At 34.9% G+C, this 53,265-nt stretch overlaps 1 protein-coding gene and 1 pseudogene across 1 annotated transcript; both read left to right on the top strand.

Annotated features, from left to right (window-relative positions):
- Nucleotides 1–662: 662 nt before the first annotated feature.
- LOC116129701 lies at nt 663–44,639 on the top strand (annotated as a pseudogene).
- Nucleotides 19,111–20,948, top strand: LOC116129676 (chromatin-remodeling complex subunit ies6). Its single transcript, XM_031415399.1, is given in 5 exon segments — nt 19,111–19,137; nt 19,224–19,269; nt 20,243–20,310; nt 20,768–20,810; nt 20,813–20,948. Coding segments are annotated over 5 exon segments (270 nt in total). The 3' UTR covers nt 20,899–20,948.
- Nucleotides 44,640–53,265: the final 8,626 nt, after the last annotated feature.

A 53,265-nucleotide genomic window follows, 5' to 3' on the forward strand; every position in this document is an offset into this window, starting at 1 on the left:
ATTGGTTACAGCAGAAGGTTCAGTAAACACTTTTATCTGTTCGAATTTGATAGGATGGTGATGGATGAATGATGATGCTTTCCTGATCAGACATACTTACTTCTCTCTGTTGAAGTACATATATTGAGGTGGCCCATTGCAGGTTGTGTTTGGATTTGCACATTAGTAGATCTTAAGGGTTTGAGGATTATTTTTGGTGTAAATTTCGTAACAAAAGTTGTATATAGGATTGTGGAATGGTTCTTACTTCAACTACGACAATAATGGTAGCCCTCAAGTTCATCTATTCAAGCTGATCAGTTTCTGATGGTAGTTGCAACTATTAACTTCATTCATTGATATTCTCAAATATCCAGGCCGATAAATCTTGATTTATTTATAGTGTTCACCATGTTTCTGTTTCTCATATATTCTTTTTAGTTCAATCTGATAAGACTAGAACTTAGAGGTGTCTCTAATGTAGTTAATCTATTTTTTTAAGTGGCAACACTTTTGGAAGTTTTAATTGATGTTGTCATCTTTTTCCCTACTTTTGTGGAAAATAAGTTCTTGCTACTTTCAGTCAGATTTTGCATATAGTGGATCAGGGATAAAAACATTAATTTCGTTCTTTGGATTCCTTTATCTAGTAATTCTTAAAATTGAAGACTAGAACTTGTTCGATGCAGTCTGTCTCACTTTGGTTTGACTGCTTGAGATTTATGCAAGAATATGATCCATCTGTACGTGAATTTTCACCTGATGGTTGCGAGGCAAGAAATCTCTTCGAGCTGCTATCTGCTGCTGGTTTGCTGTTGCGAAGGAGTAAAATATGGGAAGCATACAGGAATTGAGCAAGCCATCTCCATACCATAGATGAGATCAGCATTAAGAGAATTTATAATATATATATTAGAAACTTTTAGAAATGTGCCTGAAGGGATGCATTCTATTAATTTACTTGATATTTAAAGTCTTATTCCATCCTACTGTTTTGTATTATGTTAATAATGCTTTTGTGGGTCTCCTTTATATTCTAGAACCTGGCTCAAGTTGCATGCCCTGTTTTTTTAGAAACTTTTTTTTCTTCTTTTGTCATCTATGTATAGTTCATAAATTTGTTCTTTCATTCCCTATGAAGTGCTATGTACAAGAAAAGTATCTGTTTTCAAAATTTACATTTAATACTGCTCTTTTGCAGGAAAAAAAAAACAGGTTCAGCGCATCCAAAGTAATTTCACTCAGTTGTCTGTTCCCTTGCTAACTTAAGGTCAATCCTTCTTGCCTACAAGTCTTGGGAGGTGGAACTGGGGACTGCTCAGATATGAATCAGGTGATTTAGATGGGTTCCTTCTACTGTTGCTCAGTACCAAAAGGCATTGGAGATGTATATGCTGAGTTGATTTTGAGAAGATTCAAGGCAGGATATATCTGACTCCGAAATTTAACAATTCGGTATATGCATTTACATCAGATATTTTTAGACGGCTAATGATAAGCTGGGTTCTTATGTGATACCTTAAAATTTAGGTTAAATGGTAACTTGTAGGATATTAAATGTAGAGGTCATGATTTGAGTCTCCCATCTATTACAACCTACATAGGATTAAATGTTATTCCATGGTATTTGTATAATATTCTTTCTTAATTTTAAGCGAGTACTTGAGAGGGTTTAAGTGATCTATGAATTATGTTTCATTTTTCGTTTCTTTTATGTATTAAGTCACTAAGTGTGAGATTCCCCCCGGCGACCATTATTAACTTGTTCCCCCATGGGCTCTTTCCCATGTCGCCTCCTAGAATCAGCTTGTCTTCTAACTTCATGCCCTTGAGTCTCATATTTGGAATTTGATAACCCCTTTCTCATATTTGGAAGGGGAATTTATACAAGTCTGCACCAAAGGAATTAGAGAGAAATCCAAGATTGCCATCAGATTTGGCAAGCGATTTCGTGATTTTAGTGATTGCGCGCTAGGATCGCGCAAATATTGATTCGTTCTTATCCCTCCCGAGATGTTTGAGATAAGGCTTATCCCTTAGTCTGTTGAACAACTGCATCAGATGGTAGTGACGAGGTTATGCTAAGTCGGACTTCAAGATTCCATGACCTTGAGATCACGTCGATCTACTGATTTCCGGGCTACCGAGACTTTCGAGCTTATGACAAAAATCACACACAACAAAATTTCTTGTGGTCTTTCTTGCTTTTAATATAAGTAATCAGTTTATGCATGTTTAAAGTTAAATGTTTTGCACTTAAATAATATTTTTATAAAGGAGATTAAATTAATAGTAATCATTTTGATTAAGCATATTGAAGTTATAAAAGTAGTTATGTTCTCGATTGACGTAAAAAAATTTTAATTAATAAGCAAACATTGATTATAAATGTTTAACATTAAAATTCATGGATTCCCTTGAAATTAACTTGGTTTCTATGAGTATCGTGATTAAACATTATTAAAATTATCTCATAAAATTTGTGGTTCATAGGATTAACATAAAAACAAGGAGGAGAATATGGAAATTTTAATCAATAAAAATCAAATTAATGTTAAATAAATACATAATGATCCATCCACTACCATTGAATAAGAGAAATTAATTGAAGGAATTAGCATGTCAAAACATTGAGAGAAAAGTTTAAGATTTTGTCTCATATTTCATTAATTATCTCGCTAAATATGATGTGTTGAAAAATTAGAATAGAAAAGTCTTATAGCTATAAATTTGTTCTCTCTTCTAATTGATTCCATCTATTATTGGAAGTATAATCTCTAATGAACTTCAAATCTGACTTCGCAGCTTCATGGCGCACCTTTAATAATAGTCTCTAATAAACAACATAGAAACTAATCTCATAAATGAAGAAGTTTTAGCTAGAAAGGGATATGGACCTAATGTTGTTTGCTACAATACTTTAATCAGATGGTATTGCAAGAATAAAGAAGTCAACAAAGTTCTTAATCTTTATCAAGAGAAGATTTTAGAAGGAATTAGGCCTAATGTGATTATAAATGACAATTTGTTAACCTGCATTTTCATTGATAGACTTTGCAAGAGTGGATGTGTTTCGGAAGAAGTGGAAAGGTTCCATACTTTAGTAAATAATACCGATTTTGGTATATTTAAAATTTGAAGAAAAAATAGAAAAAAAAAAATTATACATCATTGTAAATTAAATACAAAGTTCAATAGCATGATTTATTTAAATCTTATAATTTTATTAAAAAAAAGGTAAAATTGAATACTTATATAAATTGGCTTGTTTGATCAACTGGATAATTTTGGATTTAGTAGAAAACCACCTCAAACAAAAAAACACCTGAACGTGGATTTACATTTTTAACCTTCAATTTTCGAAATCATAAAGGTGGTTTGAATAGGAAAGATCAATACTTGACATAAGTTTGCAACTTTCAAAACCGTAAAGGTTGTTTGTGAAAGTTGTCAAAACATTTCTCTTTAATGCATTCGCCTTTTGCAATGACCTTACTTTGGAAAAAACGACCCACAAAAACACCCTTCAATTCATACATGGCTTTGAGATTCAGATCCCCATTTCATTTGTCTTCAATCTCTCGAAACCCGTCTTCGAAAGTTAATGTTTTATTTTTGTTAGCTCACTTACACAACCTCACATCTTCAAGCTCCAAAAATAAAGTTTCATATTCTTTCAAAAGGATCCTTACTTGCTAAATTCCTCGAAGAAAATTGTCGATCAGGTAGCTTTACTCTGAATGAAGCATTGTACTTTTTTTATTACATGATTAATATGAAACCCCTTTCTCCAATTTCATCATTCACTACTTTGTTTAGTGCACTAGCTAAGAAGAAGCATTATTCTAAAGTGATTTCACTATATAAGCTGTTGACTTCAGATAGGTTGTCTCCAGATTTAATATCTTTGAATATTTTGATGAATTGCTTCTGTAATATCAAAAGTGTTTCTGATGGTTATGCGGTTTTTGGGGCGATTTTGAAGTTGGGTTTTAGCCCATATACCATGACATTTACTTGTTTGATTAAAGGTCTATATGTAGAGAGAAAGATTATGGAATCAATGGAATTGTTTAAGAAAATGATTGTTGTTGGTTGTAGGCCTAATGTGATCACTTGCAACACTTTGATTGGTGGATTGTGTAAAACAGGGAAAATAAGTGTTGCCATTAAGTTTCATGAAGAGAAAGTTAATGGGAATAAAGAATTTGGTGTTATTTGTAAGCCAAATGTTGTTACTTATAATACTATAATTGATGGTCTTTGTAAGGCTGGATTGGTTGAGAAGGCTAGACAACTATTGTTGGAATATATGATTCAGAGAGGTGTGGTTCCTAACATTGGTACTTACAACATTTTGGTAAACGGTTATTGCTTGGCAGATAGAATTGGTGATGCAAGGGAGTTGTTTGATTCTATAACCAGAAAGGGGTATAGGCCTGATGTTGTTTGCTACAATACTTTAATCAATTGGTATTGCAAGAATAAAGAAGTCAATGAAGCTCTTAGTCTTTATCGAGAGATGATTTCAAAAGGAATTAGGCCTGATGTGATTACGTATAGCACCTTGTTAACTGGCTTTTTTCTTATAGCTAAGGTGAAAGATGCACGGAATTTAGTTGGCGAGATGCGACTTAACGATGCTTTTCCTAATTCTTGGACATATAGCATTTTCATTAATGGACTTTGCAAGAACGGATGTGTTTTGGAAGCATTGGAAATGTTTAATGCTCTTGTAAATAATAAGTTTGCAGTCAGCATTGAAGGTTTGAGTTCCCTCATTGATGGATTATGTAAAACAAAGAGGTTGGGAACTGCTTTGGGACTATTTCAAAAATTTTCTCTTCATGGAAACCTGGTGCCAGATTTTGTAACATATAACATTTTGATCAATGGGCTGTGTAAAAATGGACAACTAGAAATGGGAAATGAGTTGTTGTCATATATGGAGGAAAATGGTTGTGCTCCAAATGTAGTCACATTTACTACGCTTATGTTTAGTTTCCTCAAGAATGACAAGATACCAAAAGTTGTTGAAGTCCTTCATAAGATGGTGGAGAGAAATGTGAAGCCGACTGAATGTACAATGTCCTTAGTCATGTAGTTACTAATTAAGGCCGAAAATTATAGTGAATGTTTGAACGAGTTTCCTCAATTTTTGGTCCAAAAGTGAAATTGAAGTTTACATGATAAAACTTTAGCGAGTATTAAAGTTTTTTTTGGAGCAGAATCCTGCAAAAGTTCATCCGGCTACCCAAATGCTCTATACTGGTTACGGTGTGCAAAAGGTTCAGTAAACACTTTTATCTGTTTGAATTTGATAGGGATGGCGATGGGGATGATTGAGAATGATAGCTTTCCTAATCAGACATGCGATACGTAATCTCTCTATTGTAAGTACATATATTAGAGGTGGCAGCATTGCAGGTTGTGTTTGGATTTGCACATGTAGTAGATCTTAAGGGTCTGAGGATTATTTTTGGTGTAAATTTCAGTAAGCAAAAGTTGTATATGAGGAATTGTGGAATGGTTCTTACTTTAACTACGACAATAATGGTAGCCACTCAAGTTCATCTATTCAAGCTGATCAGTTTACTAGAGGATGGTATGTTGCAACTAATTAACTTCATTCATTGATATTCTCAAATATCCAGGCCTGAAAATCTTGATTTATTTATGGTGTTTCACATGTTTTTGTTTCTCAATATATATTCTTTTTTAGTTCAAATCTGATAAGACTAGAACTTAGCAGGTGTCTCTAATGTAGTTAATCTATTTTTTTAAGTGGCAATACCTTTTGGAAGTTTTAATTGCATGTTGTCATCTTTTTCCCTNTTTTTTGTTAACTCTCTTTAATAGTCACAGCCTCATCTTACCGAAGGCACGGCCGGGACTCGTTCCCGCTCTATGTGAGTTGTCCTCATTTTAGCCGATCGGACTTGGTTATGCATGGATTCGGAACCTTTGGCCATGTGGGTGTATAATCTCTCTCTCGGGTACTTGGGTATAGCCCTCATCCGCATGCACTCTCACGGGCTACACCACTTCTCTTTCTCATACTCATACCGCTCTCTCAATACGGCGTACATACGGGAATATTTTACCCATTACTCACGGGTTCCCCGTAGCATAACCTACTCTATGCTTTTTTCTCTCTCTTTTATTCTGTCTCATGTTTGCTCATCTCTTTCTCAAGCTAGTATCATAATATAGCTTAACTCTTAGCTTTTCTCATCTCTNCCTGTTTATTTTAGAAACTTTTTTTCTTCTTTTTGTCATCTGTATAGTTCATAAATTTTTTTCTTTCATTTCCCTATGAAGTGCTGTGTACCAAGAAAAAGTATCCGTTTTCAAAATTTACATTTGGAAAATTACTACTCTTTTACAGGAAAAAGAAAAACAGGTTTAGCGCATCTGAAGAATATTTCACCGTCTGTTGTCTGTTCCCTTTGCTAACTTAAGGTCAATCCTTCTTGCCTACAAGTCTTGGGAGGTGGAACTGGGAACTGCTCTAGATATTGAATCAGGTGATTTAGATGGGATTCCTTCTACCGTTGCCTCAGCATACCAAAAGGCATTGGAGATGTATAATGCTCGAGCTTATTTTTAGGAACAGATTGCAAGGCAGGATATATCTGACTTTGAGAAATTTCAACAATTCACGGTATATGGCATTTACTATCAGATATTGGTTTAGACAGTTAAATGATAATGTTGGGTTCTTATGTGATACCTTAAGAATTTAGGTTAAATGGTAACCTGATATGATATTAAAGTGTAGAGGTCATGATTTGTGTCTCCCATCTATTACATCCTACTATATTTGGGTTGGTCTTTCTGTCTGAATTTGGGCTTGGTTTATGTAACATGTGAAGTTGCCTGTTACAAAGCTGAATATCATTGTTGTGCCCTTACCTTTTCAAGCTTAAGCTTTTAGGTCAAGTTGTTTATCAACAAAGTTGCTGTTGAAATTTCATTATAATTTCAATTTCTTATGGTCTTTCTTTCTTCTAATATAAGTAATCAGTTAATCAGTTTATGTAAACTTTAGATCTTCTCTTCTTCTTCTTCTTTTCCTGAGGGTGGGGGGTTGTATAAGAACTTGCAATGTGGCAATAGGTTACCTTTTTTTTTTTTCCCTTTGTTAAAGTGTTAATGCTATTATTTTAATTTGAAATTTTTGCAAATCTACTTGAAGTTTGAACAGTCTTCTGGAGATCCAGCCCGTGTTCAACTTCTCTATGATTGTGCTATTACCGAGTTTCCTGTATCAAGTGATCCCTGGCTTGGTTATACATGCTATTCGGATAAAACCTTGAAGGTTTCACTCATATTTTCTCTTCAATTCTTTATGTTCTCGGTATTTGTAATTTTAGCAATTAATCATCTCTTTTTCCTTCAGGTAGGAAATATTGTGCGGGACGTTCATTCTAGGGTAGGAAAAATTGTCCTTGGGTTGGTGATCTTTGGGTTCGATCTTTGCTTGCTTTGGAACGTTACCGTGCACCTGAGAAAGAGATATCTACTGTAAGTTTCAGTTGTTACCCTTCATCTGTTGAGAATTATGAGAGATTGTTATAAATAGCTTAAGAGCAATGAAGTTTCACAAACTTTAGTGTTGGAATTTCATACTGCTTCTTTTACAAATATAGAGGTTTACTCTTGTTTAAAAAGATTTTTATATCATATTTAGGTCTTTGAGAAGTCCCTTCTATGCACTTTTTGGACCATTAAGGAGGTAAAGATACCTTTTCTCTAATTTGCAGGCTTTACTTACTACTCTTTGTAACTTGTTATTGTTTCATCTACGTTTTATGCATTAAAGATCTTTGTTAATTGGATCCTCTTTGTTTTAGTACCTAAACTTATTCCTCACTCGAGTGGATGGTTTGAGACTAAGAATCCTTTTGCCTGGAGCAGAAGAGGATGCACTGAATTTTTCATTGATAAGGGAAACATTTCAGGTTCGCATATGTATACTATTCATTTTTTCTTGTTAAAATTGTTTTTACTCGATGTCAAGAACTTGAAGCTTCTCAAAGACATTTGTAGATGCTCTATTCATGGTGAATTTTAGATGAAGAAAATGTGGACCTTGTAGCTAGTCTACTCTTTCAGGGTCCAGGCATGGATCTCTTATGAATGTGTATCAAGTGCTTCTACCCTTAGACACTGAAGAAAGGTCTTTTGATTTACTTTATTTAGTGTGCTGTTACAGTACCATTATGACCACTTTATGTAGAAGTTACCAGTGCATAACTCTCGATACGCCATATATGGCTTTGCTATTGCTAGTTGTACCTTTGTTATTGTTTTTGTCATGGAATAGTGTCCTTTACTAAAAATTTCTCATTTAGCATTGGAGTTGCATGCATGGAAGATACCTTTATGGATCTGGTATTTATAAATTGCATGTCATATCAACTGGTACATGTTGTTGTTGTAATGGCTTTTCAAAGATTGGGTTAAACAATAGCCGAGGTCTCTAGTGTACCTCGAATGCAGGCCTTGATGATTGGATGTTTATATAACTTGAATACTTAACGTGAAGTTTCTTCCTTTCAGCGGGCGTCTAACTACTTACTCAACAGATAAGAATACAGGGTTTGCTGCATTTGTACGCTTATCGGCTCATTTGGAGCCAATTTGGAAGATCAAGCTGCAGCTTGGGGCTTTTGGAGAGCCTGGTTGGCCCATTCATCTTTTTCTCTTTCTTCCTGTGTAGTTCAATGATTGATTCGTATTTTTTTTTCCGTATATGTGCTTTTGGTCTGTGCAGCGGTCAATGTTGGACCTGGCAAGGTTAAATAGCTATGGAAATTGAATTGGGACATTTAAGGAAGCGAGTCCATCTACAGATGACAGTAAAAGATTTAGTGGGACAGGTTCAGAGGTATAATTTCTTACATTACTGCTTTCAATTTACGATTGATCGTTGATGGACAGGATTGAATTTGAAGTTTTAAACGGGTTTTTTCCCCCCCCATTTTTTTGGGGAAAATGTTGCTGCGTAGTTATACGAGGGCAGCTATATAATCAATGATATTGTCACTGCAAGCAACATTCATCTTTATCTCTCTGGGCTGATGGAAGTTGAAACCACAATGGCTTAAGCAAGGTTGGTAAAATGTTGTTGTATCAAGGAGGGCAATTATGGAGATCTTGAACCTTAACATAGAATCATGCGCACGCGGAAATTAGGAAGTGGCCTTGAAATAGGTCACTGTACCAGGCACCAGCACACAAGGGGGTTTAAGTATGTCTTGGAAACCAAACATATGTAAATGAATAGACAGTACCGGGGGGGCAGCCAGTTGAAAATTCATGACCTTTTTTTTTTTGACTCAAACTAGAGTTACTGACACCTGATGAATTGTGGCATACATGAAGCAACACATAGGCCAGGGACAGAGTAGTGAGAACACACAAAGGGCAACTTTTCCCCTGGTGAGCTTTTTCCAAGCGGCAAAAACAGCACTCCGAGGTTACATGCAAAAGCTAGTAGTATAAAAAAGACCATAATACCAATCAAAGCTCTCCCTTCATAGGACATAGGGTTAGTTTGAAAGTTAACCGTTATTATTCACTACGGATTGGCCGTACCAAAAAGCGAGTGTGTTCCCAACTCTTGTGCTCCCGCTCCTGCTCCGGCCCCTGCTCCGCTCCACACATTAATATGATCTCACAATGATCTCGTACACACTAAAGTACTGACAACTGCTTCTTGATTTGATATAGGAAAATGTGGGGCCACACCCAGGTGACTTCCAAGTTATGTACTGCCGTGGATTGATGATATCTCCAAAACAGAGTTATCAGGACTATGCCACAACTGGTTGCGTTTTGAGGGGGAATACGGGACACTGAAAGTTTTGACCACACGGCACAGAAGGTACAACATCTACTGCAGTTTTAAATTTGTTTTTAAGTGCCAATTAATCACGTATTCTTTTTCATCAATGGTGCATATGCATTGCATTGGAGAAGTAGTAGTAGAGATTTTTTAAAACAATGGAAGGAACAAATGATATTAGCGGGTGCGATGCCACCTACAGTAACAAGTGTTGTAAAATTGCCCGTAGCATTGTCTTGATGACCTCAAATGATGTGCTTGATGAGTTGTTAGTGCCTCTGTACGATTATGAACTCTTTTGCTTCTCTTTGTCAGAGCAAAACTACTGGTGGATCATTGCCTATCTGTTAATTTTTAGTTAAGTGATAACTAATGAGTATGTAGCAAGGTGGTCCACACAGTCGTGTTAAATCTCTCTATGAGATTGGGGGCCATTGTTTGGGTGTATTCAAAGATTTTGAAAAACAAGTTACAAAAAAAAAAGTTTACTCAATTTAATATTTGAAATATTCGGTATTCAAAAATGGTTTTGAAGTTAAAAACTATATAAAGACGAGAAATGATATTTTTCTGTTTCAATTTACACTAACTTACGAATATGCAAAAACATTGTGGAAAACATTTCAACTTATTTAATAAAACGACAGAAACCAAGTCCGTCGAAAATAAAACACTATTTAAAATATACAATAGGCTCTTATAGATTAAAAGATGAATGATATTAGGGCGGTGTGGGCAGCGCAGAGGGGTTAGATTTTAAGGATGGTGGGAGAAATCAATCAGCTTTAAGAAGTGACGAACAGTTAAAGATGTCGGAAAAGATACATCTGCTGCATATGATGTATGAGTCCTCGCTATTTTAACTCAATGCGAAAAGATGCTTGTCTGTTCCCTCTCGGGTTACACCCCGCTCGGAAAGAGCGCAAATTAGGTTACAGCAGAAGCCAATCTGTTCCTGAACAGATATGAAAAGAAGTCACATAGAAAGGGTTAAATGGAAAGAGAAAAACAGATTCGAACATGACTGACGAACAGTCTCCACTAAGCGACAGAAAATATGTCCAAAACCCAAACAAATGCATGGGAAAGAAAAGGGGCAGCACAGAACTAGCTGAAGAAAGCGAAGTAGAAGAAAAACCCAAGTTTGAAGAGCATCCAAATGACTACACAAAGACTCCACCACGGGAAGCCAAAGGATACACACAATTGTACTGCATTTATCAAACCTACTTCAGGGCAAGTAGAGATTCTCTCGCACTTCAAGAGAGACTGCTTTATTCAAGGCGGGAAGCAAAACAGAGAGATAATCGATGGAATTTTCAGGCAACTCTGAAGATCTGAAAAAATTCTTAAGCGATGTTGTGGGGTTGAATCTGTGCAATTCTACAGGACAAGTCACCAGAAAGTCAAGGGTAACTCTGTTTCTCATCATTCATTTTCAATGTTCTTGGGGCTTATAGCTTCAATGAAAGAGGGGAAGCTATCCACGGGACCCCAGGTGCACTCAGTCACAGTCAAACCTATTAATATTGTCTGACCTAAACTCAACAGTATGGCATAATGTGGACGTACCACAGAAATTAGCCCTAGGAAACTAATTAAGAGAGAGACAGCATGGCTGATGCTTTAGGGAGATGAAAAAATGAAAAGGAGTGTATCTCTTGACAAATTTCATGGGTCTCACAAACCATGATTCTTCCTTTCATGGTGTCATAAATCATAGCTTACCCTGTTAAGAGGATGCCTCTCCAGACGATTAGCAGTCTCAAAAACCGCAGAAGGGGAATCCTATAAGCAATTCTAAGATAAAGAGTCAACTGCTAAGAGATATTCAGGATAGCAAGGAACAGAGACCACCATAGCCCATACAGATTACCCATATCAGCGCCTACTGAAGCCGCGTGACTGTGCATACTAATAAACCTCACGTGGAAGGGCTGTCATTGGGATTTGTCCCGATGATGACACACTTGCTGCAGCGTAGGAAAGAACAACAAATGTTTCTTGGGAAGAAGATAAGCTGCAAGATCAAATCCGAAGCAAAGAAAGGATTTTGCTAGTCATGGGGCCTCGGAGAACATGGTAGGCTAAGTGGAATTATGTTTTATCTGTGTATTCTTGTGTGTTTTGTTGTGTCCAATGCAGTCTAGACGTTCGTTATTACTTCTACATTTCATTTTCTTACTCCTCGGGTTAAATGGCAGCGCAAAGTAATATCAGACTTTCGAGGAGTCTAGAGCGCCACACTCTGTGCTAATAAACGTAGTGATACATTCATTGAAGGGAGGAACACATTTGCAATGCCAAGGAACGTCAGACCCTTTGATGTCCCCTCGAATTTCAAAAGCCGGGAAGTGGAAGATGGGAAGCCGAAGTCAAATAATGTTCAGAGAAATGATCCTTAAGAAGTGGGGTTTGTTCCAAAGGTTACATGTTACAGTTACCTAGAATAGCACAGTAATTGACAAACTTCTCTTTCTTAAAAAAAACATAAGGTTTTGCCTTAATATGTCTGTAAACACAATTATGACAAACGATCCTGTTTGAGGACGAAAAATATATATCAGTACCCTTATTGTAAATTTTCTTCCAGATATGCAAGTCATCCCCCATTTATTCAAAAAGGGTAAAGTTTTAATATGTTTCTTGTGGAACACTTTTTTTCATCCAATTGTTGATGAGGATAGCCTCAATACCTTACCCCAATTTAGAGAAATTTTAGTCAATTAGATGGCGATCAAGTTCCTTTTTTGTGGCAATGACAATGGTATAGGTCTACAAGATCATGAAAACTATTATGGGTTGGTGGTCTATTCTTGGTCTAAAATAACATTGAATACTCACAGTGCAACTGTTGGTTCTTTTGCTGTTCGTACCTATTGTTCTATTCTAGCGGAATCCTTTTACTATTTTGTCAAGATGAAAATCCTAATGCAGAAGAGGGACCACTAGAGCACTATTGAGTTCGACTGAACAGCAATGCCTTGCTCTCTCATGCTTGTGGAAAATGTGAAAAAATTCTTTGGTTTGGAAAATGTTTGAGGAAGAATGAAGAATATCATTTGTTGCTCTCCTGATTAAAATTTCCGTACACATAATCATTTTTGCTGTCTATTTTGAATGAATATCCATACTCTATGATTTGTTTTTGTTTCACTTAGACTCTTCATGATTCTATTGGATGCTTTCATAAAATTTCTCGTAGACCGAGAATGGGGTTTTCGCTTTTTACATGTTAGATCATGAATTAGTCCCAATCTTCAAAAAAGATCTAATTGTTTCACTTTCTATTTTGGAATGAATATTTACATAATCCCCATGATGGGATTAAGCTTATTCCATGGTATTTGTATGATATTTTTTCTTAATTTTAAGCGATTACTTGAGAGGGTTTAAGTGATCTATGAATTATGTTTCATTTTTTGTTGCTTTTATGTACTAAGCACAGGTGCGAGATTCCCCCCGGCGACGATTATTAACTTTTCCCCCATGGCTCTCTCCCATGTCGCCTCCCGAAATCAGCTTGTGTTCTAACTTCACGTCCATGAGTTCCATACTTGGACTTGCTAACCCCTTTCTCATATTTGGAGGGGTACTTATACAGTTACAAACCAGGAATTAGAGAGAATCCAGGATCGCCATTAGACTTGGCAACCGATTTTCGTATTTTAGTGATTGCATGCTAGATGCCAAATATTGATTCGTTCTTATCCCTCTCGAGACTTTCGAGATAAAGCTTATCCCTAGTCTGTCGAAGCTTTATTGGATGGGTAGCGAACGAACAACGAGTTGTTCGCGAACTGTTCGTTCGTTTGCAACCCTAACAAGATCACCTTGTACCTGGCCAGATCTACGACGATCTAGCTTTTTTCGGCCTCGATTTGGTCAAAAATAGCTAAAATGACTCATGACTAGCCAAATCTCATCGGTCGTGCGCCGTTTTCGGTTGCCATAACAGCTGACGGCCGACGGTGGTTTTGGGTGGCTAGGAATTTGTTAAAAAAACTTTGTTGTGTTTTTAGCTAATTCTCAAATATGGGGGTTAAAAAATTTATTTAATTATTTATTAAGGATATTAAAAGGAAGGGCAATTCAGTAAAGCCTTTGTCGATAATATTTTATTATTCCCAACTAAACACTTAATTATTTATACCCACTAACTAACCAACATATTGTATAACATTCCCCATAATCTTCAAGGTAATCTATCTCACTGGTAACCTACATTTTCAGCAATAAAACTTCCTAAACCAAACCACTCGAAATGTTTATTAATGGAAATTGTATAATAACTTAAGATTACGAATCTTTAGAAATGTGTTTATAGTTGGAATATTGATGGGTATGTTATATTATATTTTTCGTTGAGAGGATAAATTGTTGTTATGTTATTTAACTTACTAAATTGCACTCACTTTAATATAATATAATATTATTTTTATTATTAATTTTTAAATAATTCTTTTAACCCCCAACATTTCATATTAGCTAAAACCCACGCTTATATAAATTTAATTTGTAACAAAATCACCCCAAGCCATTGTTGGCCGCCAACCACCATCGCCGACTTGCCGCCTTTCGGCCTGAGTAGTTGGAACGTTGGGAGTTGCCGATAGGGTTGTTTTGGCCATATCGATGGCCAAAACGGTCAAATGGTCGTAGATCTGGCTGAAAATGGTCAAATCTATTCTAGCCACTTTGGTCAGATTGATGGTTCTGTCGTTAATGACCATGGATTTGGCCGTTTTCGGCCATCAATATGGCCAAAACGGTTCATATCGTTACCTCTCGAGCTCTTACGCACTTTTGACGACCTATGAAGTGGTTACATGGTTGCCAGTTGTTGACGGTGGGGGTCTACAATTGTTTTAAGGCATTATTGCTAAAAACTTAATTAAACATGGGTAAAATTGTATGGTAGATTAATGTAATTGATTTAAAACAATGGGCTTTATGGTCCAAAATTTTATTCATAAGGGTAAAATTATAACAAAAAGATTACCAGTAATCTTACAATACTAAGAATAGAGGTAATCAAATACTTCCAATATTACAATAGTAACTATTATTGATATTGAAAGATTACCAATTTTATTTACTTAACAATTAAACGTGTGAATTAAGTATATAAGATGTCATTACTTCAGTCAATTTAACATTACCTTAACCAATCACCGTTATACTATTATTTTTATATCTTCATCTTAATGATAGAGAGATTTCGGTTATTTTAAAGCTTTGAAAATTGTTTTCATTAAATCATATCGGGATTACGTTATAACTCATAAACTTATAAAAGTTGTTCTTAAACTTTTTATATTTTTTTTAGAAGCGAATTATTACCTTGACCTTGTACCTATAGATTTCTAGTTGTACCTAATCCTGTGTTATATACATGGAGAAATGCATTTATATTCACCAAAAATCAATTTTCATATATTCTGAATGAAACATTGATGATTTAAGAGATTCTATCCAAAAAAGAAAAAAAGAAAAACTGCCGAAGCTACCAATTTTTATTAATCTGGGCAACCATGTCACCTTTTTTCTCATATAATTTTGTACAAATTGTTCTAAGCGTTCCCTGTATCCTTGTTTAAAAAATAAGAAAACCGGTGACAGAAATCAAATGGATCGTGGCATTGACTCCCCTGCTTTGGATGTTCTAGCATCGGTGGCATACGACCAAATTGAGGTCCCCGGATAGGAGTCCACAAGCCTAATCCACCCCTACTTTCTTTCATACTGCTACTTTCCCCCATCAACTCGGCTGTGTTTTTTAACCCACTCGATTTAGAAAAATGCTCCTCGTAGTGCGGATTGCAATACAAAAGTTCAGGTGCAAAACCAAAACGTCAGAAAGAAGCACCCAATAGTCTCTTTCAAAGGTATATAATAATGATAAACCATTCTTATGGTTCCTATAGAATTCCAAGCCCCTTAATAAGGTTGACTTACTGTGTGATTCGTTAGTGAGGATTCTAATTTCACTAAAACCAAGGAGAAGCAATATGATTGAGCCAAGAGTGTGAGATTCTTCTTACCACCACAGTATTTTTTCTTTATACTCCATGGCTCCTCCTTCATAACGGTAATTTTCATGTGAAGATCATAAGAGGTCGTGCATATCGCTTCTACGCTTGTTTGCATCAGCCTCCTCATATATACTGCGGTGATGTTTGTGCTGTGCAATAGCAAAGTTATTCTTATTGCGCCATAAGTATCTGCAAATTAAAATCAATTGATAAGTCAAGATGCTTCTCTCACTACAATCAAAAAAACTTGAAAAATTTAGGGCAGAACAATGTTGGGCACAAAATGCTTAAACATTATCAAAAGAATCAACCTTATTCACTCTAAGCCGTGAGACATTAATAGTTTAAAAAAAAAATTGCCCGCCAATATGTCAGCAGGGGAACTTCATCTCATCAGAGCTCTAAGCCATATACCACAGCAAGGCATAATCATGTGAACTAACAAGTTAAATTTATCCAACTAAAACAATCGTTCGAATTACTATACCATCTTTAATCTTATGCTCCATTTACTTGATAAGTGATGGGGAGTAATCTTGTGTGGTTGACAAAGATCCCACTGAACGGCCTTTTAACTTATTTAACTAAACTGAGGTGAGGATTAATTTTCAGAATAGTTGAACACCAAAAAATAAATTCCAAAATGTTATATTCCATAACTTCATAAGCAAGAACATACCTTTCAAGAGAGAGCAATGGATCACAATCAGCTCCATTTAACCATCAATCCAATGCTGTACTGCGCTTGAGGAAACAGCCTATGGGAAAATCTTTGGAACCTTCCCATTCCTTCGGCTCATCATAAGGTGGATTCTCAGTAAAAGACGCCATATACCCACCCTTGCCCCCCAGCAGAATCTTCTCTAACAGTAACATTCTTCTTTATGAAATTCAGAGATTCCTCATCCCCGTAATAAGAAACAGAAGGCTCTTAGAGCGGTGACTATTGTGTAGGCTGATGAGGTATCATATCCATCAAAAATACCAGAGCCACCACAAACCTACACTTCTTACCATATTTGACATCCAAGGACATTTCAGCTCCACCATTCTCATAAATCCACAGTGCACCTGAAGTCAAACAATTGGAAACTAACTTAAAATTCAGGGGAAGGTAAACATGACGGATTTAAAGGTCCATAACTAAGTAAACGACATAACAAAATCCATACTGTAACCAACAGATGCTCAAAATGTAATTCTAGTTTGGCGGTCAACAAACATAATATGACGTACATGAAAATTCAAATTACCCATGGTGAAATTTATTGAAACTCTCTCGAGACCAGCTTTGATCCTCCAAAGGGAAGATGAGATCCATTACCAAACACCTCCCCATAATAAAGTTAGATTCTTGACGATTTCGTCGGGATTTCTTCCTTGGAAACAATTTGTAGGGTCATCAGCAACAGGAATGGACACCCTAATTTTATAACAAAATCAAATAATCATCAGAACACCATAGAGATCAATACCACAAAGAAGGAGTATGCCAGTCTACGGTGTTGCGGTTTTGGTACAAATCCCATTGGCTTAATATGATAAATACCGGCCTTGCTGTTACAATAGCTGCACATTACATAAAACATAAGGGCCCTGACCTCCTACTCTAAGAATGAAATGCAAGATACTATTCAAACTCTTGTTTCTAAGTCTCAAGTAAACTACTAATCATGGATAGTGTGAAAAACTTCAAAAAACAGAAGAAACTACTAAACACCTGAAAAGAAAGCCACCCAAGATTGGCAAGACCAAACGTGAATTAGCAACACAAAGAGGATTAGTACATCCATATGATGCCTGCTACAAGAACTAGTCGAATAAATCCTCTCTTCCAAACGATCTTCATCATAATCTTGAGAAAACCCCCACCTTCAGTATCTACATTACCGGCACACACTTACAACTTCAACTCTTATGAGCCCCAACAAAGCAATGCACACTCAAAACCGTACATGTTAAAACTTCTACTTCTACACCAATAAGATTCCCCAAAATTTAACTTTTCAATTATTGCAACACAGAAGTCCAATCTTTCTTCATCATACAACATAAACCCACATAGAAAAATTTAAGTCTGATACTACAATGGGATAACGATAACAAATTTGAGTATGAACCCACATAATATAACATGACGCATCAACACTTATATCATAAAAAAGAGAAAGATTGATTTTTTACTTACCCTTTGCACGTGGAGTTTGATTTCGACGGTTTAACCTCAAAGAAAAAGGACGTTGAATCTTGCCCTCCATGATCCCTCACTTGACAACCCTTTCAAATATTTATTCAACACTTGCTAATTTGGCACAAAATTAACACTAACCAGCATTAAATTAACACTTAACAATTTGTTGAAACAACAACAACAGCCTCAAATTTTGGCGCAATCAAAAGTTATCTTCAGTGGAGCAAGTATAAAACAAGACTTTAGCTAGAGACATAAAACCTAAGAACAAATAAGATTAGAACTTTGAGAAGCAAAGTACAGACTGAAATGTGTATAAAAACTGCCCAGATCTAGAAGCTTATTCTTATTACAAACCCAAAATTTCAAAAAATTGATCTTGAGGAAGTTTTTTAAAGAAGAATTTGTGCCAAAAGCACCAAATTACAATACGATATGACCAAAATACCCTTTTGTACGCATCTAATACCTAAGGAAGTCATGTAACGATGTGAACTTCATCACCCTCACTTGAGAGGCTCTAAAACTCACAAGTTTAAATAAAAGGAAGAATTGTTTTAGTGAGAGTACATGTGCGAATCGTGAACATTATCGTTAGCGATACTATTTAATCTCAACTAAGCATGAGCGTTTCATTATACAATCATTTTTCGTTCAATATAACTCACACTTGATCCAACTCACTCCTAATCTTCAGATACCACTTATCGGTGTGAGCAGCGCTTGCTATAATCTGGAATACTAGTTTAATACATAACCCATGATTCAATCTAATTTTATTGTAGCATCGCACAATATATATCTATTCACATATAGTTTTTTCAAAATATGTTTTTTTGTTGTTCTTTTTTTTTTCAACATAGTGCCTGCTCTGCCCTCATTCATCTTCCTTCTCCAATCCATCGTTTATACCTCAATTTGTAAAGCTCCTTCCATCTAAAGTAACGATCTTCAGGGTTTAAAATCGGGTGAACAAAGTTTAGATTTTATTTATTTGTTTATTTAAAAAGTCTTTTGGTTTGGTTGTTTTTAATAAGAAGAGAGAGTGAGAGATGGAGCAAGAGGTGAAGAACAGAGCAGTATTGCCAACTACTTGATTCAGAGAGTGCAGATGTATGAAAATACCCAAAAGCCAATCAAGAGCAGGCATTGGACATCTTAACAGATTCTTCAGCTGAAATTACCAGAATTATCCTCCGATGAACCCAACTGTAAGCAAAGAGAAAAAACCCTTTTTCTTGATTTAGTTTTTGTTTCATTTGTATGTGAATTTCTTATGCATATTGAAGAAAGAGGTTAATTTTGTGGCAACCCTTTTGTTTCGAGTAAAGTCAAGAATTTTGCTTATTATGTGAACGGTAAGCCTATTTTTCATTGGAGGAATTTGATTCATGGCCCTATTTTGCATTATATTAAGGAGCCTATTTTGGGTAGATGTGACTTGCGTGGAGAGGTGGGATTTTGCTCATCCTCTTTGCAGTGCCTTGAATGAGATGATTTTTGGATAGGGCGAAAGTGCAGCTGAATTGTAGAATTTGTTTTTTATCATCCTGTGAATCTGTGTTTGTATACAGATTGGCTTCTTTTCTCTCTCCAAATGCAGCTTTATTGATTGTACTTAAATCTGTGTTTGTAACGTCCTTAACCTTGCATATAGTGGGATTAAGTTTTGATGTAAGAGCAACATTTGACAATAATGAATCAGTGACTTTATCGTATGCTTATTATGCATTTTGAATATTAATATTGAAATTCAATAAACTTACATGTTAATAGCTAAGCATCTGAAATATTTTTGGCGAATATTATTACTGAAGTGACCTTCGGCGTCCTTGTAATTTGAAGTAGCAATGGTTTGCAACAATATATCCACACAGCAGTAACCTTGATAGATCGTTAATTTGATTTTGTGATTAATAAACGTGTTTGTTTGGCGTGTTCATAAATGTCTTAGGCTTTGCAGCAATAATAGCATTACGGTTGTAGTGAATGAAAAAAAGTATAGCACTGGTACTACTGCATTAGGTTTGTAGATTGTTCCTAAAACTTCATAGATGAATTTCATGTTGGCTCTAAGATGATAAATGCCTTTCTTTTTTTCTTCTCTTTAATTGCTTTTTGTCATAGATTAGTGTCTTGCTCTACCCGATGATTTGAACTCTTGAATTGTTTCTGCTTTTGCAGATGTTAATATTGAGTCACCACCCTCTATGCATCCTTGCAAGAGACTTTGTGATATGACAGGATACGAGGTATGGGATCTGTCTGGAAGAGTGGTCAATGGTCTTAGTCAGACATTTTTGTTTATATTGAGCATCCTTGAATGATGCGCTATGCTTCCAGAATTTGATAGGTTTTTGACTTTCTTGGAATCTGAAAGCTTTCAGAACTTATACTGCTCATTTACGATCCTGCATAGAACATCTTCAGCCCATGTTTTCAACAATAGTGCCTGCTCGCCCTCCTCACTCTTATCTATCCCCATATTTGGCTGGAAACCCTGTGTTAGATTTAGTGCATTTGTAGTTGGTTTTGGAAGATATAGAAGAATAACATGTTATATTTTTCAAATCCCAACTGAATCATTCCGCTTAAGTTTGATTAATCTAAAATTGAGTTTGAGTTACAGCTTTTTTGGTTGTGTTATTATTCAACTCAATCCAGGTGCTAATATAAACAACAAGATTCATTTCATATTTGTACATGCAGGCACCTTACTACGATCCAAGGACTAATCTCCGCTATGCTAACGCTGAGTCTTCAAGCTTGTAAGATCACTTCCTAGCGAGTATGTACAAAGATATCTAGCTCTGAGAAATGCAGCAGTTGTTCTCAAGTGACCTGGAAATTTTCAGGAACAGCGGCTGTCTATACCCCTGTTTGTTACCAATCAAACAGAATATTTGTTTTAACCATTTCTTGTTTATGTAGAATATATTAAATCAAAGAGAGAATTCTATGAAACTTGACAATAAAATTTCTAAAAGTCATTTCTCCCAATTTTTTTAAACAGAATCGAATTTTGTTATAATATATATATATATATGAAATATTTTATTATTTAAAACCCTTTCCTTTTAGAAGATTTATATATTATTACATGGGTTTTCTATTAATTTATTTATGTGACATGTCTTCCCCCTGCCACGAATCACTAAATTCGCCGGCAAGCCGCCGCTGTCAAACTAGTTTTAACTCCATCTCGGGCCTCTCGTTTAAGCATGGAGACAATTTGATTGCTTTGATGTAATTTGAGAATACTGTCCTGTAGAGCTTATAGGACGTTGAACTGAGGATGAAGTTCTATGTATTCTTTGGTTACCGGATAACCAAATCAATTAAAGAATCAATCTGAATGGGCTTCGTGGTAAATTGTGTCTTTATTTTTTCTGCATTAGGTTTAAAGAATCAAATATTTAGTTACATTTATTTAAAAATGAAATGTTTAAACGGCAGATGAATCGACATGATAACACATCTTATTTTATTTATTTTTTTTTTTTTTTGAAGGAGAAAATTTAGCTGCCTGATCATCCCAAGTTTTCGATTTAAGAAAATGGCATGGAAACGTTCATCATTTTTTTTTAATTTAGAGATATGAGTGCATAGTTAGGATTATTAACCGTCAGTGCACGATCGCTTAAGCGATTTGTGTATCGCTTAAGCGATCTTGTTCCTAAACACTTTGTCGCTTAAAGCGATCGTGGGCAATATATACTTTGCCCTTTTCTCCTGAATTTTGACAAACTAAAATTACAACACGTATAATTCCATACTTTTCCTCAATTTGACAACCTAATTCCAAACTAAAATCACCAACAAATATTTAGACATGTAATAAAATACACAATATAAAGATAATTTATTAAAGGTAACATAAAATTTAAAACTCAATAATTGAAAACAATAACTCATCAACGGTTGCCCTTCGCAACTCCCTGAACATCCTTCTTCGAATCGAACCTAATACTTCTGGCAACTGCTTCTCTTGTGACAGGTTGCTTGCAAATTGAGCACTTATTCATCTTCCGGGGAACCTCAAAGGCTGATGGATACGCTTAACCCTTTTTCCTCCCTTGTGTCTTCTTGAATGGCGTGGAGGATAATGTCAGCCACCCTGCGCACAACCCACTGCTCTTCTGGAGGCACCAGATATATCTTCTGAATATGCTGCTGTAGTGATCTGTCAATAGAAAGGGGAGCAAAGTCCATGAAATTCTTGAACCAAAATCCACTCCGTTGGTGTTCAGTGCTGCTAGTGCATGAGGACAAGGATAACGTTGAATGTCAACCACTTTAGCTGCAAGTTTTTGTAACAAGGTTAACTAGGGCACCGACCATAGCCGCAATAGTAACTCTTGAGCATTAAGAGATAGCAACAGTGCATTTGACAGTCCATATGTTCTCGCAATAATTTTCAGCTACGGAACAAGGGTTGTAGTAAATTATCTGACTCCGTACGACGCTCATGGAACCACGGACAGTGTCCTTTGGATTGCATCAAAAAGTGCAACTATTGAAACCTTTTCTTTAACAACTTCGAATTTATGGACTCAGCTATTTCGTGGCGACATCAAACCTTCTTCCAGGAAAGTAAGCTCTACTCCACTCTGAACCAACATGCTAAAGATACTTAGCAACTCTAACATCCTTGATTCGGATTTGCTGGAAGTGCTCCTCGACTCATCAACCCGATAACTGTCGGCCATGTAGTATGTCTAGGAGGCCAACACTTAAACTTTTGTTTTATTCTCACCAAGGTGCCTCATACAGAATCCGTATGTGTTACGTAATAGTGGCAATCCCCTTCTTATAGAGTTGTGCCTAGTGCATATTCACACAACTCGTCACTGTCAGGCACTATCGTACGTAACTGCTGAAAAAACCAGTCCACGACTCGCATTCTCAAGATCAACCACACACCATGCAACAGATATGTGTGATTCTCGCTGCCTGTGCAGTGGCCACCAACAATGTACCTCCATACTTTCCCGTAAAAAGCAACCATCAACAGCCAACACCTTCTCATGTTTACAAAACCCCTAAGCAAAACCATAAGCAACAAAAAAATATTTAAACACATATCCTGTCCCACTTCAAAGCGTCTGGCTACCTGGTTTGTCACTCAACATATAACGGTACGCTTCTATTACTGCTACCCGTGCCCGCGTGCCCTCACAAAATCTTGTGCAGTTGTCTCCCTTTCCAGCATTTCCAGTAACTAACAGCACATCCCAACTCTGTGCGCACAAGTCTCTGAATGTCTTAGGAGATGGACCTTTCCCGACGAACGACTTTTGACAATTGTCCAATAACATCAGCGGACGCTTGTCGATGCTCACCTGAAATATGTCCCAAACACATTGTGTGCTCACGGGTATATGTGCTAAGAATAAACTTTTCCGACTCCCGCCAACCTTCTACAAAACCCGCCACTTGCACTTTCGTCACGACATGCAACCGTCACAATGAATTGACTTTTTGGTGATGAACTCAAAATTACCTTTCACAACAACAGTTTTAGCTTCCTCACCACTTCCTCTTTGTTTCAAATAAATACCCTATGCGCACCTCCGATCCATCCGTAAACACATGAGCTGATCCCTACTACCTCCAATTGCCCCCTTTGAACCTGCATAAACGACCATATTGTTCTCTTCCTCACTCTACGCCTTCTGCATAATCTGTATTTAAAGGAATCTCTACATCTGTGGACATCTAGGGTCCTCCTCCTCAACATTTTCATTCTCCCCATCACCAACCCTTCTATAGTTCCTCCTCACCACCCAATTCACCGTCTACTCTTGTTTTTCACTAACAATCATGGCCTCGTAGTTCAAATTAAAACCAGCAAATCTCCGCCTACTCCTCGTTATCCCCTTCCTTGGAACCAACTTCCAACGGTTTTTCTACATAAGAAACCCTTAAATCGGCCTCGAACCACTATCGGCCATATCAATCTAATAACTCACACTTTCATCCGACTTTAATATAGCAGGAGTACCTATAATTTTCAGAGCTCTGCTTAAACATACTTCACAACTATATCACTACGCGGCAACTCAAATAACCTCTTTCTAATTATTTCATCAATCACTCATCAAAACTAACCTCTGTCTCACAGCAATTGGTATACTTCTGCTCTTCCCATCCACTTCCACCACTTTCTTCCTCCACCCACTCACCAAAATACTCAACACCCAAAACAATGTCCCATGTATAATAATAGCCAACTACCGTAATGCAAGAAAACAATATCTTAAATGCTGTACAAGGTTCAAATATTTTAAAAATCTGCACATTCGCATATTTGGTCTGATGTTCGCTTAAGCGATCATGGTTATTATACGGATCGCTTACGCACTTGATCGCTTAACGATCTTATCCCTTACTGATCGCTTAAGCGTATGCTCCCTACAACAGACTTTACCAGATCGCTATAGCGATCTTATGCCACATACCTGATCGCTTACGATCTATCTGCTGCATTACCAGACCTACCGTCCTTAAGCGATACACCAGATCGCTAAGCGTCCATGTACCCAGAACACATTTCAGTCATCTCCACCTACAATCGATCCATCATACCAGAATAAATACCCAGAAAATTTTCAACAAATTTCACTCCTTTCAACTTGCATTACATCAAACACAACCCAACAACCTAAACAACTAAATCAAAATCATAACCCAAACCCCATCCATTATTAAATCTTTGTAAATCTAAATATAAAATGAAAAGGAGATACACATACTTAGACAAAATGTCAGGAGGAGGAGAGAGGGGACTTTTTGCCGAGAATGTTAATGGTGGAGGAAGAAGAAAGTTAATGGCAGAGGAACAAGAAGATATAGAGGAATAGGAAAGAAGATGTACAGGAAGGAGGAAGAAGAAGAAGATCGAGGAGAAGAAATAGACGAAGCAAGAAGAAAGAAAAGATGCAAGGTGAGATCGTTATGGGGGGAAGGGAAGGTGTTTGGGTTTTTTTGCAACATTTCGTTTGTGGAAATATAGTATAATTTTGAAAGATTACATAATACTTCATTACCCTAATTAAGCACATTACCCTTAATCATATATTATTAGTTAACACTTTAAAACTTGATAGCCTTTAATTAAATGTAAACTTCAAATGTCTTTTTAATAAACTCCCCGAGTGTTTTTGGTGTCGTTTTTTCCGAAGTAAGGTCATTGCAAAAGGCAAATGCATTAAAGAGATATGTTTTGGCAATTTCACAAACCTAAGGTTTTCAAAATCCCAAACTTATGTCAGTATCAATCTTTCCTATTCAAACCACCTTTATGATTTCGAAAATTGAAGGTTAAATGTAACCCGTCAGTTGTTTTTTCGGTTTGAGGTGGTTTTCACTAAATCCAAAATTTCCGATTGATCAACACAACCAATTTATAAGTATTCAATTTTACCTTTTTTTAATAAAATTATAAGATTTAAATAAATCATGCTATTGAACTTGTATTTAATTTACAATCTATATAAATTTTTTTTTTTTTTCTGTTTGTCTTCACACTTTCAATAACCAAAATCGAATTTACTAAAGTATGAAACATTTCCACTTCTTCCGAAACACATCATCTGCAAAGTCTATCAAGAAAATGCAAGTTAACAAATTGTCTTTTTAAATTCATTCCTTTCGTTCTAAAATCTTCTCTTAATAAAGATTAGAACTCGATGACTTCTTTATCTGCAAACCATCTGATTAATGTATTGTACAAACAACCTTAGGTCCATATCCCTTTCTAATTAAATCTTCCATTTATAAGATCAATTTTATGTTGTTTATAGAAAATGTTTTAGAGGTGCGCCACGAGCAGCGAAGTCGGATTTGAAGTTCATCAGAGACTATACTCCAATAATAGATGGAATCAATTAGAAAGAGAAAATTTATGCTATAAGACTTTTCTATTCTAATTTTCAAAGCATCATATTTGCAGAAATTAATGAAATATGAGACAAATCTTGAACCTTTCTCTCAATGTTTGATAGCTAATTCTTTCAATTATTTTTCTTTTCATTGTAGGATGGATCATTATGTTTTATTTAATATTCTTTTTTGTTTTTATTGTAAATTTTCCATCTTCTCCCCTTGTTTTTATATCTTGAACACACTTTTGGATAATTTTAATAATGTTTAATCACGATACTCATAGAAGCCAAGTTAATTCAAGAGAATCCATGAATTTTAATGTTAAAACTTTATAATCAATGTTTGCTTATTGATTAAATTTTTTTTACGTCATCGAGAACATAACTACTTTTAATACTTCAATATGCTTAATCAAAATGATTACTATTAATTTAATCTCCTTTATAAAAATATTATTTAAGTGCAAACATTTAACTTTAAACATGATAAACTGATTACTTATATTAAGTAAGAAAGACCACAAGATATTGTTGTGTGTGATTTTTGCCGTAAGCTCAAAAGTCTCGTAGCCCGAAATCAGTAGATCGACGTGGTCTCAAGTCATGGAATCTTGAAGTCCGACTCAACATACCCTCGTCGCTACCATCCAATAAAGCTATTCGACAACTAAGGGTTAGCCTTACTCGAACATCTCGGAGGGATAAGAACGAATCAATATTTGCGCGATCCTCGCGCAATCACTAAAATCATGAAATCGCTTGCCAAGTCTGATGGCAATCCCGGAGTTCTCTCTAATTCCTTTGGTGTAAACTTGTATAAGTACCCCTTCCAATATAGAAAGGGGTTAGCAAACCAAATTGATACTCATGGGCGTGAAGTTAGAACCAAGCTAATTCCAGGAGGCGACATGGGAAAGACCCATGGGGAACAAGTTAAGGTGGCCAGGGGGATCTCGCACCTAGTGACTTAGTACATAAAAGCAACAAAATGACATAATTCATATATCACTTAAACCCTCTCAAGTACTCGCTAAAAATTAGAATGAATATATAAAATACCATGGAATAACGTTTATCCCATTCATGGGGATTAGTAATACCCATTCCGAAAATAGAAAGTGAAACAATTAGATCTTTTTTGAGATTGGTACAATTCATGATCAACAGGTACAAGCGAAAACCCCATTCTCGATTCTACGAGAATTTTTATGAAAGCATCCAAAGAATCATTAAGATGCTGTGAAACAAACATAATCTAGGAGATATGATATTCATTCAAAATAGACAGTAAAAATGAATATATGTGTACGGAAATTTAATCAGGCAAGCATACAATGATATTCCTATTCTTCCTCAGACATTTTCCAGACCAAACATTTTTCACATTTTCCACAAGCATGAATGCAAGGCCATTGCTGTTCGGAACACAAACCAATAGTGCTCTAAGGTCCATCTTTCTGCATTAGGATTTTCTATCTATGACAAATAGTAAAGGGATTCTCCGCTAAATAGAATCAATAGGTACAAAACAGCAAAGAACCTAACTTTGCACTGTGAGTATTCAATGTTATTTTAGACAAATAGACCACCAACCCATAATAGTTTCATGATCTTGTTAGATCCTATACCATTGGTCATTTGTACATAAAGGAACTTGATCGCCATCTAATGGACTAAAATTTCTCTAAATCTTGGGGTAAGGGATTAGGCTATCCTCATCACAAATTGGATGAAATAAGTGTTCCACAGGAAACATATTAGAACTTTACCCTTTTTGAATAAATGGGTATGAACTTGACATATCTGGAAGAAAATTTACAATAGTTACTGATATATATTTTTCGTCCTCAAACAGTATCGTTTGTCATATTGTGTTTACAGAAACATAATACAAAACCTTGTTTTTTATAAGAAAGAAGTTTTCAATTACTGCTACTAGTTACATGTAACATTTAACCTAGAACTCTCACTTCTTAAGGATCATTTCTCTGAACTCATTATTTGACTTCGCTTCCCATCTTCCACTTCCCCGGCTTTTGAATTTGTCAAGGGACACCAAGTGGTCTGACGTTCCTTGGCATTGCAAGTGTTTCCTCCCCTCAGCTGAATGTTATCACTACGTTTATTAGCAGCAGAGTGTGGCGCTCTAAGCCCCCGAAAGTCTTATTACTACTTGCGCTGCCATTTAACCCAAGAGTAAGAAAATGAAATGTAGAAGTATAACGAACGTCTATAGACTGCATGGACACAAACAAACACACACAAGTAATACAAAGATAAAACATAATCCACTTAGCCTATAGTTTTATAGTATGCAACGTCCCAGACAGATGCTCTATAGTAAAGGCAAGCTAGAAATGGGCAAATCTGTATGGGACTATGGTTGAGTCTCATAGCATATCCCTTGCTATCAAAATGAAAAAATATGCTCTATACAGTTGACTCTTTTACTTAGAAATTAAGCAATTTTACCATAATTGAATTCAACCCTTCTGCAGTTTATAGACTGCATATCGTCTCTAGAAAGACATCCATCTAAAACCAAAAGCGTAGAACTAAATGATTTATTGACGCATGAAAGGAAGAAATCAAATTGAAGTTTCAGTGAGCACCTTGAGAAATTTGATCAAAGAATACACTGCATTTAGCAGTTTCAATCTCCCTAAAGCATCAGCCATGCTGATCTCCCAGTCTCATAAATAGTTTCTTAGGGCTAATTTCTGTGTACAGTCCACATTATGCAATTGAAGTTTAAGGTCAGACAATTGTAAATAAGGATTTGACTTAAGACTGATGTGCACATGGAAGGTCCAGTGTATGCTTCCCCTTTTTCATTTGAAGCATAAAGCCAAAGAACATTGACAATAATGAATGAGAGAAACAGAGTCATACCCTTGACTTTCGATGAACTTGTCCTGCAGAATTCGAACAAATTCAATCCCCCAACATCGCTAAAGAATTTTTTCAGATCTTCAGAAGTTCCTGAAAAAAATTTAAAACCATCAGAATCTCTCTGTATTTGCCTATCCACATTAAAAAAGAATAAAAAGCAGTCTCTCTCTGAAGTGCGAGAGAATCCTACTTGCCCTGAAGTTAAGGTTTGATAAAAATGCAGTACACTTGTCAGTGTATCCTTTGGCTCTTCCATGGTGGAGTCTTTGATGTGCTAGTCATTTGGATGCTCTTCAAACTTGGGTTTTCTTTACTATTCGTTCTTCACTAAGTTTGTGCTCGTCCCTTTTCTTTCCCATGCACTTTGTTTGGTTTTTGGACAGTATTTTTCTGCCGCTTAGCTGGATTGCGTCAGTCATGTTCAGACTGTTTTCTCTTTCCTTAACACTTTTCTTATGTGACTTCTCTTTCTGATCTAGTAGTTCAGGACAGATTTGGCTTCCTGCTGTAACCTAAATAATTGCAGCTCTTCCAAGCGGGTGTAACCCAAAGGAACAAAGACAAGCATCTTTACGCATTGAGTTAAAATAGCGAGGACTCATACATTCAATAAATACACAGATGTATCATAATTCAGTGACATCTTTAACAGTTACGTAACAACTTGACTTAAAAGTTAAATTGATAATTAAGCATCCAACAACCATACTTAAAATTTAACACAATCTCGTGCTGAACACCCAAATGCACCCTAATAACATAAATACAAATACATATTTTAATCTAAATAAGAGCCTATTGATAAAAATTTTAAATAGTGTTTTATTTTCGAAAACAGGACTATAAGGAATTTTATGAAATAAGTTTTTATTAAAATAAGTTGAAATGTTTTCAACAATTTTTTGCATATAATCCTAAAAATTAGTGTAAAATTAGAAAAAATTCATTTCTCGGTCTTATATGTTTTTAACTTCAAAAACAATTTTTGAATCCCGAATAATTTTTAAATATTTAAAATTTTGAGATAAAACTTTAAATTTTTATTGTAACTTAGTTTTTCAAAATTTTTCTGAATCACAACCAAACTGCCCAAATCACTGAGAGATTAAACCAAGGCTGTGTGACCACCTTGCTACAATACTCTTAAGTTATCACTTAAACTAAAATTTAAATGGCAATGATCCACCAGTAGTATTTAAGCTACAAAAGAGAAGAAAGATGATCATAATACACAGAGGCACATAAACACAACTCATTTACAAGCACATCATTTGAGGTCATCAAAGACACTGCAACTGGCACATTTTTCAAACACATATTGTTACTAGATAAGGTGGACATCGCAACCACTAAAATATCTAGTTAAACACTTCAATTGTTTTTTATAAATCTATACATACTATTCTCAATAGCAATGCAAATGCATCATACACATTAACTAAAAAAGAAATACTGATTAATTGGCACTTAAAAACAAATAATTAAAATGAGCAGAATGTGTACCTTTGTGCAGCTGTGTCAAAATCTTCAAGTGTCCCGTATTCCCCCTCAAGCAACCGTTGTGGCATATGTCCTGAATAACTCTGTTTTTTAGGAAAAGAATATATCAACAAATCCAAGGACTAACAATTGAAGAAAGTCCACCTGGAGTTTGGACCCAAAACAATATTTTCAATATCATAAAATCAAGAAGCAAGAATTGTCAGTAACTTTAGATGATACTGGAGCATCGATGAGATCATATAATATGAATGGGGGGGAGCAGAGCAGGAGCAGAGCGGAGCAAGAGTGTGAAAACAATCCGAAATAGTACGCCAATCAAGATAAGATGAAAATAACAAGGTTAACTTTATCAAACACACCTAAATGATCATAGAAAGAGAGAACTGAATGACTTTGATAGGTCATATAAATTATCACAATCATAAGTTTTATTTAACCTATACGCTATTTCATGAACACTCGAAAGTAAAGCTTGAATTTCTTCGAACATATTGGAAAAATAAGCCTAAGTGGAAGATATCAGCCTATTGTGTTTCAAAACTACTCTGCTACCTTGCTTAAATGTGATTGCTTCATATATGCCACATTTCATCAGAGTATCAGTAACTCTAAGTTTGAAGTCAAAAAAAAAAAAAAAAAAAAAACGTCATGGATTTTCAACTAGCATGATCCCCACGATACTGTCTATATCATTTCGTATGATTGGAAAAATATTCAAAATGACATTTTAAACCATTGTGATTCTGGTGACTGAGTAACAGGTTGACCTATTGCAAGGCCACTCTCTAAAAATATTCTCAGCTGCAGAGCTGATTCTATGTTAAGAGTTCAAAAGATCTCCATAAATTGCCCCTTTGATAAACAACATTTTAACAACCTTGACTTAAGCCATTTGTCTGGTTCTCACTTCCATCAGCAACAAAAAGAAGATAAAGATAGAAATGTTTGCATTGCAATGACTATCAATTGATTAATAAAGCTGCATCTTATACTACTAAAAGCAACAATTTTCCCCAAAAAAAAAAAAAAATGAGAAGGAAAGAAAAACCAGTTTAAAAACTTTCAAATTCAAATCCTGTCCAAAATCAATCTAGAATAATTGAAAGCAAGTAATGTAAAGAATTATACCTCTGAACCTGTCCCACTAAATCTTTACTGTAGCATCTCCTGTAGATACCTAGCTTCATTTAAATGTCCCAATTCAATTTCCATAGCATATAACCTTGCTAGGCTTCCACCATTGACCCGCACAGACAAAAAGCAAGTTATGCGAAAAAATACCGAGATCAATCATATTAACTACACAGGATAAGAAAGAGAAAAAGATGAAGGGCCAACCAGGCTCTCCCAAAACCCCGAGCTACGCTTGATCTTTTCCCAAATTTACTCCAAATGACCTGCTAATTTCTAGTCTATAAAGTTGAACTAAAAAAATGTATGGAAAAAGAACATGTGAAACACTATAAATATCAAGATTTACAGGCCTAGATATTTGAGAATATCAATGAATGAAGTTAATTGTTTGCACATATACATCGTCCAGTAAACTGATCAGCTTGATAGATGAACTTGAGCTGCTACCATTATTGTCGTAGTTGAAGTAGAACCATTCCACAATTCCTCATATACACTTTCGCTTACTGAAATTTACACCAAAATAATCCTCAAACCCTTAAGATCTACTACATGTGCAATCCAAACACAACCTGCAATCTGCCACCTCCATATATGTACTTACAACAGAGATTACTTATGTAGTTCTGACTGAAAGCTATCATTCTCAATCATCCCCATCACCATCCCTATCAAATTCGAACAATAAAAGTGTTTACTGACCTTCTGCTTAGCGTAACCAATATAGAGCATTTGGTCAGCTGGATGAACTTTTGCAGGATTCTGCTCCGAAAAAATGTTTATACTCGCTAAAGTTTTATCACGTAAACATCATTTCGCTTTGGACCGGAAATTGAGAAGCGCTTCAAACATTCACTATAATTTTCGGCCTTCATTAGTAACTGCATGACTAAGACATTGTACATTCAGTCGGCTTCACATTTCTCTCCACCTCTTGAAGGAGTTCAACAACTTGGGTATCTCATTATTCTTGAGGAAACCAAACATAAGCTAGTAAATGTGACTACATCTGGAGCACAACCATTTCCTCCATATATGACAACAACTCATTTGCCATTTCTAGTTTTCCATTTTTACACAGCCCTTGATCAAAATGTATATGTACAACGTCTGGCACAGGTTTCCATGAAGACAAAATTTCTGAATAGGTCCCAAGCAGTTCCACCCTCTCTGTTTTACATATCCATCAATGAGGAACTCAACCTTCAATGCTGACGCAAACTTATTATTTACAAGAGCATTAAACATTTCCAATGCTTCCAAAACACATTCGTTCTTGCAAAGTCCATTAATGAAAATGCTAATGTCCGAGAATTAGAAAAAGCATCGTAAGTCGCATCTCACCAACTGAATTCCGTGCATCTTTCACCTTAGCTATAAAAAAAAGCCGTTAACAGTGTTATATGTAATCCATCAGGCCTAATTCCTTTTGAAATCATCTCTCGATAAAGACTAAGAGCTTCATTGACTTCTTTATTCTTACAATACCAATTGATTAAAGTATTGTCAAACAACATCAGGCCTTACCCCTTTCTGGTTATAGAATCAAACAATTCCCTTGCATCACCGATTCTATGGCCAGCAATAACCGTTTTCAAATGTTTAAGTAGAATGTTGGAACCACACCTCTCTGATCATATATTCCAACAATATTGTCTAGCCTTCTCAACCAATCCACCTTACAAAGACCATCAATTATAGTATTAAGCACAACATCTGGCCTACAAATAACACCAAATTCTTTATTCCCTTAACCATCTCTCATGAAACTTAATGGCAACACTTATTTTCCCTGTTTTACACAATCCACCAATCAAAGTGTGTGCAAGTGATCACATTAGCCCTACAACCAACACAACCATTTGCATACAATTCCATTGATTCCATAATCTTTCTCTCTGCACACAGACCTTTAATCAAACAAATAAGTCACGATATCGGGGCTAAAACATTGAGAAAGTTCAAGTTCTGTCTCATATTTCATTAATTCTCTCGCAGAAATGATGTGTTGAAAAATTAGAATAGAAAAGTCTTATGCTATAAATTTTTTCTCTCTTCTAATTGATTCCATCTATTTTGGAAGTATGTCTCTGATGAACTTCAAATCCAACTTCTCTGCCTCGAGCGCACCTCTAATAATAGTTTCCAATAAACAACATAAAAACTGATCTTATAAATAAGAAGTTTTAACTAGAAAGGGATATGGACCAATGTTGTTTCTGCAATACTTTAATCAGTGGTGTTGCAAGAATAAAGAAGTCAACGAGGTTCTTAATCTTTATCAAGAGAATTTAGAAGGAATTAGTCCTAATGATTATAACTGACAATTTGTTAACTTGCATTTTCATTGATAGACTTTGCAAGAATGAATGTGTTTCGGAAGAAGTAAGTTTTTCATACTTAGTAAATAATATCGATTTTGGTATAATTAAAAGTTGAGAAACAAATAGAAAAAAAAAAAAATTATATATCATTGTAAATTAAATCACAAGTTCAATAGCATGATTTATTTAATCTATAATTTATAAAAAAAAAAAAGGTAAAATTGAATACTTATATAAATTGGTTTGTTTTGTAGAGGTGGAACAATGGGCGGTTGGCGGTCAACCCTAACCCGCCCCAATGAAGAGGGTTCAACTCGAACCCCAATAGGCGGGCCGGGTTGCTAATATGCAACCGCCAACCTAGCGGGTTGCTTTTTTTTTTTTTGCAATAGCCAACCGGTGGGTTGGCCCAAAACCCTAAACCCTAAGGTTGGCAAGCCAACCACCGGTTGGCCCAAAAAAATTAAAAAATTAATTATTTTTTTCAAGTTTCTCCCATTTTTTAGTTCTTTTTAAAACTATTATGATTGAACTCTTACAATAATTTTACACAATAATATAAACTATACTTCTAAATCATAAATTTAAAATGTATAAAATTCGTAATATTTGACACATTGTTATTATTATTTTTATGTACGTAAATATAAAAAAATAAATTATGAAGACTTATTCTCAAATTTCCATGTCTTGTATAAAATATAATTCATTTTTATGCTAAAGTTTCATCAATTGAATAATAATTGTCAATGAGAGAGGTCCTATGAACCCCCCCAAATATTGTTTTGTAAATGTAATTTGTAAATTAATTGTCAATTATTGCATTCTTTTTTCTTTACCAAGTTTTTCTCCCATTGGTTTTTTCTTGGTTAGGTTTTTAATGAAGCAATAGTTGTTGTAATTTCTTATTTTATTTTTTGATAAATAATAAGTCTATTTTTCTTATATTACAATTTTATTGTATTAAAATTGAATTAATATTTGAATGTTAACAAAAAAAAATTAATTGAATTGTTTTGTATTTGAAAAGTTAATTAAAACACATTCATTTATAAAATTGTTAATTAATTATTTGAAAAGTAAAAAAAAAAAAAAACAAAAAAAATAAAAAATCGGGCTAACCCGGCCGACCGCGCCTAACCCGCGGGTTAGGGTTGGCGGGGGGCTGGGCCAACCATTTTCCCAAAATGGGGGCCTAACCCGGCCTGCCTTTGTTGGCGGGGGTTAGCCCGCCGCCAAGTTTGTAACCCCCGGGGGCCGGCCAGTTACTTTTCCACCTTATTTGTTTGATCAATGGATAATTTTGGATTAGTAGAAACCACCTCAAACCGAAAAACACCTGAATGGGGATTTACATTTTTAACCTTCAATTTTCGAAATCTATAGGTAGTTTGAATAGGAAAGATCGATACTTGACATAAGTTTGCAATTTGAAAACCTTAGGTTGTTTGTGAAATTTGTCAAAACATTTCTCTTAATGCATTTGCCTTTTGCAATGACCTTACTTCGAAAAAACAGACCACAAAAACACTCTTCAATTCATACATGCTTTGAGATTCAGATCCCCATTTCGTTCGTCTTCAATCTCTCAAAACCCATCTTCGAAAGTTAATGTTTTATTTTTGTTAGCTCACTTACACAACCCCACATCTTCAGCTCCAAAAAGAAGTTCGATTCTTTCAAAAAACCCCTTGAACGATCCTCACTTGCTAAATTCCTCGAAGAAAATTGTCGATCAGGTGCTTTACTCTGAATGAAGCATTGTACTTTTTTTTTGCATGATTAATCGAACCCCTTTCTCCAATTTCATCATTCACTTGTTTAGTGCTAGCTAAGAAAAGCTATTTGAAGTTATTTCGCTATATAAGCTGTTGAATTAACTGGGTTGTCTCAGATTTAATTCGTTTGAATTTTGATCAATTGCTTCTGTAGTATTGGAAGGGTTTCTGATGGTATGCGTTTTTGCCATTTTGAAGTTGGTTTTAGCCAGATACCGTGACATTTACTTGTTTGATTAAAGGTCTGTGTAGAGAGAAAGATTATGGAATCAATGGATTGTTTAAGAAAATGATTGCTGTTGGTTGTAGGCCTCATGTGATCACTTGCAACACTTTGATTGGTGGATGTTGTGAAACAGGGAAATTAAGTGTTGCCATTAAGTTCATGGAGATGGTTAATGAATAAAGAATTTGGTGTTATTGTAGGCCAATGTTGTTACTTTAATACTATAATTGATGGTCTTTGTAAGGCTGGATTGTGTGAGAAGGCTAGACAACTATTGTTGATCATATGATCAGAAGGTGTGTTCCTAACATTTATACGTACAACATTTTATAACGGTTATTGCTTGGCAAATAGAATCGGTGATGCAAGGGAGTTGTTTGATTCATAACCAGAAAGGGGTATAGGCCTGATGTTGTTTGCTACAATACTTTAATCAATTGGTATGCAAGAAAATAAGAAGTCAATGAAGCTCTTATCTTTATCGGAGATGATTTCAAAAGGAATTAGGCCTGATGTGATTACTAATACACCTTGTTAACTGGCTTTTTTCTTAGCTAAGGGTGAAAGATGCAGGAATTAGTTGGGAATGCGACTTAACGTGCTTTTCCTAATCTCGGACATATAGCATTTTCATAATGGACTTTGCAAGAACGATGTGTTTTGAAGCATTGGAAATGTTTAATGCTCTTGTAAATAATAAGTTTCAGTCAGCATTGAAGGTTTGATTCCCTCATTGATGGATTATGTAAAACAGAGAGGTTGGGAACTGCTTGGGACCATTTCAGAAATTTTGTCTTCATGGAAACCTGGTGCCAGACGTTGTAACATATAGCATTTTGATCATGGGCTGTGTAAAATGGACAACTAGAAATGCAAATGATTTTGTCATATATGGAGGAAAATGGTTGTGCTCCATAGTAGTCACATTTACTACGCTTATGTTTGGTTTCCTCAGAATAATGAGATACCAAAGTTTGTTGAACTCCTTCATAAGATGGTGGAGAGAAATGTGAACGCTGAATGTACAATGTCCTTAGTCAGCAGTTACTAATGAAGGCCGAAAAATTAGTGAATGTTGAACGAGCTTCCTCAATTTCCGTCCAAAAGCGAAATTTGTTTTACGTGATAAAACTTTAGCGAGTATTAAACATTTTTTGCGAGCAGAATCCTGCAAAAGTTCATCCAGCGACCAAATGCTCTATAGGGTTACGGTAAGCAAAGGTTCAGTAAACACTTTTATCTGTTCGAATTTGATAGGATGGTGATGGGGATTGAGAATGATAGCTTTCTGTATCAGACATACGATACGTAATCTCTCTGTTGTAGTACATATTTTGGAGGTGCAGCATTGCAGTTGTGTTTGATTTGCACATGTAGTAGATCTTAAGGGTTTGAGGATTATTTTTGGTGTATTCAGCAAGCAAAAGTTGTATATGAGGAATTGTGGAATGTTCTTACTTCAACTACGACAATAATGTAGCCGCTCAAGTTCATCTATTCAGCTGATCAGTTTACTGGACGATGGTATGTTGCAACTGATTAACTTCATTCATTGATATTCTCAAATATCCAGGCCTGATAAGTCTTGATTTATTATAGTGTTTCGCATGTTTCTGTTTCTCAATACATATTCTTTTTAGTTCAAATCTTATAAGACTAGAACTTAGCAGTGTCTCTAATGTAGTTAATCTATTTTTAAGTGGCAATACATTTTGGAAGTTTTAATTGCATGTTGTCATCTTTTTCCCTACTTTGTGGAAAATTAAGTTCTGGCTACTTTCAGTCAGATTTTGCATTATGGAAGCAGGGGATAAAAACATTAATTTCGTTCTTTGGAGTTCCTTTATCTAAGTGTTCTGTAAAATTGAATGACTAGAACTTGTTCTGATGCAGTCTGTCTCACTTTGGTTTGATCGCTTGAATTTATGCAAGAATATGATCCATCTGTACGTGAATTTTCACCTGATGGTATTGCAAGGCAAGAAATCCCCGACGTGCTATAATTGCTGCTGTTTGCATGTTGCTGAGGCAGTAAAATATGGGAAGCATACAGTGAATTTGAGCACGCATTCTCCATACCAAGATGAGATCAGCATTAAGTGAGAATTTATAATATTATATATTAAAACTTTTTAGAAAATGTGCCTGAAGGGGATGCATTCTATTATCAATTTACTTGATTATTTGTCTATTCCATCCTACTGGTTTGTATTATGGTTAATAATGCTTTTGTTTGTGGGTCTTCCTTTATATTCCTAGAACCTTGGCTCAAGTTGCATGCCCTGTTTATTTTAGAAACTTTTTTTCCTTCTTTTGTCATCTCTGTGTAGTATATAATTTTGTTCTTTCTTTCCCTATGAAGTGCTAGTACCAAGAAAAAGTATCTGTTTTCAAAATTTACATTTGGAAAATTACTGCTCTTTTGCAGGAAAAAGAAAAAAGGTTCAGCGCATCCGAAGTATATTTCACGTCAGTTGTCTGTTCCCCTTGCTAACTTAAGGTCAACCTTCTTGCCTACAGTCTTGGGAGGTGAACTGGGGACCGCTCTAGATATTGATCAGTGATTAGATGGATTCCTTCTACTGTTGCCTCAGCGTACCAAAGGCATTGGAGATGTATAATGCTCGAGTTGTTTTGAAGAACAGATTGCAAGGCAGGATATCTGACTCCGAAAATTTCAACAATTCGGTATATGGCATTTACTATCAGATATTGTTTAGACAGCTAAAGGATAATGCTGGGTTCTTATTGATACCTTTAGAATTTAGGTTAAATGGTAACTTGATATGATATAAAGTGTAGAGGTCATGATTTGAGTCTCCCATCTATTACTCCTGCTATATTTGGGTGTCTTTCTGTCTGAATTTGGGCTTGGTTTTAACATGTGAAGTTGCCTGTTACAAAGCTGAATTCATTGTTGTGCCCTTACCTTTTCAGCTTAAGCTTTTAGTCAAGTTGTTTCAACAAAGTTCTGTTGAAATTTCATTATAATTTCAATTTCTTATGGTCTTTCCTGCTTCTAATATAAGTAATCAGTTTATGTAAACTTTAGATCTTCTCTTCTTCTCTTCTTTTCCTGAGGGTGGGGGTTGTCTAAGAACTTGCAATGTGGCAATAGGTTCCCTTTTTTTTTTTCCCCCCTTGTTAAAGTGTCAATGCTATTATTTTATTTTAAATTTTTGCAGATCTACTTGAGTTTGAACATTCTTCTGGAGATCCAGCCCGTGTTCAACTCTCTGACCGTGCTATTACCTAGTTTCCTGTATCAAGTGATCTCTAGCTTGGTTATACTCCTATTTGGATAAAACCTGAAGGTATGTCACTCATATTTTCTCTTTTCAATTCTTTATGTTCCAGGTATTTGTAATTTTAGCAATTAATCATCTCTTTTTCCTTCAGGTAGGAAATATTGTGCAGGATGTTCATTCCAGGGCTAGGAAAAATTGTCCTTGGGTTGGTGATCTTTGGGTTCGATCTTTGCTTGCTTTGGAACGTTGCCGTGCACCTGAGAAAGAGATATCTACTGTAAGTTTTAGTTCTTACCCTTCATCTGTTAAGAATTATGAGAGATTCTTATAAGTGGCTTAAGAACAATGAAGTTTCACGAACTTTAGTGTTGGAATTTCATTATGCTCCTTTTACAAATATAGAGGTTTACTCTTGTTTAAAAAGATTTTTATATCATATTCAGGTCTTTGAGAAGTCTCTTCTATGCACTTTTTCGACCATTGAGGAGGTAAAGATATATTTTCTCTAATTTGCAGGTAAGGAGGTAATTATGCATTGAAGATCTTTGTTAATTGGATCCTCTTTGTTTCAGTACCTAAACTTATTCCTCACTTAAGTGGATGGTTTGAGACGAAGAATCCTTTTGCCTGAAGCAGAAGGGGATGCACTGAATTTTTCATTGATAAGGGAAATGTTTCAGGTTCGCATATGTATACTGTTCATTTTTCCTTGTTAAGATTGAAACTTCTCAAAGACATTTGTAGATGCTCTATTCATGGTGAATTGTAGATGAAGAAAATGTGGACCTTGTAGCTAGTCTACTCTTTATTGGTCCAGGCATAGATCTCTTACGAATGTGTATCAGGTGCTTCTACCCTTAGATTCTGAAGAAAAGTCTTTTTATTTACTTCATTTAGTGTGCTGTTATAGTACCATTATGACCACTTTCTGTAGAAGTTACAGTGCATATCTCTCGATACTCCAAGATGGCTTTTGCTAATTGCTAGATTGTTACCTTTGTTAATTGTTTTGTCATGGAATAGTGTCCTTTACTAAAAAAATTCTCATTCAGCATTGGAGTTCCATGCATGGAAGATATCTTTGTGGATATGTGAATTTATAAAATTTGCATGTCATATTCAATGGGTACATTGTTGTTGTATAATGGCTGTTTTCTATATTTGTGTTTATAAACAATTAGCCTGATGTCTCTTTAGTGTACCATCGAAATTGCAGGCCCTGTATGATTGGATGTATTATATATGCTTGAATACTTAACTGTGAAGTTTCTTCCTTTCAGTGGGCGTTTGATTACTTATCTCAACAGATGAAGAATACAGATGGTTTGCTGCATTTGTACGCTTATTGGGCTCATTTGGAGCTAAATTTGGGAAAATGTCAAGCTACAGCTCCGGGCTTTTGGGAGAGCATGGTTAAGATCTGGTTTGGCCCATTCATCTTTTTCTCTTTCTTATCCTGTATAGTTCAAATATGATTGATTTATGATTCATCTTTGTATTTTTTCTGTATAACTTGCTTTTTGTTTGTGTAGCGGGTCAATGTTGGAAGCCTAGCAAGGTTATATAGCTATGGAAATTGAATTGGGACATTTAAATGAAGCTAGGTCCATCTACAGGAGATGCTACAGTAAAAGATTTAGTGGGACAACTTCAGAGGTATAATTCTTTTACATTACTTTCTTCCTATTATACTAGATTGATTTATGGACAGAATTTGAATTTGAATGTTTCTAAACTGGTTTTTTCCTCCTTCCTTCTCATTTTTTTTTTTTTTGGAAAATTGTTGCTTTTAGTAGTATACGATGCAGCTTTATTTAATCAATTGATATTTGTCATCTACAATGCAAACATTTCTATCTTTATTCTCTTTTTGTTGCTGATAGAAGTTGAAACCAGACAAATGGCTTAAGTCAAGGTTGTTAAAATGTTGTTTATCAAGGAGGGTTATGGAGATCTTTTGAACTCTTAACATAGAATCATGCTCTACAGCTGAGAATATTTTTAGAGAGTAGCCTTGCAATAGGTCAACCTATTACTCAGGCACTAATCACAATGGTTTAATATGTCATTTTGAATAATTTTTCCAAATCATACGTAAATGATATATGACAGTATCTTTGGGGATCATGCTAGTTGAAAATCCATGACGTTTATTTTTTTGACTTCAAACTTTAGAGTTACTGATACTCTGATGAAATTGTGGCATATATGAAGCAATCACATTTAAACCATAGGTAGCAGAGTAGTTTTTGAAACACAATAGGCTGATACCTTTTTCCACTTGGCTTATTTTTTCCAATATGTTTGAAGAATAGTTTCTTAATTCAAGCTTTACTTTCCGAGTTTCATGTCAAAATATGCTATAGGTTAAATAAAACTTATTGATGTAAATAATTTGTATTACCTATCCTAAAGTCATCTAAGTTCTCTCTTTTCTATGATCAGTTTAGGGTTTAGTTTGATAAAGTTAACCTTGTTATTTTCATCTTATCTTGATTGGCTGTACTATATTTAATCGGATTGTTTCCCAACTCTCTGCTCCTGCTCCCGCCCCCGTTCATATTATATGATCTCATTGATGATCTCACTACATCATCTAAAGTTACTGACAATTCTTGCTTCTTGATTTTATGATATTGGAAATATTATTTTGGGTCCACAACTCCAGGGTGACTTTCTTCTATTGATATGTACTGCCTTTTGGATTTGTTGATATATTCTTTTCCTAAAAAACAAAGTTATTCAGGACATATGCCACAACTGGTTGCATTTTGAGGGGGAATACGGGACACTTGAAGATTTTGACCACGCTGCACAGAAGGTACACATTCCTGCTGCAGTTTTAATTTATTTGTTTTAAGTGCCAATTAATCATGTATTTCTTTTTTCAGTCTAATGTGTATGATGCATTTGCATTGCTATTGAGAATTAGTATGTATAGATTTATTTAAAAAACAATTGAAGTGTTTAACTAATGATATTTTAGCTGGTTGCGATGTCCACCTTATCTAGTAACAATATGTGTTTGACTAAAATGTGCCACGTTAGCAGTTGTCTTTGATGACCTCAAATGATGTGCTTGTAAATGAGTTGTGTTTATGTGCCTCTGTACGTATTATGAACTCTTTGCTTCTCTTTTGTCAGAGCTTAAATACTACTGGTGGATCATTGCCTATCTGTTTAAATTTTTAGTTTAAGTGATAACTTAATAGAGTATTGTAGCAAGGTGGTCCACACAGTCTTGTGTTTAAATCTCTCTATGAGATTTGGGCCATTGTTTGGTTTGTGATTCAAAGATAATTTTGAAAAACTAAGTTACAATTAAAAAATTTAAAAGTTTTATCTCAATATTTTAAATATTTGAAAATATATTCGGTATTCAAAAATTGTTTTTGAAGTTAAAAACTATATAAAGACCGAGAAATGATATTTTTCTTGTTTTCTAATTTTACACTAACTTTTACGATTATATGCAAAAACATTGTTTTGAAAACATTTCAACTTATTTTAATAAAAACGTATTTTCATAAAATTCCTTATAGTCCTTGTTTTCGAAAATAAAACACTATTTAAAATTTATATCAAATAGGCTCTTATTTAGATTATAAATTTGTATTTGTATTTATGTTATATTTATGGTTGTGATTGTGGGTGTTCAGCGCACGAGATTGTGTTAAATTTTAAGTATGGTTGTTGGATGCTTAACTATCAATTTAAGCTTTTAAGTCAAGTTGTTACGTAACATTGTTAAAGATGTCACTGAATTATGATACATCTGCTTAGTATTTATTGAATGTATGCAATCCTTGCTATTTTAACTCAATGCGTAAAGATGCTTGTCTTTGTTCTCTTTCTCAGGTTACACCCCGCTTGGAAGAGCTGCAATTATTTAGGTTACAGCAGGAAGTCAAATCTGTTCCTGAACTAATAGATCAGAAAGAGAATTCACATAAGAAAAGTGTTAATGGAAAGAGAAAAACATATTCGAACATGACTGACGAACAGTCTCCAACTAAGCGGCAGAAAAATACTGCCCAAAACCCAAACAAAGTGCATAGGAAAGAAAAGGGACGAGCACAAAACTTAGCTGAAGAAAACAAGTAGAAGCAAAACCCAAGTTTGAAGAGCATCCAAATGACCAGCACATCAAAGACTCCGCCACTGGAAGAGCCAAAGGATACACTGACAAGTGTGCTACATTTTTATCAAACCTTAACTTCAGGCCAAGTAGAGATTCTCTCGCACTTCAGAGAGAGATTGCTTTTTATTCCTTTTTAATGCTGGATAGGCAAATACAGAGAGATAATTCTGATGGTTTTAATTTTTTTTTTCAGGCAACTTCTGAAGATTTGAGAAAATTCTTTAGCGATGTTGGTGAGGTTGAATCTGTTTGAATTCTACAGGACAAGTTCACCGGAAAGTCAAGGGTATGGCTCTGTTTCTCTCATTCATTATTTGTCAATGTTCTTTGTGCTTTATGCTTCAAATGAAAAAGGGGAAGCTATCCATTGGACCTTCCATGTGCACATAAGTCTTACAGTCAAATCCTTATTTAACATTGCTTGACCTTTAAACTTCAACATATGTATGCATAATGTGGACTGTACCACATAAATTAGCCCTAAGAAACTAATTTTAATGAGACTAGGAGATCAACATGGCTGATGCTTCAGGGAGATTGAAACTGCTAAATGTAGTGTATTCTCTTTGATCAAATTTCTCAAAAGTGCTCACTGAAACTTCAATTTGATTTCTTCCTTCCATGTTGTCAATCAATCATTTAGTTCTTACGCTTTTGGTTTTAAGATGAATGTCCTTTCCAAAAATGATTATGCAGTCTCAAATAAACCCGCAGAAGGGTTGAATTCCATAATTATGGTAAAATTGCTTAATTTTCTAAGTATAAAGAGTCTAACTATCTAACTATCTAAGAGCATGTTTTTTAATTTTGATGGCAAGTGATATGCTTAGGAGACTCAACCATAGTCCCATACAGATTGACCCATATTCCAGCTTGCCCTATGTTTGGAACCATTGCATACTAATTTATAATATCCTCTGGTCGATTTTTGAAGGGCCTAGCATATGTGGATTTTGCCGATGATGCACACCTTACTGCAGCTGTAGGAAAGAACAAAGAAATGTTTGTTGGGAAGAAGATAAGCATTGCAAGATCAAATCCGAAGCAAAAGAGAAAGGATTATGCTGGTCATGGGGCCTCTGGAGAACATGATAGTCTAAGTGGAATTAGGTTTTATCTTCGTTGTTACTTGTGTGTGTGTGTGTGTGTGCAATGCAGTCTATAGATGTTTGCATGTTTGTGTTTCTCACTTCTACATTTTATTTTCTTACTCCTTTAGGTTAAATGGCAGCACAAAGTAGTAATCAGACTTTCGGGGAGTCTAGAGCGCAACACTATGCTGCTAATAAATGTAGTGATAACATTCAGCTGAAGGGGAGGAACACATTTGCAATGCCAAGGAATGTCAGACCACTTGGTGTGCCCTCGACAAATCCAAAATCCGTGGAATTGTTAGATGAGAAGGTGAAGTCAAATAATGAGTTCAGAGAAATGTTCCTTAAGAAGTGAGGTTTGTTCCTGGGGTTATATGTTACATGTTAACTAGAATAGCACAGTAATTGAGAAACTTCTATTTCTTATGAAAAACATAAGGTTTTGCCTTAATATGTTTCTGTAAACACAATTATGACCCATGTTGACCTTTGACTTTGATCGGGTTAGTTTGATACGTTTTATCCTTGATCGGGTCGATTTGACCTGTTGATTCGGTTTGACTAGGTCTTCTTTACCCAGTTTCTGCAACTTTTAAACCCGTTTTCTGTAGTTTTGAATAGCCTGGTTTTAGCCATTTTTTTGACGTTTTAGAGGGGAAACTTGAATGTGGATGTATGACCTATGTCAGTGGCACCCCAAATGACATTTTCGTCCCAAATCGGTGTCGTAAATGGCTACCGAAAACACCCAAATGATAATTTTAACCGAAATTTTAAACTAGTATAACTTTGCAACCGTAACTCCGTTTTTGGCAAATAATATATCGTTGGAAAGCTTTTTCAACAAGGATTCCAATGACACCAAAATCGAAAACAGATTCTATTTATAATAAAAGTTATGCTTGATTTACAGTACAGGTTTTAATTATAAAAATCCCAATTTTATGCAATATTTTCTAAATTTGCAACAAACAATTTCATGCTATGCTAGGTAGAGATTCAAATAAATGCTCTAATACCAAATGTAAAACATTTATATTCCAACATTTATATAAAAGTTCATAATATAATCAATTATAAACATGTTAAATACTCATGAAATATTACGGGAGTAATTTACAAACCTCCAACCATAGCATCACTTCCAAATGAATTAATTGCATCAAAATGGGGACCTGTAAACTCTCCCATTATAAATGCAGTTGTCTTTTCATCAAAGACAACTGCTCAGGAGAAACAATTACATGTAACTGCTCAGCAGTTACCCATTTACTTTATATTAAAAGTGTAGGACTAATCCAATTAAAGAATTCTAATATAATTAAAATTCTAACATTCTCCCAATTGGTCCAAACTTTTATTATATAATCCACAACATAGGAGTTGTATATTATGTATGTTTAATCAGAAAAATAAAAATTACATGAATCATAGCGGTAAGTCCCTTTTAAACAAGTATTACCTTACATGTATTACTATGCAAATTTTCTCTTTCTAAATAAACGCTTAAATGTCAAATATTACTTTATGAACAAACCTCAAATGTTAGTTCCAAGTCCTCCAGAATGTTTGTTTGTCTCCAACCAAAATGTATATAACTTAAAAGAGAAAACAAACTAAATTACAAAGTTTCAGAGAATGGAAGTATTACCTCTCATGGTGACAAAGCAAGACGTAGTCCCATTTGAACTACATGATCCTTGAACGTCTTTGGTGCCATGCCTTTTGTTAGAGGATCAGCAATCATCTACTCGATATGTATGTGTTCAATGAGCACTTCTTTGGCTTTAACGTGCTCCCTTATTGCTAAGTACTTAATGTTGATGTGTTTACTTCGACTTCGACTCTTATTATTCTTAGCAAAGAATATAGCAGCTGAATTGTCACCATACAACCTTATTGGCCTAGAGATAGACTCAACAACTCCAAGCCCAGAAATGAAACTTCTCAACCAAATACCCTGTGTAGTGGCCTCAAAACAGGAAACAAACTTAGCTCCCATGGTAAACGTGGCAACCAGAGATTGTTTGCCACTTCTCCAAGATATAGCACCTCCGGCTAGCATAAAAACATATCCGGATGTTGATTTCCGAGAATCAACATAGCAGTCTAAGCCTGAATATCCGACGACTTCTAAAATGTCGGATCGTCTATAAGTAAGCATGAAACCTTTAGTTCTTTGAAGATACCTCATGACCTTTTTTGCAGCTCTCCAATGATCCAAACCTAGATCACTTTGATATCTTCCTAACATGCCAACTGCAAAAGCAATGTCAGGTCTAGTACAGACTTGAGCATACGTGTAATAACTTCTTTCTAATAGTATATTTTATAACATATACTATGAAAACATACATAATTAGAATATGAAAATAGTTGGGCTCAAATTTTTCTTTACATACAAAATATAATTCTTTACATATATCAAAATAACAAGTACAAAAACTTAGCAACGGTGGACAATAATGCCAATTCTCTCTGCTTGTCGACATCCTTTCGATCGCTGCTCACCTATTTCCCTGCAAAAACATGGAAAAACAATGGGGTGAGCATAAAAATGCTTAGTAAGTAAATCCCTTAACTTTTCTTCTTCTTTGATTCTTGCCTTACTTAATTCTCTTCTTCTTTCTTTCTCTGTTTCTAATTCTCACTGTTCTTTTCTTTCTTTCTAATTCTCTCTGTTTCTTTCTTTCCTTCTGTTCTTTCTTTCTTATTCTTTCTATTCTTGCTCTTCTTGCTACTCTTCTATTCTTTCTAACCATAATAAAATTCATGGGAACATGCATAAATGAAATGCATATGCAATAATGCATAAAAATGCATTTTATTTCTTCTTACTATTTCTTTTCATTTCTTTTCTATTCTTTTCTTCTCTATTCTTTTCTTTTTCTTTCTATGCTTTTCTTTTCTCTTCTTGTCTTGCTTGCCCAAGCTTCTCTTTTCCTTCTTGTTTCTTTTCTTTTCTTTTCTTTGCTTGTTCAAGCTTTCTCATTCTTTCTTATTCTTTCTTTTCTTATTCTTTTCTTATTCTTTGCCGATCAGACTCGGTTGATGTATGGATTCGAAACCTTGGCCGTGTGAGTGAGTACAGTCCTCATCTACATGCACTCTTGGGGACCGCACAAATTCTTCTTTCTTCTTAGGCCACTCAATTAAGGTGACGTGCATGTAGGAATTCTTCTTGGTACAACCCTCATCCACATACACTCTTACGGGCCGTACAATTCTTCTTCTTCTTATGCCACTCAATTAAGGTGGCGTGTATGTGGGAATTTCTTCTTAACACTCACGGCTCCCCATCACAACAACCTATTCTTTTCTCTTCTTTAACACTCTTTAATTCTTTAATGCTTATTCTTCCTTTCTCTTTATTCTTAGAGTGTTTTATTCTTTATTCTTCATTCTTTATTCTTTATTCTTTATTCTTTATTCTTTCTTAAGTTTCTACACATACACAATTATATGCATATGGATGGCTCATGCTTAAAATTTCTTACTTAAATGCACTTATGAAATGCACATATGCAATGTTGCATAAAATTAAGGTTTCTACTCAACTCATACTTCTCTTAGGCATTTCATCAAACAATATTTGTGCATAAACAAACCCTAATGTAATTATCATTCTATTTGTTTCTTAAACCATCCAAATTGAGAGAAAAACTCTCTTGTAACATCACCATGCCTACACGGCAAAAACACTCTCAAAAGTTTCTCCAATTCTTCCAATTTCAACCCATCATCAAACCATCACATACACTCCTCATATTCAAGTATATCCAACAACAAGCATAACTAATCATCCATCTCATCTCAATTTCTCAATAATCATAACATATGCAAATTTAAAAGAAATCTCTACTCACTTGATTTTCTTAAACTTTAAGTTGAGTTGGATTTTGAGTGGAATTTACTTACCTTATACTTGAGTAGTCTCTACTAAGCTCTCTACTCTTGTTGGATTTAAATCTTCTCTTCACCCTAAGCATAAACTCCATAAGAACTCAACTTTTACACAAATAAAACATAGATAAAGAGCAAGAATCCTTACCTCTTGAAGCCTAAAATCAAAACCCTATGAACAACCACTCAAAAGCCCTCAAAATCCTTGGAGGATTGAATGAAAATTTGAGAGAAAATGGGGGAGGAGTGTGGCGGTGCAATGAAGAAAATAAGGGTTTCAAACACTTAACACTTTAGTTTATAAACACACTTTCCCATTTTGCCCTTACTCTTTCTTGAAAATTCCATCTATGTCCCTTAATCAATTACCATAATGCCCTTATTTTTAATGCATTCTCTATGAAATTCTATCTCTTTTCACTCCCCAATTTTTCAACTAATTTTGAGTGAAAAGACTATTTTACCCTTAATGCAAGTTTAAGGCATTTTCTTCATATTCTCTTAAAATCACTTTAACAAAAATTAACTAAGGGCTATAAAAACATAAATTAAATCATGTACCTGCATGATGGGTGTTACAATACACTAGGCTTCTAACAGCTGAAGAATAAGGAATAGTTTTCATTTGTTCCTTTTCAATCTCAAGTGTAGGACATTGGTTCAAATTGAACCTGTCACCCTTAACAATGTTTCAACACTGGGTGAATAATCCTTCATCCTAAATCTCTCAAGCATTTTATTAATATAGGTTTCCTGAGATAGTCCCAAAACATGTTGAGACCTATCCCTATGAATCTTAATGCCAATAACAAAAGACGCCTGACCTCTATCCTTCATACTAAATTGTTGAGAGAGAAATTGTTTCACCTCATGCAGCAAACCCAAATCATTGGTTGCAAGTAGAATATCATCTACATATAACACAAGAAAGATGATTATACTCCCACTGACCTTGTGATATATAGACTAGTCCATGACATTCTCTACAAAATCAAATGAAGAGATAACATTGTGAAATCTTAAATACCACTGTCGGGAGGCTTGTTGAAGTCTATAAATGGACTTCTTAAGCTTGCAAAACAAATGTGCACCATCACTTGAAATAAACCATCAGGTTGCTTCATATAAACCTCTTCCTCCAAAGATCCATTGAGGAAAGAGGAAAGCTGTTTTCACATCCATTTGATGTAAATCTAAATCGAAATGGGCAACTAATGCCATTATGATGCGGAAGGAATCCTTTTTAGAAACTGAAGAAATCATTTCTTTATAATCTATCCTTTCCCTTCGAGTGAACCTTGGCAACAAGCCTAGCTCTGTATCTCTCAATGTTGCCTAATGAATCCCTTTTGGTTTTAAATACCCATTTACAACCAATAGGTTTTTTTCCAGTAGGCAACTCAACAAGGTCCCAACTTTATTATTCGTCATAAAATTCATCTCGTCAATCTTGGCATTATACCACAACTGAGATTTATTATTGTCCATAACTTGTAAAAACGTCTCTAGGTCATCCTCAACACCTATGTCACAGTCAAACTCTTGCATATACACTACATAATAAGTAGGAATTGTTGATTTCTTTGTTCTAGTAGATCTCCTTAATGTTGTATCAACAGTCTCTTGTTGAGACTGTTGCACAACTGGTTGTTCCTCCTGTAGCGGAGGTTGTTCAAAATGATCTTCTAAAACAATCTCATCAGAACGTGGACTTTGATTGATTGGTTCCTCATTGTTCACCCTGTTTGGATGAACAACCAATCTTTTAATTGATGTAGGAGCATTAGCTTAAACATAAATTTTCTCAAGGACTAAGTCTTTGATTTGATCACTCCCACTAATCACGTCATTTTACAAAAATTTGGCATTTCTTGATTCAACAATTCTACTGGAATGGTTCGGACAATAAAACTTATCTTCCTTGGATTTTTCCGCATATCCAATAAAATATGCACTAATAGTCCTAGGATCTAACTTTCGTTCTTGTGGATGATAAACTCTAACTTCAACTGAGCAACCCTAGACGCGTAAATGACTTAAACTTGGTTTCCAACCTTTCCATAACTCGAATGACGTTTTGGGAACTGCCTTAGTTGGAACTCGGTTTAATATATACGCTATAGTTTTGAAAACTTCAATCTACAAAGAATGAGGAAGTTTGGAGTTACTCAGCATACTCCGTACCATATCCATTAATATTCTGTTTCTCCGTTCTACTACACCATTCTGAGATGGTGTGCCAAGCAAGGTGTATTGAGCCGCAATACCTTGCTCTTGAAGAAATTTAGCAAATAGACCAAGTGTTTGTCCTGTACCAGTGTATCTACCATAATATTCACCACCTCTATCAGATCCCACGATCTTAATTTTTTTCCACATTGTTTCTCTACTTCTACTTTATATATTTTGAAAGCATCCAACGCTTCATCCTTGTAATAAAGCAAATAGAGATACATATATCATGAGTGATCATCAATAAAGGCGATGAAGTATTTCTGACCACTGGAGCTCACGTCAGGGCAACAAATACATGTGTGTATGATATCTAAAAGTTCAGAACTCTTCCTAGCACCCTTCTTGGATTTGTTAGTCTGCTTTCCCTTAATGCAGTCTACAAAAGTATCAAAGTCAGTAAAGTCAAGAGTTTCAAGAACTCCAACATTTACCAACCTTTTAATCCTATCAATGGAGATGTATCCTAATCTCCTATGCCACATAAAAGAAAAGTTTTCATTCATAACAATACGTTTAATACCAGTACTAGCATGTGAAGTCATAAGACTATAAGGAAAATATTTTTTTAATATCATTCTAAATTAAATCCAAACTTCAATAGAATATTTATAGAAATCTTATAATTTATAAATAAAAAAGGTAAAAAAAATTCCAATTGATGGATTGCATTTTGTTTGATCAACTGGATAATTTTGGATTCAGTAGAAAACCAGCTCAAAACTCAAACCGAAAAGCACCTGAAGGCATAAGGTGGATTTACATTTTTAACCTTCAGGATGCTAAGTGAACAGTTTTCAAAATCATGAAAGTTGTTTATGAAATTTGTCAAAACATTTCTCTTTAATCAGTTTAATGCATTTGCATTTTGCAACAAACATGCAGTTACACAACCTCAAAAAACACTCTTCATACATGGCTTTGAGATCCATATTTCGTTCGTCTTCAATCTCTCAAAACCCATCTCTAAAAGTTAATGTTTTATTTTTGTTAGCTCACGTACACAATCTCACGTCTTTAAGCTCCAAAAATGAAGTTTTGTATTCTTTGGAAAAACCCCTGGAACGATCCTCACTTGCTAAATTCCTCAAAGAAAATTGTCGATCAGGTAGCTTTACTCTGAATTAATCTTTTTACTTTTTTTATTACATGATTAATATGAAACCCATTTCTCCAATTTCATCATTCACTACTTTGTTTAGTGCACTAGCTAAGAAGAAGCATTATTATGAAGTGTTTTCGCTTTACAAGCTGTTGAATTCAACTAGGTTGTCCCCAGATTTTATATCTTTGAATATTTTGATGAATTGCTTCTGTACTATTGAAAGGGTTTCTGATGTTTATGCGGTTTTTGGGGCGATTATGAAGTTGGGTTTTAGCCTAAATACCAAGACATTTACTTGTTTGATTAATGGTCTGTGTGTACAGAGAAAGATTATGGAACCAATGGAATTGTTTAAGAAAATGATTGTTGTTGGTTGTAGGCCTAATGTGATCACTTGCAACACTTTGATTGGTGAATTGTGTAAAACAGAGAAAATAAGTGTTGCCATTAAGTTTCATGAAGAGATGGTAATGGGAATAAAGAATTTGGTGTTATTATATATTGTTGCAACTGATCAACCTATTAATATGGTTGAAGATAAATATTTTGAAAGATTTATTAAAAATTCATTTTTTCCAAGATTTAAAAGTTATTCTAAAACTGCAACTATAAATGATTTAATAAAATTGTTTGGGAAAATGAAATTAGAATTAAAAAATAAAATATATAGTTGTCAGTTAATGTGGTTCTAACTGCCAATATTTGGAGTGGTAGAGCTAAACAATATTATATTTCTGTGACTAGTCATTATTTTGATAACGAATGTAAAATAAATAAATCTTTATTGGGATTTAGATTAATGGATGTGGACCATAGTAGTCAACAAATTTATAATAAAATTGTTGAAGTTTTAAAAGATTATGATGTTGTTCATAAAGTGATAAGTTTAACTTTAGATAATGCAAGTGCTAATAGTAGAGCTATAGATTTTTTTTAAATTAATTTTTCTTTTTATGACAATTTGAAGTTTTTTCACCAACGCTGTGCATGTCACGTTATTAATCTAATTGTGAAAAGTGGTATGAACAAAATTAGAAATAATATTGATAAAATTATGGATTCTTTGGCTTCGATTACTAGTAGTAATAAAAGAAATGCTGAATTTCAAGATGCTTGTATAAAATCAAATATGTATCCTAAAACTTTTGCATTAGACATGCATGTTAGATGAAATAGTACTTATTTAATGCTTCATTCATGTTTACCTTATGCAAATTTAATTAGTTATTTTGTAGCAAATAATAGAGGTCATCATTATTTGGTAGAAGAAAAAAACTCATGTTTTTCTTAAATTTTTTTACCAATCTACTTTACAACTTTCTGGTGTGTATTATCCTACTAGTCCATTGGTAATACATACAATTATAAAAATTTCAGATTTATTTAGAAAAAAAAAAAACAATGAAATTTTAGCAGGACCAATACAAGCAATGAAATTAAAATTTAAAAAATATTGGAAACCCATTCTTTTTCTTTATTGTTTAGTTGCTATATTTGATCATAGAATTAAATTAGTACGTTTAGAAAATGGTTTAGACACATTAACTAAAAATTTAGAAGACGAAGCATATGCCAATCGACTAGGAGAGGTAAGAGAGTGCCTTGTAGAAGTATATTTACAATATGAAAACAGTATGAGAACCAGCAAAGAGGCAAAATAGCCAAGGAAGTAGCATCAGAAGAAACAAATGAAGACTTCGACTCCTGGAGTGCACTTAATAGGCCAAAGAGGACCCGAAGC

The sequence above is a fragment of the Pistacia vera genome, unplaced genomic scaffold, assembly GCF_008641045.1.
Source record: "Pistacia vera cultivar Batoury unplaced genomic scaffold, PisVer_v2 Contig213, whole genome shotgun sequence".
NCBI lineage: Eukaryota > Viridiplantae > Streptophyta > Magnoliopsida > Sapindales > Anacardiaceae > Pistacia > Pistacia vera.